Source organism: Monodelphis domestica, chromosome 2 (assembly GCF_027887165.1).
Source record: "Monodelphis domestica isolate mMonDom1 chromosome 2, mMonDom1.pri, whole genome shotgun sequence".
Taxonomy (NCBI): domain Eukaryota; kingdom Metazoa; phylum Chordata; class Mammalia; order Didelphimorphia; family Didelphidae; genus Monodelphis; species Monodelphis domestica.
In genome coordinates, this window is record NC_077228.1 from 183,680,854 (window position 1) to 183,752,942 (window position 72,089).

At 39.9% G+C, this 72,089-nt stretch overlaps 2 protein-coding genes across 2 annotated transcripts; one reads left to right on the forward strand and one right to left on the reverse strand.

The window, feature by feature from the left end:
* Positions 1 to 24,023: 24,023 nt before the first annotated feature.
* NOG (noggin) lies at positions 24,024 to 25,425 on the reverse strand. Its single transcript, XM_007481842.3, has one exon. It carries the CDS (start codon positions 25,418 to 25,420, stop codon positions 24,722 to 24,724), a length of 699 nt encoding a protein of 232 aa, XP_007481904.1. The 5' UTR covers positions 25,421 to 25,425; the 3' UTR covers positions 24,024 to 24,721.
* Positions 25,426 to 26,387: 962 nt separating this feature from the next.
* Positions 26,388 to 55,170, forward strand: LOC103102689 (short stature homeobox protein 2-like). Its single transcript, XM_056816552.1, has 2 exons — positions 26,388 to 26,714; positions 54,877 to 55,170. The coding sequence occupies exons 1-2, from the start codon at positions 26,581 to 26,583 to the stop codon at positions 54,968 to 54,970; spliced, it is 228 nt and encodes a 75-aa protein (XP_056672530.1). The 5' UTR covers positions 26,388 to 26,580; the 3' UTR covers positions 54,971 to 55,170.
* Positions 55,171 to 72,089: the final 16,919 nt, after the last annotated feature.

The window sequence follows — 72,089 nt, forward strand, 5'->3', positions numbered from 1 at the left end:
TGGCTGAGAGGCACCCTGTCCTTAGGACATCCACCTGGAGGCTTTGTTTGTTGAGTCAAGTCAACCTCCCTGTATATTTTCTCTTGGCTAGTGTGTTTTTTACTTTCCTAACCCAAAAAAAAAAAAAGCAAAACAGTCCATTCACTCAAAAAACTGCATTCTAAAAGGTGAATTCAATTCATATAAGGGAGTGATGGTCAGGCAGGGAAGCCACAGGGAGAGGGAGAGGAATAACAGAAGTGACTTGACTTTCCCTTTCAGGAAATGGAGTGTTGGCTTGCTTACTGTCCTCAGAATTGAAAGCTTTCTGGGTAAGGAAGGCTGAATATGCTAGGTTCTGGCATTAGAGATGGTTGGGTAGGAGCAGGTGGGCCTGGGACTGAGGTTAGCTATGGGCGTGCATCAGTCAGAAGCCTAGGACCTCGGGATGGGAATTGGGATGTTGGGTGGGAAGCCAAGGCTAGAGTCTACCATGAAGATGGCGTTCTAATGGGTCTTCTCATTCTTTTCCCCTCTCTTCCTGCCCCAACCCCTTTCTAATCCATTCTCTACAGTACAGCTAGAATAATATTTCTCACCATAAATATGGTCCTGCCACTCCTCTGTTCCAAAGTCCCTGGTGGTTCCTACTGAAGAATTTAAACTCTTTTGCCTGGTGACCAATTCCCTCCAAAATCCAGCTCCAGACTTATCTTAAATGACTTCCTATGGTGCACTTTAAACTTTAGTCAAACTAGAATACATTCTTTTCTCAAACATACCCCCCATCTCATGTATCTCTGCTGTTCCTGCTATTTCCTGGGCCTGAGATACCCTACCTCTGTATCATCACCTAATGAATTTCTGTTGTTGGGTCATTTTTCAATTGTGTCCAACTCTTTTTGACTCCATTTAGGGTATTTTTGGCAGAGATACTGGAGTGGTCTGCCCTTTCTTTCTCTGACTCATTTTATAGATGAGGAAACTGAGGCCAACAGAGTTACGTGACTTGGCTAGGGTCACACAGCTATTAAATATTATCTAAAGCTGGATTTGAACTCAAGAAACTGAACCTTCTAGATTCCAGGCCCAGTGCTCTATCCATTGCCCTCAGCTTTAATGCCACATCCTCTATGGAGTCTTCTCTGATCCTCCCACTGGTAACAATCTTCTCCTCACAGATACTAGTCACTTAATATGGTGTACTAGAAATACTAATTATCACCTAACAATGCTCTGCACATAATGGGTGCTTACTGTTGGTTTAATAAACCTATGAACTAGGTAATAATAGTAATAATAATTCAAATTTGTTTTAGTGCTTAAATGTTTAGAAAGCATTTTCTTCATGAGTATCATGTTAGGTAGTATTAATTAATAATTTCTCATTTATCTTTAAGTATTAATTATTTCAATATTTAATTATGTTAATTATATAGTTAAATAATGAATATTTCATTATTGATCTTAATTTACTGATAATAATTAATCTCATTACTATCTCCATTTTACAGATCAGAAAACTAAGGACCACTGATTAAGTGACTTGCCCTTTATCACACAATTATTAAGTTAATGAAGCCGCATTTAAAACAAGGACTTCTTATGTCAAGTGCCCCTTGTACCATGCCAAGAAAAATTTGAAAGGTATGGGAATTGGGGGCAGAAAGGAACTGGAATAGGTGGTTCAATGGATTGAAAGCCAGCCAAGAGATGGGAGGTTCTGGGTCCAAATCTGACCTCAGATACTTCCTAGTAATGTGATTGCAGGCAAGTCCCTTGCCTGCAATAGCCTTCTGCCTTGGAACCAATATACAATATTGATTCTAAAACAAAAGGAAAGGATTTTATAAAAGGAGAAAGAAAGGCATTGGGATTACCTTGGGTAAATAACTTAAACTCCTTAAATTTCCTTCTTTGTGAAGTCAAGTTGACAAGATTTTATCAATACTTGCCATGTGCTAAATGAAGAACTTGGACTAGCTATCCTATGAGGATCCCTGTCAGCTTTGGATGGAGGGATCTAAGAACCACACATTTAGTCTAAGTAATAACCATGAGAGGTTGGCCACCATCTTTATTAATGAATTAGGTGACTTTATAAGCTTGCTTTTAGTTCAAAACTTACCTCCTGTCTCTCTACCTCCCAACATTTATCTTCAAACACTCCACAGGTGAGATGCTAGACCAGGCTGATGAAAGAATTCTCTCCTGACACTTCTAAGATTAGAAGAAGCAGACAGTTGGGATTATAGTAAAACAAGGGAATGAATGATAAGATGTCTCAGGCCTCCTACCAGTCCTGTCATTTGGAAGTAAGAGAATGAAAGAAAAGACGTCTCAGGAAGCCTTCCAATTCCTACGATCTTGTGTGAATCATTTTTGGCATTAAAGTGCTATAGAAGTGAGTTATTAGTGATAACATCATTATTAATTATCATATTGGGATAATTATTGATAATATCAATGCACATATCTATATGTATCACTATAATAATCATTATTGATTTCTTTTAGGGGGAATGGAATAAGCATTTATCTTGTACTGACTATGTGCTAGGCACTGTGCTAAGCACTTTATAAATATCTTGTCTGATACTCACAACAATCCTGAGAGGTGGATGCTGTTGTTATCTCCATTTAGCAGTTGAGGAAACTGAGGCAAACAGAGGTTAAATATATAATACCTAACACTTGGATTTATGATCTCATCATTATAGAAACTCTTCTATCAGGCTTGGGTTTCCTGTGTGACTCTTGTTTGTGTTCTCTGGTACCATTGTTTTGGGGCCTTTCTTTTGGGCATGGGTATCAAGGAAATACATGGCCTATTCCCTAGTTTACCTCTTCCTCTCCTTCTATGATTTGTTATTCAGTCATTTTGTCATGTCCAACTCTTCATGACCCCATTTAGGATTTTCTTGACAGAAATAATGGAGCAAAGTAGGGTAAGTGACTTGCCCAGGGTCATATAGCTGATGCCATATTTGAACTCAAGTCATTTGGATTCCATGCACAGCATTCTATTCATGGTGCCACTTAACTGCCCCTCTCTGTGATTAGCCCATATTTAATTCCTAGTCATGTATTTCTGCTACCTCCCTTTGGTCTTTGAACTGCAAAGACTGGTGCAGAGTAGGAATTATTATTATTTTCTTTTTTTTCTTTATTTTAATAACAAATTTCCACATAAGTTTTCCAGATATATAGAATTCATGGTGTCTCCCCACTTCTTCCCTTCCTATTCCCAGAGTTGACAAACAATTCAATCTGGGCTATGCATGTATTATCACATAAAACATATTTCCATATTATTCATTTTTACAAGAGAATAATATTATAAAACCAAAGCCCCAAATCATATGCCCAAATAAACAAGTGATAAATTATATGTTTTCATTACGACTAATAATTACTTAATAAATGCCTCTTGCTTGATTGTTTTCTTTTAGTCCCAGGCCCCTGTGCAATTTCTGATTTGCCATGTGCTTGAAGCCTGCTCAGGAGTGTGATTCTCTATTACCCTTTGGGAGATCCTCAAGATCAATCAAGGAGGTGACTTGTTGGCCCAGTAGCTAGAGTCCTAGGCCTGGAGTCAGGAAGACCTGAGTTCAAATCCAACTTCAAACATTTCTTATCTGTGGGACTCTGGGCAAGACATTTAGGCGGTCTGAGCCTCGGGTTCCTTGTCCATAAAATGAGGATAATAATATCACCTACCTCCCGGGGTTGTTGGAGGATCAAATGAGATAATAATTGTAAATTATAAAGTACGTAGCCCAATGTCTGGCAGATAATGAGTGGGTGCTATATAAATTCTTGTCCCCTTGTTCCAGTTCTTTGGAGAGCCTGATATTTGGGGTCTCAGACCCTTATAATATTACTGGAAAAATATTAGCCTCAAACTGATGGGCCTCTATTTCAGGGAGAAGCTTGTTTTATTAAAAGAACTTCAGTTTCTCAAAGGCATACCAGCCCACATTCCTTCCCCTGGTTTAATTCTGGGTCCAGTTCATTAAACATTTGTGGCATCTGCCTCTCTGGATAGATCAGCCATAAGGGTTGTCCATCTAATTGTGCCATCATAGCCTGGATTCCTTCTATCACTCTGTCTCTGCCTATTCTTCATTCCTACTGAGCAGATTCTTCACCTCATCAGTGACTTCCAATCCCTCCTACACCCTGAGTTCTCTGGGTGGCCATGGCTTCTGCTCTGCCTTCATTTTCCTTCATACCATTGTTAAGTACTAGCTTTATGCGGCTCTCTACTCTCAAATCCTTTGCTCCCTTGTTCTACTTTAATCATTCCCTGAGCCCCAACCCCGGATTACCCCCACCTTCTATCCTCTCTGCTTCTGTTGCTGAATAGTATTGGAGGAGTCTCAGCAAAGGAACTCAATTAAGCCTGCTTCAAATTTATATTATTTAATCTCCATTGGACTCTCAAGTTCTCAAGGCAGTCCTTTTACTCCTTTCTCATTGATCAGTATCATTTCCACAGTGGTCATTTCAAAATTTTCTCTTCTCTCTTCAAATCTCTTAATAACATCCATAATCCCACACACTTAACCCCAAATCTCATTCATTTCTTTCTGAAAATATAGAGAATATTCCTTGGGTATTCCCTCTTCCCTTCACTACATGTCAAAACTTCTTAATAACCCCCCCATTCTTTCCTCCTGTACTATTTGAAGACCAGACAGTTCTCCCCTTTTCCCTGTACTTAGACCCTTGATCCCATCCCCTCTATCTCTCAAAGATTACTCCTACATTTATTCTTCCTCCTAATCTCCAGTCTCTTTTTATCTACCACTTCCTTTCCTGCTTTCAACAAATATATTCTATAAGACTGGTGACCATTCTATCCTCCTAGATATTTCTTCTTCTCTCTTTTTGCTAGATTATTATTTATATCTAACTTCCTAAATGATGGACTCTATCCTTAGCTCTTTTTTAGTAAGTCAGGTGGCACATTGAATAGCGTTCTGGGTCCGAGTTCAAATTTGGCTTAAGGTATTTATTAACAAGGATCAGCTAAGATGTGTAATGGAAAGAACATCAGACCTGGAGTCAGGAAGACTAATCTTTCTGAGTTCAAATCTGGCCCGTGACACTTCCTAGATACATGACTCTGGACAAATCACTTAATCTAGTTGGCCTTAGTTTCATTATCTGTTAAATGAGCTGGAGAAGGAAATAGCAAACCACTCTAGTATCTTTGTGAAGAAAACTCCAGATGAGATCATGAAGAATCAGACACAGCTCAACATCAACAAAAATCTTTCTAAAAGCAGGTCTAATCATATCACCCCACCCCTCCCCTTTAGTGGCTCTTTATTAATTTCAGGATCAAATATAAATCTTCTGCTTGACATTCAAAGTCCTTCAGAACCTGGCCTCCTCCTATCTTCTGAGTTTTCTTACACCTGACACTCATATTTACTTTGCAGTTCAATGTCTTTGAAGTCCACTCAGTCCTCTGCCTCTACATAGCAGTACATCCCCCATGCCTGAATTTCTTTCTCTCTTGATCTCTACTTCCAGATTTCTCTGGCTTCCTTCAGGTGCCAACTAAACATTTCATCTTCTACAGGTGGTCTTTCCCTATCCCTCTTAATATTAGTCCCTTTCCTCTAATTAATTATGTTTTTATCTTGTTTGTACATAGTGGTTATTATGACGTCTCCCCCATTCAACAGGAAGCTCCTTGAGAGCAGGGTCCGTCTTTTGCTTTTTTTAAAAAATATCTCAAGCACTTAGTTTGGCATCTGGCACATAGTAGGGGCTTAAAAATGCTTATTGACTGGCAACAGACATTCCTCTTTTTCTTCTATAAAAGGGAATTATAACTCCCATGGCACCCCTTCCTCTATTTCTCTTAGCTGAGAACTTTACCTCATACTTCATAGAAAAAATTGAGGCCCCATTCTCCCTTTTCCTGCTTCTCACATTTCTTGATATCACTCCCCACTATCTCCTCCTTTACTCAAATCTCCCTTTCCTTTGAAAAGACCAACTCTGAATATGTGCTCTTGATCCCATCCCTCCTGTTTTCTTTGGTAGATTGCCCCCACTATCATTGGCTCTCTGTTTCTAATCTTCAGTCTTTCCCTATCTGCTAGTTTCTTTCCTGCTGTCCATAATCACTCCCAACTCTCTCCATCCTTAAAAATCTATCATTAGATTATGTCATTCTTCCTAGGTATTGTCTTGTATCTCTCCTCCCCTTTTCAGTTAAACTATTTGATAAAACTGTCTACACTAGCTGCTTCTACTTCCTGTCATATCACTTTTCCTAAACCCTTTGTAATCTAGTTTCTGATTTTATCATTCAATCAAAACTTTTCTCTTCAAAATTACCACCACTCTCATTCATTCATTCAGATATTAATTGATCTGTTTTATTTTTATTTTTAATCATTGCTCTCCTAATTGCCAAATCCAATGCCTTTTCTCCTGCACTGCCCTACCCTCCCATCTTCTCTACCCCCCTCCCCCATCCCCCAGTCCTAATGCTTCTTGGCCTCTATAGCATTTGTCACTTGGATGTTCTCACCTCTCTAGGTCTTCAGGAAGCTACTCTCTTTTAAATGTTCTGCTAGATTTTCTTAAAAGTCAGCCCTGTTCCTTTTTTTAAACAAATGACTTTTGCTTGTTTGAATACTTAGGTGCCTATGTCTTTTGTACTCTGGAAATCCAGTATGGATATTGCAAATACTGTGAGAAATGTGGATTTATCCTCTCCTCCTTTCTTCTGATCTGGCTGTTCCTTCTTAGCTCTTTTGCCGATTCTTCAACCATGTCATGCCTTCATAAACCCCTGAGCTCTGTCCTGAGTCCTCTTCTCTTCTCCCTACATACAATTAAAAAACAAAACCCTTACTTTCTGTCTTATTAACAACTCTAAGACAGAATGACAAGAGCTAGGCAAACAATTAAATGATTTGCCCTAAGTCATAGAGCTAGGAAGTGTCAGAAGCTAGATCTGAACCCAGTTCTTTCCAACTCCATACTTTGGGCTCTATCCATTGTGCTACTTAGCTCTCCACTCCGCCGCGCCGCTGCCGCTGCCGCTGCGCCCCCCCCCCCCCCCCTTGCTGATTTATTATTATCAGTTCCCTGGGCTTGATTATTATCTTTATGTTTATAATTCCTAGATCTATATTTCCAGCTTTAGAACTCCAGTTCCCCATCACTAGTTATCTTTTGAATATCTCAAATTGGATGTCCCATAGGCATCTCCAACCCAGCATATTCAAAATAGAATTCATCTTCTTTCCCCAAAGTCTCTCTTCTGAACTCTCCTATTGCTGTCAAGGGTACCATCATTTTCTTAGTCAAGTTCTCTTCTTGTAGAAGGTTTTCAACCTTTTTGTCATCCTCAACCCCTCATCCTCTCTTGCCCCACATAATTGGTTGCCCTGCTGTGTCTTTTCTTTCTCCACAACATGTTAAATATATACCCTTCTCTCACCTTAAGCAGCTCCAGTCCTAGTTCAGGCTCTCATCACCTTTAGTCTGGCAAGAGTGTCCTAATTAGTCTTGCTCTCTCAAGTCTCTTCCTCACTTCAATCCATTCTTCATATAGTTGCCAAAATGCTGTTTAAATTTTTTTAAATTTTTAAATTATTTTTCCATGTTTCCATTATTAATTTTCTTTCCCCTCTCTTTTTTCTTTCCCCCTCCCAGAGCCATCAAGCAACCAAAGTGCTATTCTAATGCCTGCTCAATAAACTTCAATAGCTCTCTATTATTTCCAAGATAAAATAAAAAATTCTTCTGTTTGACTTTCAAAATTCTCCCCAGCCTAGCCCCATTCTATTTTTCCAGTCTTCTTGTTTATTAATTTCCTGAACAAATTTCCACAAAGAGTATGGCTATAAATATTTTTGTACAAGTATTTTTCCCTATTATCTCTTGGGGTACAGACCCAACATAGTTCCAAATTGCTTTCCAGAATGGTTGGATCAATTCACAACTCCACTAGTAGTGCGTTAGTGTTAATTGGGATTTTCTTGCAAATGGTTTGCCATTTAATTTTCCATCTCTTTTTACAGATGAGGAAACTGATGTAAACAGGGTGAAGTGACTTGTCCAGAGTCACACAACTAGAAGGTGTCTAAGACCAGATTTTAACTTCTTCCCTCTCAATTCCAGGCATAGAATTTTCCCCACTTTGCCACCAAGCTATTAAGTTCAAGCTCACACAGGTAATAATCATTAGAGGTGGAATTTGAATGTAGATCTCTGACTCCAAAAACAGTGCTTCTCAAAAGGGATTAAGCACGTTAGTATTGATTACTCAGGATTTCTTGGCCATAAAGTAAGCCTTACCCTATGGAAAAGGAATTCAGACAAGCCGTCAGGATTCATGTTACAATTAGGTAAGCATTTTAGGTCCTTGTAAAAGTGAAAAAGAAAAATATGTGCCCAAAGCGTTATACAACTGGGTATACCCATTGATCCAGCAATGCCACTATTAGGTCTGTTCCCCAAGTTGATCGTGTAAGATGGAAAAGAACCTAAAAGATTTGTAGCAGCTCACTTTGGGGTGTCAAAGACTTGGAAATTGAGGGAATGCTCATCCATTGGGGAATGGCTGGACAAATTGAGGTATATGGTTGTGTTGGAATACTATTGTGTGGTAAGAAATGATGAGTAGGTTAATTAAAAAATGTAGAAAATCTGCATGAAATTATGAAGAGTGAAACTAGAAGAACAAAGAGAATACTATATACAGTCACAGAAGTAGTGTTCTAAGAATAACTGTGAATGCCCACTCTAAAGAAAGAACTGATAAATAAAAGCATACATGACATGTTTTATGTATATTTATGTGTGTATATATGTATATATATATGTAGACACATGCACACACACATATACACACATATATGTATATATAGAGTCAAACGATGCCTTCAAACTAGTGAAGGATGGGGAGGAAGGAATGGAGGGAGACATGTGGGAGCTTTAATGTAACAAAGAAAGAAATTAATTAATTAATTGAAAAAAGAAAAGTATGAACATTTATGATGGTCATCATGAGTTCAAGGTGAACCACTGGTTACTAATATTTTAAGTGTGTTAAATCCTCATCTGTTATATTAATTGCAATACTATATACTGGGTTTCAGGAATACAAATAAAGATAAAATACTTATACAGGAATATAGATAAATATACCTAAGTATTCAAACAAGCCAAAGTTAATAAATAAAGGAACTGGTTTGATTTTTAAGGAAACCAATCAGATTATCAACTGTTCTGCAAATGCAGTATAAAAACAAAGAGAAAAAATATCAAAAGCCAGTGAATACATTAATATAAGTCCCATGTGGAAAAGCTCACTAGTGGGTCTCTGCACGCGCAAAGGGCTCAGTGTTTATCCTGGATGAGCTCCCATGTGTAGCACATAGTCAAAGGCTACTCTCTCAACCTCAATTTATACTGTCAGGTTGGGTTTCCAGAAGGTGGCTACTACTTAAAAAATTCAATTTTATTTTCAGATCCAAATTCTCCTTCTTTCTTTCCCATTGAGACAAGGAAAATAGAACTCATTAGAAATATGCAAAAAGTCATGCAAAACAAATTTCTATATTATTCTTGTTTGTTTTACCCCCTTCCAAATAAGAAATAGAAGAATATATGTTTTAATCTAGATACCTAGTCCAGTGATGGTGAATCTTTTAAATATCAGGTGCCACGCCCCTCAGAGACTATATGCTCTGCCTTGCCCTACCTTACCCCAAACAGATGAGGGAGGAAACACTGCCATTGGGTTGCTGGGCAGAGGGGTAGGTGAAATAAGGAATGTCCTTAGCAAGTGTTGAGAGGGGGATAGGAGTGACCCCAGTGCTCTGTCCCTTCCAGTTCTTCTGCCTGTGAGCCACTGACCTTACCTCCTGTGTGATCCCATTGGGCTGCTGGACAGAAGGACAGAGAATGTGAAAAAATGTTGTCAGGTGTGGTGGATAGAGGGAAGGGAGCAGCTCTGCCCAGGTCCTTCTGTCTTTCTAGTCATGAACTCTGGGGGGTGGGGTGGGGTGGCACACATATTACTGATCTAGTCCACCAGTTCTATGTCTGGAGGTAGGTAGATTATTTCAGAATGGGTCTTTTGAATTATGATTCATTGTGGTTGCTACCTAGTCCTTGGTCCTAGGGGACCCTGTAGGGCTGAGTATATTATTTCTAATAATATAGCTCACAAGTCCCTATTAATATGCTTCTCTGTTATGATATCAGCTATTATCAATTAGTCAGTCAAACTTACTTAGCATTTAGAAATATTTACTAAAGTAAATAGTAAAGTTTTTAATCAAAGAAGAACAAATGTTTCCTCCTCCAAAAAACTGGATAAAAAGAACGATCTGATATATTCTTTCAATAGTACACATAGAGTTCAGGAGAAAGACTTTAGGAGAGAAGAGAGAGAAAGAAAGGGAGAGAAGGAGGGAGGGAGGGGGAGAGGGACAGGGGGAGAGAGAGATAAAGATATAAAGATACAGAAGACAGAGGCAGAGACATAGAGACAAAAATAAAGATATAAAGATATAGAAGAAACTGACAGATAAACATACACACACACACACACACAGAATGAGAAAGAGGGAAAAAATGAATTGCTCCTAGAAATTTTTTCTCTTGAATCCTCAAGTTGTTCCCTATAGGTATAGAATAGCTCCTGCATTGGTTTCATTATAGAGACTTGGAGTGCTTTCCTTAGTGCATTCTAATTTGTTCCCGGTGTAGACATTGTGTGAGTTATTCCTGGGATGCTTCTAGCTGCACTAGGATACAGATGGGAAAGTTCAAATCTTCTAATACTCTGAAGTCATCCTCACCCTGGATGGAAGTAACTATCCCAGAGGGCAGTGAGGGAAGGGAAATGTCGGTGAGTCTATACTATTTCATTTCTAAAAGGGGAAGGGAGTTAAAGGAATAGCATTGACCTTAGTTCAAAGACCCCAGTCTATGCATCTGATCTAAGAAGGATGTGCCAAGCTTGTGTGAAGGTAGGATTAACTCTCTTCTTGCCTATTTTTAGCTAAACAAATCAAAAACTTAAAGCACCCAAAGCACCCCTATTTAACACTAAATAAGAGAATTCATGATTCACTTACTAGAGTAAGTTCACACTTCCAAAGGCTATTGCCACCCACCTTGGACAGTGCTAGGCAAATTGAAAGACTGCAATTGGTTCCTGTAAAGTGAGGAAGGGACAGGAAGTGATGTGGGAAAAGGACTATAAAAAGTCCTGAACTTTTTCCTGTCCAAGGAACTTCTCCTTTGATCTCCTTTGAAGTACATCTCTCTGTGTTGGTGAGCTGGACTGAAGGAGGAGACTCTTTCCCTGGATCCTAAGTCATCTTGCTGGGTGAATAGCTGGCCTTCTTTTCTTGGCTTCTGGAGACCATGGTTCCAGAAAGACCTTCCTTTCCTGGAGGAGGCAGCATTGGTAGAACCCTTGCTGAAGACACCATCAGGAGTCCTGGCTGAAGAGACTACCGGGACTCCACGTGGAGATCGGGACTTGAGAGCCCTTGCCAGGTGGTGAGCTGGATGACTTCAGACAGAAATTATAGGATATCTAGCTGGGCAATACTTTCTACTTCCTTCCTACATTTCTCTCTTTTTCTATATCTCTATTAAACTAAATTGTTAAGAACAGCTAACAGACTTGTGACTTAAGAGTTAATTTTTTAAAATCAGCAACCACAGTATTACTTTAGAACTTTCATATTAGCACAAAACTTAAATTTAAATTCTTATACTTGTTATGGGCAAGTCATTGAGCAGGTCACTTTCCTTTGCTAGTTTCAAGTTCCTCCTGGCAAAATTAAGAGATTCAACTAGATGATCTTTAAGGCACCTCTCTATTCTAAATTGCAATGAATCTTCTGATGTAAAAGGATGCCTCCTGCAGTGACAGTTTTCCAGAAGAAAGTTTACTCCTGTGGTTGTGTTTTTTTTTTAAACCCTTACTTAGAACCAATATTGGTTCTAAGGCAAAAATGGGGTAAGGGTTAGGCAATGGGGGTTAAGTTACTTGTCCAAGGTCACACATCTAGGAAGTGTCTGAAGCAAGTTTTGAACCCAAGATCTCCATCTGTGAGTCTGGCTCTCTATCCACTGAGCCACCTAGCTGCCAGGCTAGTAGTTCTTAAATATTCCTAGGGGTGGAACCATTCAGTGTTAGTTTAATCCCCAGCCCTTTCTGTGTGCTAGGCACATAGTAAATGTTTAATAATCCCCCCCCCCCATTCATTCACTGGGACTGAATTCATTCCTACTACCATTTAGTTGGGAGTAGACAACCTCATCCCCAACTTCATCCATCCGGGCTTAATCCTTTTATTCTTTTGTTTTGTCTTCCTATACCAGTTAAATGGTGTAATGAATAGAATACTCAAACTTGGACCCTCTCTTGGGCACTTCCTAGCTGTTTGATGCTGGTATGTTGTTTTACTTCTTAATCTTTATTTTCTCACCTATAAAATGGAAGTAATAATTTCACCTTCCTAATGGGGTTGTTGTAAGGATCAAATGACATAATATAGATAAGGCACTTTGCAAACTTTAAATGCTATGCTATATAAATGTCAATTATTATGTTTTTAATTTCCATTTTCACTTTGATGCCTTCTTTTTAAACATGTAGTTAAAAAACTGCATTTAACAAATACCAAAGGAGAAATAGCATTTCCATAAACAGAGTAGAACACAAACATGATTTGTTTATGAATCCATGATTTTTTTTGTGACATAAAACTTGATCTTTAAAAAAAAGATAGAATGGGGGCTGGTAGGCTCAGTAGAAGAGAGTCAAGCCTAGAGATGGGAGGTCCTGAGCTCAAATTTGATCTTAGAAACTTCCTAGCTGTGACCCTGGGCAAGTCACTTGATCCCCATTGCCTAACCCTTACCACTCTTCTGCCCTGGAACCAATACGCAATATTGATTTTAAGAACAAACCCCTTGTAATCAATATGCATAATCTGCCCTCTACCACAAATCCATTAATTGGCCATTTCTGAACATGTCTAATCAGTTAAAGTGGTACAGTGAAAAGAGTTCTGGACCTGGAGTAAGTGAATAGAGTTCTGAACCTGGAGTAAGAAAGATGCAAATAAATTAAGACATTAGGCATTTACTAACTGTGTGGCTCTGAACAAGTCACTTAAACTCTTTGCCTCAGTTTTCTCAACTGTAAAATGTTTTTTACAATTAACCTTAGTACAACACTTTCAGGGATATTGCAAGGATCAAACAAGATGATGCTTAGCACAGTGCCTGGTGAAGAATAAACTAAATAACTACACACACACACACACACACACACACACACACCCTCTTCCCTTGAGTCTATCACTATTCTATCAAGAGGTTGGTAGTTTACTTCATTATCTTTACTCGAGTTGTAATTGGTCAATGCAATGGTCAGAGTTTTAAAATCTTTCCAACAACTTTTTTATGATGTTGTTACTGTATAAATTGTTCTCTTTGTTTTGTTTACTTCCGTCTGTTTCAGTTTATATAAGTCTAAAGTTTCTCTGAAGCCATTCTGTTTGTTATTTCTTATGATACAATTATATTCTATTACATTCAACTACTATAATTTTTTAGCTATCCCCCAAGTAATAGGTATTTCCTTTGTTTCCAGTTCTGTTATATAATAGTGAAAAGCTGCTTTGATATTTTCTGCACATATGGATCCTTTCCTTTTTTCTTTGATCTCTCTGGGGATGTAGAAGAAGAAATGGTATCCCTGGGTTAAAAATATATATAATTTTTATTAAACTTAATAAAGTTTTGGCGTATAACTCCAAATTGCTTTTTGGAAGGGCTAGACAAATTAAATTCATTGCTTGATCAATTATATATTAGTATGCCTGTCTTTCCACAGTCTCTCCATCAACTGGCATCTTCCTTTTTGTCAGTGTTGCCAATTTAATGGATATGATCGGGATTTTCAGAGTTGTTCTTATTTATATTTCTCTAATGATCAGGGGTTTGGAATATTTTTTTTCATATAGCTATTGATAGTTTGCAATTCTTCCTTTTAAGAACTGAATTGCAATCCTTTGACTATCTGTTGAGGAATAATTGCTTTTGTTCTTACACAGTTGAACCAGTTCCTCATGTGTATTTTGAATGTTAGAACTCTTTTTTAAAAAGAGAATTTGTTAAAAAGAATCTCCTTTCCAGTTAACTATTTTCCTTTTAATTTTAACTGTGTTGATTTTTCTTGTACAAAATTATTCACAAAATCAAAATTGTCCATTTTATTTTCTGTGATCTTCTCTATCCTCTGTTTGACCTTCAGCTCTATCTATATACTAAGATGAAAAAGATATTTCCTTGAAGTCAACAACTTAGTACTTTTGTATTTGAATTCACAGTGTTGGGACCATATTAAGAGCTTAGTAAACACTTTTTTCCATTCATTCATTTATTCCATTCATTCTTTACTTGAGATTCTTCCTGAAGCAATCAGTGAAAATCTTTAATGTAAAATAAGCACTTATAGACCAAAGAGTTGAAAGAGTAGTTTTGAATACTGGCAAAAGGAATCTTAAAAAAAAACCAAACAGCCTGAAGTTTCCCCACAGTGCCCTCAGTCTACATGGATTTCTGTCTTTTCCAAATACCCATGGCGCTGCTAAGATCTGTCTGTAGAGGACTTTTTTTTTTTTTGGCATGATCATAGAGGAACCCATAGGAGAGTCAAAGCTATGTAATGGAAACAATTAAACTTTGGTTTTAGAGTCATGGCTGATATGACACTAACTGCGGAAACCTGGGTAAGATGCTATACCTCACTCCTCTATTTCTTGATCTGTAAAATGGGAATAATAATTCTTTCTCTGACTTTCTCATAGTGACCAGAGGAAAGAATTCTATGAGTGGTAAAGCATCTGCCTAGAAAGTATCTGAGGTAGAATTTGAACTTAGGGCTTCCTGATTCCAAATTCTACACTAGACTACTTACTTGTCTATTTACTTTCTATTCCCACTTCCATCATTCTAGTTATGACTCTCTCATCATTTATCAGTGAGAATATTATAATATAGCCTCCTAACTTGTTTCTCTATATGGTAAGTACAATGAGTATTCTAGAATCAAGAAACCTAGGTTCAAATCTCAATTTTGCCTTTTGGGGATGAGCCCTTTTATCTACAGAATCCTCTGAAAATCTTCTATTAAATCATGGATTTAGCCACTTTAAGGTTGAGGTTCTCCAAACTTAGAATGGTCTCTGGGTAGTAGATATACTATTCTGCTCTGGAATCCTGCATATATGGTAAAGATCTGCTTTTGAGAATCTTTTAAAACTCAGTCACATCACAGTGAAGCACCAGAGTATGATTCTTCTTCTTCTTTTAACTTAAACCTTTTTTATTGTATATGGAGCAAGGTGGATTTAGTTTAGATGATTCCAATTTTGTTGCTAATATCCAAAAAATCGTGGTCTGGAGCAAGTTGGACAGAGACCTTCTTGTCTTCATCAGGTCAGATCAGTGTGTTGATTTTGGCCACATCGATGTCATATAGCTTCTTTGCCACCTGCTTGATCTGATGCTTGTAGGCTTTGATATCCATTAAGACTAGATTGTTGTTGCCCTCAAACTTCTTCATAGTAGACTCTGGAAAAGAAAAACTTAATGATAGCATAGTGATCAAGCTTGTTTCTCCATGGGGCACTTTCACAAGAGTATTTGGGCTGCCTTCAAAATCTTGGTGTCTTGGGTTTCCAAAAGGTGGGGGAAATTTGGATCTTCTTTTCTTGGCTGTGGACACCCTTCATCACAACCTTTTTGGTTTTAGGGCCTTGGACTTGAGTTTTGTCTTGGAAAGAGGGGCACAATCACTTCCTTCTTTGTCTTTGGTGCCATCTTGGGGGAAAGGCCACAGTATAGTTCTCTACTCCATATAAAACTTAATGATCAGGTATGCTGGTAAACATTTAACTACTGGTTCACCAGAAAAAGAAAATGTACACATAATGCATTTTTAAGTTTAGTTTGCATTATTAATATTTTCTGTTACTTTCTTAAATCTAGACAATCAACAAAACAACAAAACAATAAATTAAGCTCCAATTTATAACCTATGTTGATTTCCAAAGTGTAAATGTTCATATTGAAAATTTAATAATAGAATCTTTAGAGCCCATATAAGCTGACTCTAGCATCCCTTGTTTAAATGTATACAGGTCATATTTTCTCCCAGTAGATTGTATATTTCTTGAAATAAGGGACTTTCTGTGCTAGATATTCCTGGATACTTAGTCACAGAACGACTTGTACAGAGGCACAGTACCTCTGGGAGACCTACTACTAAGTCATAGATTATTGTCTGAGGAAAGAGGATATATACACACATATACACATATATAATTTATTAATTTTTAACATTCTTCAAAATTTTTTTGAATTACAAATTTTTCTCCCCACCCAACCTACAGAGAAGGCAAGCAATATGATACCAATTATACATGTTAAATAATGCAAAACATATTTCCATATTATCCATATCACAAAAAAGCAAGAAAAATGAAGAAAGTAAGCAAATTATACTTTAATTAAAAAAAAAAAACAACCTTCCCTTCTGTCTTAGAATTGATACCAAGAGTGGTAAGAGATTAGGTGACTTTCCCGGGATCACTTGGCTAGGAAGTATCTGAGGCCAGATTTTAACCCAGGACCTCTCATCTCTGGGACTGGCTCTCAATTTATGAGCTGCCTAGATGTCCTCTTATCTCTTTCGGGTATAGATCCAGTAGAAATGTTGTTGGGTCAAAGGTGCATACAGTTTTATAGCACTTTGGGCATAGTTCTAAATTGTTCTCCAGAATGGTTGAACCAGTTCCCAACTCTACCAGCAGTTCATTGGTATACTTTTTTTGTCCCCTCAACTCTTCCAGTATTTGTCATTTCTAATAGAACTGAGGTAGTATCTATGGGTTGTTTTAATTTGCATTTCTCCATCCTTGGCTATCCCCCCCCCCAATAACTCTAGTTAACTTTAATTTCCACTTCTGAAAACTATCAGGTCATATCCCTTGACAATTTATCAAATGAGGAATGGCTCTTATTTTTATAAATTTGACTCAGTTTCCTACATATTTAAGAAAAAAGGCCTATATCAGAAAACTTATACAAATTTTTGATATTACTTCATTATCAATGATACCTTTTATCAAAATAGTTTCCCTGATAGCCTCTTTTAATTAGATGTTTTTGTTTTTGCTTTGTCTGAGATTATGAGATCATCAGATACCCCTAAATTTTTTTCCTCTCAGTTGGAGCATAATAAATTCTGTTTCATCTTCTTATTTTAACCATGTTTGTGTCTTCCTATGTCAGGTTGTTTTCTTGTAACTATCCTGTTATTGGATTTTTGTTTCTAATCCATTCTACACTCTGTAGAATTTTTTTTATGGGTGAAGTTATCCCATTCAAATTCATGGTGACAGTTACCAAATGTATATTTCCCTCAATCCTATTGTCCTGTGTATATCCTTCCTTCTTTGTCTTTTTGTCTTGTCCCTCCTCAAATTTCTGTTTTGCTTCTGACCACTTCCTCCACTAATTGCCCTCCCCCTTTTTTATCACCCCTCCATCTCTCTCTCTCTCTCTATATATATATCTTATCCCTTTCCCCTCCTATTTACCTATTGGGCAAGATAGATTTAGCAATGGAGAGCACTGGACCAGGTACTTTAAGAGAATCTGAAGAGCCAGGGATGACTTTGAGTACAAGTGTGTAGGAGGAAATTGGGAAGGTTGTATGGAGGAGGTGGCACCTGAGCTGACTCTGAAATACCAACAAGGGTTCAGAAAGGGAGAAATGACAGTCATAGAAGACCTGAGAAAATGCACAAAGGTTGATGGCCTAGTGAGTGTGGGAAATAAGTAGAAAATCATATGCATAGGACCACACATTTTCAGCTGATAGATGTAAACAGCTATATATCTATATTTATATCTTGGAGGTCATCTAGACCAGGGGTTCTTAACCTTTGCTGTCTCATGGATCCCTCTGACCTTATTCTGAAAAGGGCTCTATCCATAAGCTACGTCAGATTGTCGAAGACGTCTGTGACAAAAAAGAAGTTAAGACCCTCTACTCTAGAACCTGTTCAATAGTACATGTGCTTCACAATATCCATATCAGACCATGTAATATGAAACACATATCCAGATATATAATGAAACATAAAAATGAAATATTCCCCTAAGGAAATTCCTTGTATCTCTAGTATCTAATACAGTGTATTAACCATAGTAGAAGTCTGGTACAGGTTTGTTGGCTTGACTTGAAGTAACTAGTAAATGTTGTTCACTAGTTTCAGTCATGTCTGGTGTCTTCATGACCCCAGTTGGGGTTTTCTTGGCTAAGATATTAGAGTAGTTTGCCATTTATTTCCCCAACTCATTTTACACATGAGGAAGTTTAGGCAAATGGGGTTAGTTAGGTGACTTGCCCAGGGTCACACAGCTAGTAAGTGTCCAGACCTGGTACTCTATCCACTATACCACCAACTATCCCTAGGAGAGACCAAATTAAAATTCAAGTCATTTGGCTTCCAAGTCTGTGCTCTCATCTCTCTTCCAAGGGGATTATACAAGCACTGGCTGTAATTTATTCTTTAGGATAAATCTTGATTTTTCCTAGGAGAGTAGATTAAGGAACTACCATTCTTGTGTAATTTTATGTGTACCTTATGTGTATAAAGGCCAGAAAGAGGTTAGACCCAAACTGTGAAGGATCTCAAAGGACTGAGAAGTATATATTTTATTTTATAGAGTATAGTGGGCAGATTAAGTTTTTTGACTAGAAGAAAAATGTGGTCAGACGTATGTTTTAGGAAGATTATTTAGGGACTGGTGCACAAGTAGATTATAAAAAAAGAGAGGCTGGAGGCATTGAGATCAATGGAGACTACTGCAATAGTTCAGGCTGGATGTTATCAGATTCTGAAGTAGGACAGAGTACTACAAAGGAAATAGATGAGAGTGATGCTGTGGAGGCAGTAAATAAGGGCCTTGGCAATTGATTGCATGGTTGTGGTATGTGCAAAGAGAAGAGTAAAAGATAACTCAGAGGTTTTGAATCAGAACTATAGTACTACTAGGAGGAGTCATCAATGAAAGAGGGAAGTTAGAAGTGGATTTAGAAGGGAAGATGATAAACTCAGTTTTGTACATCTTAATTTTAAGGTCATGGTGGATTGGACACCCAGATGGACACATCGAAAATGTAATTGGAGATGGGAAATGGGTGTTCTGAGCAGATATTAAAGCCATAGACTTTGATCTGAGATTTTTCTTCACAGATGTGATCTTTGGAAGCTGATGAAATTATCAAGGAAGAGCAGTAGAAAAGTATAAAGGGTTTAGGACAGAGTCTTGGGTGGGTGGGCACATCCACATACACTCAAAGGATGTCTGAAGGATAATAATCCTGCTAAAGAAATGAGAAGGAACAGAGGCAGGAAGAAAACTAGGAGAGTAGTTTGAGATGCTAAGGAAGGAGAGATTATCTAAAGGAGATACTGTGATTACCTAGAAGGGTGTGGGGGATGAGATACTTCTTTCATGAAGGCAGTTTGCAATACCTTCAGTAGATTAACTAAACAAATTAGAGTTCATAAGTAGTCAATAAATGACCCATGGTATCACAGAGGGGGAGGTGGTTGGGAGTTTTGAGATCATCTACTCAACCTTTCTCTCATTTTCAAATAAGAAAAGAAACAGATGGACAAATGAAATTATTTATCCTAGGTCACCCAAATAGTGAATAGCAGATGCAGGATTCAAACTCATGTTTTCTAACTGAATGTTGTACTCTTTCCATGACAATCAATCTAGGTTGATGCTGTTTCTGAACAATTATTATAACAACTTTCTGATTTCTCTGGAAAAATAAAAGAAGAAAAAGAGAAAAAAGAAAAGATAATCATTCCTCTCAGATACAAGTACCATGATTCCTGTTCCTGTATTGTTTAATGAGGCCCAGTGTACAACTCTACTAATAATGATTTTATTACTTTGCCTATCTTCTCACAGTCCCTCCAGCACTGAACTTTTCTTTGGAAAGAATGCTCTCTTTTGTCTCTTGGCAATTTGTTGCCAGCATTATTATAATAATAAAAACACCTAGTTTACAGATGAAGAGACAGGCTCCAAAAGAGTTTGTGTCTTTGCCCAGAACAGCCAGGATTTGATCTCTTCCTGTCTGCATGTCCAGCAGGATTTCTATTGTCCTTTCACATACATTCTACTTGAGACCCCCATGCTGTTGCCCTCGACAAGCAGGAACTCCATCCAGAATGCTGTTAATATCATCCAGTTAATTTCTTATTGCAGCTGCCACTAAGCTTCAACTCTGTTCTTCATGAGTCCAAGAAGCCAAGCTCTGAATTTATAGAGCCTGCAAAATAACAGTGAACGGATCCCATTCCCAGAATATTCTTAAAGGGTATTGAAAAAGGACTCTGGTTTTTCTTGAATATTTGGCCTTACTCATTTTGTCCCTACTGAGGGGGTAGAGTGGAGTGTGTTAGTGTGTGTATACTGAGTACAGGTTTCCCATTTGATGGATGGAACCATTTAATCATTTCTAGTGTACATGCTCTGTGGATGTGAAAATATGTTTGTGTGTGTGTGTGTGTCTTTGGAGCTTTACATGCCTTATCTTTATTTATTTATTTATTTATTCATCTATTTATTCATTCATTCATTCATTTATTTGTTTATTTATTTATTTGTTTGTTTATTTGTTTGTTTGTTTGTTTATTTATTTATTTATTTATTTATTTATTTATTTATTTATTTATTTATTTATTTATTTTTAGTAACTGATGTTTGCCCAGCTTCTGGAGCTATAGCAGTTATAAATCTCCATTTTTCTCTGCACTGCAGTGTCCCTCCGAGCAGCAGCATAAATCCAGAGAGACAGGCTGTCAAAGCAGCAGACTCTACAGAGATCAATATTCCTCCTGGCAGGAGATGGGCACTAGCTGACCCGAGAGGACAGTCCTTTCTGTTTATCTGACCGAAGAGCCTTCCTTTCCTCTGAAGTCAACTATTGTTAGTAGTCCAATTGCTATTAGTCTTCTTAAAAAATGTGACTTGTTGGAGAAAGATTAGGCATGATCTCCCAGCCTCCAAGAGCAGCCATCCAGGTTTGCCTATAACCACCTTCCCTGTCCGGGCCGTTATCCTGGCAAGTGTCTTCTGGGGTGACCGCCAACGAGCAGCTTTGGAGAGCCACTGGCTGCTCCCTAGCCCAGAGTTCTCTTGTTTGTTTGACTTTTCACTACTGCGCCCTGCTCCTGCCTCTCTGGATCACTCAGGGAGAGGAGGTGAAAACGGAGAAGCTCGCTGGCTGCAAGAGGGTTTTCCAAATGAAAAGGGGTGGGGAGGGGGAGGGAGACCGGCTTAGGGGAGGGGGCTCTTGCCGAGGGGGAAGACCTCGCATTGTAATCCAATGACATTTCCAACGTGGGGGTGGGGGGTACTCGCTACGGCTCTTGGAACCTTGGCTGCGGGCCCAGCTGGGAATAACTCTCTTCGCATAATTCGCGTGTTTACCAGGCATGAAAATTCTTGCTTTCGGCTTTTTTTTTTTTAAGACTCCCACCCTGTCCCCCTCCCCCACCCCTCCGCCGCCCCGTCAGCCCCTTTCGCAAGTGAAACTCTGTCTAAAAAATATTGGCCCGAGGCACAGAAAGTTTTGCATAAATTCATAAGTGATGAATGGCTGATTTTAATGTTATTTGGGTATTTGTCAGAATCTAACAAATATACATGGGGACGGCAGTTCATAAACTTAAATATCTCAATATCCCCTTTCTTCTGGAAATAAATTACGTTTGTTTGCTCGGCTTGGAGTCTTAAAAGGTAGCCGACATTAAGAATATTTTAAAAGCCATCATCCATCGAGCATGTCTCCCAGGCGCCACGAAGATTAAATGGAAGAATCATAAGATGGAGGTCTTTAACTTTTAATCCTTTTACAATGAAGCCTCAGATAGTCGCGGGGGCAGGGTGCCTTCTCTGGGGGGAATAATGCCGTTATTCCTTGGCACTCAGTTAATGAATACCCTAAACGTCGAGATAGACAGAGACACACAGAGAGAGACAGGCAGAGACACACACACACACACACACACACACACACACACACACACACAGACAGAGACAGAGACAGACGGAGAAGGGGAGGGGGCTGGCTATTGAAACGAGGAGCCAAAGAGGCTGGGCCTGGGGTGGAGGGTGGGAAGAAATCCTCGGGCTAGGCTGGAGGACGGGGCAGGGGTGGGGGAATGGGGGGGCTGACCCGGCACAGGGGAACCCAATGGAGGTTGGAGATAATTAGCGTGAATTCTAGTTGACTTGGGAGAGTCCTGGCGGGAGCCGGGAGAGGAGGCGTTGCAAGGAGGGGGTTGAGGGTGGGAGGTGGCAGGGGGGTGGGGTGGCCATCCGAAGGGAGGGGAGCCAGCGAAAGGAGAGGAGCTCTGGAGTCCAAGATAAATAAAGGGAGTGTTGAGCCGCAGTGTCAGGTAGCTGGCCCACGTGGAGGGGCAGCGCTGGGTGTGCTCAGTATCGCCGGCCTGAGACCGAGAGAGACCTAGATGCCTTGCTATGCTAGGTTGCGGCTGGCCGAGCGGGCTGGGGGGCGGAGCGCAACACCAGACCCGGGGTGGGGGTGGGGAGCTGGGGTGTCTTTCTTTTAAGGGCTTTGAGCAGGAGGGGGGACAGTGGTTAGTGCTGATGGGGGAAAGGGGTGGGGAAAGAAAGGGACAAAAGTATATCTTTCCCGGAGTTCTATAGATCCCTTAATCCGAAGCAAGGGATACAGAATGAACTCTCTCTCCCCAAAGCTAACCATCCTTCTCCAGAGTCTAGGGTGCTAATTGTGTTGGAAACAGACTTCTTCCTTTGCCTCCGGCGTCCCCCACCCCCAGCCCAAGGCACGTACTGGTGTGAAATTGCTAAAAGGCGATATTAGTGGCAGCTTTCCCTTGTCTCCACCCCGCCCCCTCACCCACGCCACAGGGACCAGAACTGCAAAGTGCCTTGTTTCAGGGAACTAGTCTGCCTAGTCCCAGACTAAACCCTGAGGGATTTTTCCTGATATGTGACAAGACTGGAGTGGAGGTTACCTGGATCGTTGGGAATACTCTCAAATATCCCTAACCTGGGGCTAAAAGGCACATATACACATGCCTTGGGCTCTGGCGGTACAGAAAATGGGGGTTGTGTGCCCAAGGGACTTCATGTGTGTATGTGTGGCCTTGACGCCCCTCTCCGGGTTTAAAACACTACTGCTCTCACCTTGGCAGCTTTTTCTCGGTTGCTTTTTAGGCGCTCAAAGGGTTAACGGGGGCTAGATCTTGGGGTGGGGTGGAGGAGAGGCGGGAGGGGTGATGGGATCTGGGTGGGCGCTCACATCTCCCTCCTCCCTTTCTCCCCCTCCCATTCAGAGGGGGTCAAGTTTCAGCTGCACTCCGCCCCCAGGGTAGGTGTGAAAGACACGTGTCCCCATTGTGAACAGCCTGTCAGGCAGGACAAAGCGGCTGTCTCCCCCCCCCCCCTCCCCGCCCCCCGCCCCCCGCCCCGCAGCCCAGCTTAGGGTCAGCTCCGGGAGGCCGGCTGGGTGTCGAGGTCAAGACGAGATGGAGTTTTAGTAACAGGGAGAGAAGGGAGGGGAAAACCTGAGAGTTTGGAGGGAGCCATGTGATTCTAAAGAGAGGAGGTTTGAGATCATCAAGGCGCCCCCCCCTCCGCGCTCCCACTCCCTTGCCGCCTGAGGCTGCTGAGAAACTCATTAGGAGGTGATAACCTCTTCTTCACCCCCAACGGAGGGGAGTCCCCGGAGTTGTAGAGGCTCCCTCCCTCCATTCAAGGACAACCCACATGGGGACCCCCCATTGCCCACCTCCCCCAACGCCCGCCCGCCGGCCACTCCATCCGCTTCAGCCAAGAAAGAGGGTCAACAAATAGACTGGCAGTGCCCAGGCGCAGAGTCGGTTTTAGTGGTTGACTTTAATTCTGCTCTGCACTTCTCTCTCTTTTACTACACGGGATGATATTATAAAGAATAAATAGCAGGTGCTCTTAATTTACAATGATTAGTCATTCCATTTGTTCTCTCTATTTACAATAACTGTAAAATAACATTGAACTCTATAGCTTCTGCGAGGTCCAAGGAAAACAAAAACAAACAAACAAACAAACAAACAAAAAAAAAAAACACTTTCCGAAGAATGGAAAATAGCTTCTTTTAAAAAGTCCTTCTACCAAAAAAAAAAAGTTTCCCCCCTCTCATCTTTGTACTTAAAAAAAAATAACTTTTTTTTTTTCTGCTTCGCCAGGCGAAGTGCTCTGGATATAAATAGCAGGTTAACATTAGCAACAACCAGAATAACAGTCTCTCTCCTCTTTTTTTTTCTTTTGTCTTTTTTTTTTTAAAATACAGTAGAAGCCGGTAACTTTGAACTTATAATACTGACCTTTTAATAAGTAAATTAAAACTTAGACCGTATATACACACACATACATTCCTACACAGTTAACAGTGCATTACATGAACCAGAAAGCTATGTCTCTGTAGCCAAAAAAAAAAAAAGTTCATTGAATCCAATTTAGAAGGGTGGCAGAATGGGGTGGGGGGGGGTGAGGGGTGGATCGAGAGTTGGGGTCTGGGTAAGAGGGACCCCGAGTTCTAGCAAGAACACTTGCATTCCGAAATGATGGGGTACTGGATGGGGATCCAGCCGCAGCGCTGCCCACCTCGCCGCTGGCACCGCCACCGCAGCACAGTGAGGTGCACCGACTTGGCCGGCTTGCAGACCATGCCCTCCGGCACGGAGCAAGAGCGCTTGCTGAAGCAGCTGCCCACTTTCACGTAGCGGGGCCAGAAGCGGCTGCCCAGGTCGTTCCACGCATAGAGTACTGGGCAGAAGGTCTGTGACCAGAGCCACATCTGCAACTTCCTGCGTAGCTTCTTGCTGAGCCGGTGTTTCTTGCCCGGGGGCAAGCCCTCGGAGAACTCTAGCCCTTTGATCTCGCTCGGCATGGCCCCCGACGGCCGCTGCCGCAGCAGCTGGTCCAGCTCCGCCAGGTCCTCACCGCCCCCGGCGGCCCCCCCACCCCCGCCTGGCCGGTCCTCAGGAGGCGAGGTGGCCATGAAGCCCGGGTCGTAGTGACCCCCCAGCAGGGAGCGGAGCAGCGTCTCGTTTAGATCCTTCTCCTTGGGGTCAAAGATAGGGTCTGGATGCTCGATAAGGTCCACCAGAGGCAGGTTGTCGCTGGGGGCCGGGCGGATGTGGAGGTAGTGTTGGCAGCCCGCCGGCCCCGCCCGGAGCCCTAGTACTACCACCACGGCGTACAGGGTGACCCCCAGGCTGGGGCACCGCTCCATGCCTCCGGCTCGGGGCTGGGGCTGCAGCGATCTCTGGGTGTCCCCCGCCCCACCCTCCCCACCCCCCGGACGAAAACCACGCCAAGCCCCCTCAGGCGGTCTTCCCTCTCCCGAGCAGCTCACCAAAACCAAGGGGAGCGGAGGAACGACAGCATGGGAGAAAATCCTGGTCCCTCTTCCCTCCTTTCTCCCACCGAGGGTGGTGATAAGGGTGGGTGAACTTTCTTCTAACTCGTACTCTCTTTTTTAGCCGAAGAAGGGGCGCATCCAAAGTGATTCCAAGGACGGTGGTCGTGGCTGGGGCGTCCCTGGCTAGTCTCTCCTTTCTCCGGAGTGGAGGAGGCGCGGGGCGCGGGGACTCGCCTGTCTCGCTCGGTAGCGGTGGCGTGGCTTTCCTCTCTCCTCTTTCGTTTCCTGATCACACAGTCCTGCCTTGCTTCTTAGCAGGAGCGCTTCAGGGTGAGTGGACTCCTGTGTCCGGGTCCTGGGGGTGCTCTCCCAAGCCTGCTGTTCCGGGCTCCGTAGGGCAGCCTCCAGAGGCAGCAACGCCGGCGGTGGCGGGAGTAGCGGCAGCGTCAGCGGCAGCAAGGACAGGAGCAGCAGCGGCAGGAGCAGCAGCGGCGGCAGCAGCAGCAGCGATAACGGCGGTGGCAGAGGCAGCAGCTGGACCAGGAGCAAGAGCTGGAGCAGGAGTAGGAGCGAGAGCGAGAGCAGGAGCGAGAGCAGCGGCGGCGGCGGCGGCGGCGGCGGCGGCGGCGGCAGCGGCGGCGGCGTCCTCGCACGTTGGCACCGGTTTGTCTGTCTCGAAGGGTCCAAGCCTTTAAATTTCCTGCACTTTCAGCTCCATCACCATGGAAACCACTGACTCTCTCTCTCTCTCTCTCTCTCTCTCTCTCTCTCTCTCTCTCTCTCTCTCTCTCTCTCTCTCTCTCTCTCTCTCTCTCTCTCTCTCTCTCTCTCTCTCTCTCTCTGTCTCTCTCTCTCCCTCTCTCTCTGTCTCTCTCTCTCCCTCTCTCTCCTTTCCCCCTCCCCTTTCTTCCCCCCAAACAACCCCACCCCCCACTTCACTTCTCCACCCCCGAGGAGCCAAAAGAACTGGATACGGGCTCTGGGCAGCCGCGGCTTAGGCTGCGCCGAGTCCTGCGACCCGCTGGACGAAGATGCCCCGAAAAGTCAGTCGACAGTCGGGCTGCTTGCCTCAGCTTAGAGGCGGCGGTGGCGGCAGCGGCGGCAGTGGTGGTGGCGGCGGAGGCGGCGGCGGCGGCGGCGGTGGTGGCGCTTGGCAGGTCTCCGGGTAATTTTCTCTCTCCCCCACCCCCCTTCTCCTCCTCCTCCTTCTGCAAAATGCACCGCCCCCCTCCTTTCTAGGGCAATGCAACCGGGGCTCTAGGCTCCCCGCCAGGTCCAGTTCAGGGGGGCGCTTATTGTAGCGGCGGGGACCCGCCAAAGGGGTGCAGGGTTTGCAAGGGGGCGGGAGTGGAAGAGTAGGGGAATAGTGATGATTCCTTTCTCCTTGTACGCTTTGCAAAGGAAGAGGCTCAACGGAAAGGCCTCTAGGGTCTGTCTCTCGCGTGGAGTTGGAGCAAAAAAAAAAACGTGCATGGATGGAGTGAGTGCTTGAACTGGGCCCTCTGTCACCCTCCTTGCCTCCCCCCTCTCTCCCCCCCCCCCCCCAAGTATTTTTCACAGAGAAGGTTAACTGCGTCCAAGCATTTGTCTTGCCCGGCACGGGAGTGATCTAGACCCCTAGCCAACAAGGGTGTGTGTGTGTGTTTGTGTGTAGGGTGTTCGGCTCTGCACCCTCCTACTTTTTTCCTTGGCCCTGTAGACTCTGCGCCCTAAGTGGCTGAGCCAAGAAGGTGCGTCTGACTCGCCTAGCCTTTCCTCTCCTAAACGCTGGGTTCTGCACGGCTGCTCCCCTCCCTTGGGGCGGGGCGCCCTCTTCTGGCTTTTGCGTGGCCTTGCACATGGCCACGGTAGGCGGAAGAGCCCGAGGGGAACTTTGTATTTTGTATTTACTTTGATGGAGTACCTGACCTCTTTTACGTATATGTGCACGCGTACTTACGTTCACCTTGGTGTTTCAGGGCATTTGCTTAAAGGAGGTGAGGGTGCCTGGGCTGTTAGCCTTGCTCTTGACCTTCTGATTGTCAACCTCCTCTTTTATTTACAGGGAAGGCAACTGACTGGGGAATGAGTGCAGTGTTGGTGTGAAAAGCCCTTCAGCAAATGTACTTTTCCTTGGTTTATGCGAATGGACTGCAGAATGTAAGCTCTTTGAGAGCAGCCAAGGGTGTGTTTCTCTTGTCAACTTGTCTGTAGGTACAGTGCCTGGACTTTCGTGGGGACTTAATGTTTGCTAGTTGACTGAGTGATCTTACCCCTCTCCTCCCTTGGTTAGTTGGACAGTTTTTCATCTGGAGTAAAAATAACTGGGAACTGTGGCATTAAGGAAGTAGGTAGTAGAATTGGTGTCTTTTAAAGGAAACATCTCCCTTCCCTCAGGTTGGAGCCTTGAGGAAAAACCTCTTTATAACCCCTACTAGTTATGGCTCAGTCCTCCATCCAACATATAAAAGAGCTCATCAGATAAAGGCTTCCCTTCTGTTCTGGTTGGGCTTGCCTCAGGGTAGAGAATTTGGTTTCAAGCAATTTCAAAAAATGAAAGCAACTTTAAAAAATGACACTTGGTTTTGGAGGGACCTGGATGGGAAGCTCTCTCCCTTCTAGAAAGGAAGGAGAGCCCAGGGATTACTGCTTTTGTTCTAGAGTATGATTTTTAGGGGTCAAAGGTGGGTAAATCAGAACTACAGAGGGGGAGTAAATTCTCAGTAGGGTACAATCAGACACAAAGGTATTGGGAACTTCCCAATGTGACAACCTGAATGAGAGCATTTGCCCTCTCTTTACAAATGACTTACCTTCCACAGATAATCTGCAAAGAGGGTTTACCATCCCTTTCATACTGTCTAGATATGTATGTATATATGTGTGCACATATGTGCATATATGTAGATATACTTATATATAGAGATAGGTAGATGATAGATAGACAGATAGATCGATGGATAGATAGATAAATAGATAGATAGAAAGTCATGGACAGCTAGGTAGTGAAGAGGATAGAGTGCTGGCCTGGAATCAGGAAGACATCTTCCTGAGTTCAAATCTGGCCTTAGTCACTTACCAGCTGTGTGACCCTGGGCAAGTCACTTAATCCTGTTTGCCTCAGTTTCCTCATCTGTCAAATGAGCTAGAGCAGGAAAGGGCAAACCACTCTAGTATTTTTGCCAAGAAAACTCAAATGGGGTCATAAAGATTGACTGAATGACAATTGTAGTCATGTCATATCATATCATATTATGTCAGATCAGTCTCAGCAGTCAGTGCTGTTGTAACCACCCCTGTACACTAGAACTTCACTAAATCAGGAGTTACCTAGTGGATAAAGGGCTTGGCTTACAGTCAGGAACCTGGCTTAAAGTCTTTCTTATTATTACACAGGGATGTTTGTGACATTGGGGAAAACACTTCACTTATTACTTCACCTAAAAACTAGAACTATACATTCCAGCTGAGTTGTCCATTAGGAAGGAATGGGGTACAATGAATAGAGTGTTGGCTCTGCAATCAGAGGACTTGGGTTCAAAACCTGCTTCAGCATATTACTATTCAGTGTGACTATAGGTGCTTAGTAACGTTTGAAATATAGCAGACACAATAAATTCTAGTTAACTGACAAATCATGTATCCTTTTTAGAATTCAAGGCTTCTTTCTGTAAAATGAAGGGGCAGCTAGTGGAGAGAGGGCCAGGCTTGTAGTCAGGAGGTTCTGGTTTCAAATCTAGTCTCAGACACTTCCTAGATGTGTGATCTTGGGCATGTCACTTAACCCCACTTGCCTAGTCCTTGCTGCTCTTGTTGAAGGTAAGGGTTTAAAAAATCAAATAAAACGAGGTGGTTGGATGAGAGGGTATGTAAGGCCCTTCCAATCCTAAATCTGTAGTCTATGGTCTGAATTATTAGAAGAACTTTCCCCCCACACTGATGGAATCATAGATTTGGACTGAAAAAAATTCAGGCAGACTAGAAGGCAGCCAAGATAAATTATACATTTAAAAAGTAAATGGGATTTTATTACTTTGATGTATTGATGGTTTCTAAAACTAATGAAATGTCTAATAGAAACCCATTTCAGTGAATAGGAAGGACATCAATGATCTGAGTACAAATGGGAACTTAAAAAATACTTGGGGATTGTTTTACTGGCCTTGGAGTCAGTTTCTAATTGAAATTCTATCATTTGGTAGCTGAATGACATCAGACTGGTCTTAACACTATTTGGTATTCTATGAACACAGAAGAATTGAAGTAGCTCAAAAGAATTGTAGGTTCTGAAAATTTTATTTTTTTATGAAAACCTTTACCTCCTGTCTTAGAATCGATATTAAGTATCTGTTTTAAGGCAGAAAAGAGGTAAAGGCTAGGGAAATTGGATTCAATGACTTGTCCAAGGTCACACAGTTAGTATATATATATATATATATATATATATATATATATATATATATATATATATATATATATATATATATCAGGTTATATTTGAACCCAGGACCTCCTATCTCCAAGCCTGACTCTCCACCGAGCTACCTAGCAACTTTAGGGATCCACAAATTTAGAGACATCTCCATCCCAAATGTCCATAGGGGCTATTTGTGCCTGACCTGTGATAGAGCTGTCTGAGTTCGTATTGGTCTGATCAGCCATAGTCAGACACACCCAGACATCATAATGTCATTTTGGTACTCTTCAAGTGTGAAAAATAACAACTATTACCCTATCTTCAGTCTCATTTTCCTTTTCTGTGAAATGAGAATGTGGAATGAGGCAACCTCTCAGCTCCCCAATAATCTGGAAATCTTTAGGTATGAGTTTCTTGGAATTAGATGATTTTCTTATGTAATTTAAATATTTCATGGCAATCTTATTTGGGTCCTTATTATGCTTATGGTGTCTTTCTTCCACAGATAGGATTGAGTGAAGATTTGGCTTAGCACCTTGTTTATGATTGCCATTTCTGAATCCATCTTGGCATCAGAGGATGGTTGCAGATTCAGTCATCAGAGGATTCAATCAACAAACATTTATTAAGCAAGTAGACACTTATCAGACACTGACCGAAGCTCTGTAGCTAAAAATTCAATGAATGAACCGATTTCTACCCAAGAGGAGCTTATATTCACATCAGGAGGGGAGACAATAAGTACGTATACAAGGAAGTATGGAATTAGTAAAGAAGATACTGAATGAATCTATGTAATCTCCTTCTGGAGTGGTATTTTATCCAAATTCCAATTCTCCCAAATATGAGGTATTATGCCACTTACTTAATATTTAATATAATAATTTAATTTATATAATGCCAAAAACTTTACAAAAACATTTTCATAAAACTAAACAGTAACATTTTAGAGTTGAAACAGCATTTAGCCCAAGTCATCTACAAAGGGAATCCCCACTGTAAGGTAATCTACAAATGGCCACACATGGTGAATAAAATGGTGGATTTGCTGCCAGGAAGATCTGAGTTCAAATCCCATCTCAAAGGCTTATTTAACTGTATGACCCTAAGCAAGTTGATTAACCCCTCTCAGTCTCAGCATCCCCATCTGTAAAATGGCTATAACAATAGCACCTACCTTCCAGTTCTATATATATGAAATAATATGTCTGTCAATAAACATTTATTAATTGCCTGCCATGTGCCAGATACTGTGCAAAGAGGTAAAACAAACAAACAACAAAGGTAAAGGACTGTCCATATTCTCAAGGAATTAATAATCAAATAAATGTAAGAGGCAACTTGCAGACAACTAATTGCTTTGAAAACTCTAAAGCAATATTTAAATGCTAGATAATAGTAATAATAAGACTTAACTGTAGCTCAGTAGTTAAGAGCACTGGGCCTGGAGTCAGGAAGACCCGAGTTCAAATTTGGCCTCAGATACTTCCAAACTGTGTGACCTTGAGTAAGTCATTTAACCTCTGCCTAAAAGAAGAATTCTGTGGAGGCAGAAATGGCAAACCACTCCAGTATCCTTGCCAAAAAACCTCCACGGATAAGCCATGGTTCATGGAATCGGGAAGAGTTGGACATTATTGGACAACAACAATGACAATAATTATTATAAAGATTTCCACAGAGGAGGCACTCACAGCCTTTTGAGGAAGCTCATTCCACTCTGAGACAGTTCTAATTGTTACAATGTTTGTTGTTATTATTTTTGCTAACTTGAACCTAACTTTGCCTCTTTGTAACTTCAACTCACCTTTCTAATTCTACCCTCTGGGACAAACTGAACAAGACTAACCCTTATTTTTATATGACAGTCCTTCAAACACATGAACAAACACCATGAACTTTCCAAATCTTCACTACTCTAGGATAAATACCCCAATTCCTTTAGTCACTCTCTATATGAAGGACCCCAAGAGCCTATTTTCCCTCCTTTGGTACCTAAAAGTTATTAATTTTTAAAAATGATCATGCATGGGGAACAGCCAGGTGGATCAGTGGATTGAGATCTGGCCTAGAGATGGGAAGTCCTGGGTTCAAATTGGCCTCAGATAGCTGTGTGACCCTAGGCAAGTCACTTAACCCCAATTGCCTGGTTCTTACTGTTCTGCCTTAGAATGGGGTATTAATTCTAAGATAGAAGGTATAAGGTACAAGTTAAAAAGAAAACAAAAGAAAAAGTCTCTGACTACAAAGAGCTCACATTCTAATATGGCAGATCACGTATATGGCATATTTTATATGAGATAGATATTGTTGTTGTTCAATCATGTGCAACTTTTTGTGACCACATTTGGGGGTTTCTTGATAAAGATAGTAGAGTGGTTTGCCATTTCCTTCTCCAACGCATTTGACAGTCACAGTAATTGTCTGCATCCAGATTTGAACTCAAGAAGTTGAGTTTTCCTGATTCTCCTCTGGGGAATCTGTCTCCTGTACCACCTGAGAGATTTTTGGGACTTGGCGAAATTTGAAAATCCTAACTCCCATTTCAAGAGTGGGTTTTTTAATTGGCCAATTGCCACTTCACTTAAAATAAATCAAGCTCTATTCACTGCATCACCTAGTTGTCTTTATACAAGATTTTTGCAGAAGAGATGGAAGATAGTCTCAGAGGGGAGGGAGAAGAATTGTAAAGGTTTCTATAAGTTGGTGTTTGAGCTGAATTTAGAAGGAACCCAGGGAAACTAAGAGGCAAGAGTGAAGAGAGAGAACATTCTAGGTATGGATCCTGGAATGGAGTGCCATGTGTGAAGAACATGTATGTATAAGTAGAACTGGAGATCCATACAAACATACACCTTTAGCTGTATCGTATAGTGTACAGAGAGGAGTAAAGTTTATAAAATTGGAAAGGGAGGAAGGAGCCAGGTTGTGAAGACCTTTAAATGCCAAATAGAACTGTGATCCTGGAGGCAGGTGAGAGAGATGATGAGCTCTTTAACTAGGATGGTGGCTGTGTGAATGCAGAGAAGGGGGAATATATGAGGGATTTAATGAAGCTAGAAATGACAACCTATTGCAATTGACTAGGTATGTGAGAAAGAGTAAAGGGTTGGGAATAACAATAAGGATGTGAGTATAGGTGACTGGGAAGAAATGATACCCTCAACAATCATAGGAAGTTCAGGGGACAGCTAGGTTTCTAAGTGGTTAGAGTAGTGGGCTTGGAATCAGGAAAACTTATTTTCACACTTACTAATCTGGGCAAGTTACTTAATCCTGTTTGCTTCAGTTTCCTTATCTGTAAACTGAGTTGGAGAAGAAAATGGCAAACCACTCCAGTATCTTGGTCAAGAAAACCCCTAATAGGGCTCCAAAGAGTTGGATACTATAATACATTGGAAACAACTGAATTCAAATGTTCTAGAAATGGTTTGTAATGTGGGACTGGAGCTCAGGAGAGGGACCAGGGCTGGATATCTGGGTCTGGGAATCAGTAGTATAGGTAAAATTGAAACTGGTGAGATCACTAACTGAGATATAGCAGGAAAGAGAAGATAGCACAGAACAGACCCTTGGAGGATATCGACAATTAGTGACATTGCCACAAAGGAGGAACCAGGAAAGGAGACTGAGAAGGACAAAACTAAGAGAAGCATCATAGAAAGCTAGAGAGGAGAGAGTATCCATGAGGAGATGGCCAATGTTGTCAAAGGTTGCAGAGAAGTCAAGCAGGATGATAATGGAGAAAAAGGTCATTAAATTTGGCAATTTGGAAGTCATTGGTGACTTCAGAAAAGTTTTGGTTGAACGATGAAGTTTGACACAGTTTGTAGAGTGTTTAGAAGAAAGTGAGAAGGGGCAGTTAGGTGACTTGGGATAGAGAGCTGAGCCTAGAGATGGGGAAGGTCCTGGGTTCAGATTTGATCTTAGACACTCCCTAGTTATGTAACCCTGGACAAGGTGCTTAAACCCAGTTGCCTAGCTCTTACTACTCTTCTGCCTTGAAATGAAACTTAGTATTGACTTCAAAACCAAAGGTAGGTTTTTTTTTTTTAAAGGAAGAAGAGAGTGACAGAGAGTAGTAAAGATGGCTTTCTTAAAGACATTACCAGAGAAGGAAAGGAGAGATAGGAGATATTAGCTAGCCCAGCTGGTAGGAACAAGGTTTTTTTAAAAATAGGAATGGGGAGACATGGACATGTATATAGGCAGCAGAGAAAGAGTCAGTTCATAGGGAGAGACGGAAGATTAGAGAGACAGAGAGAAGAGATGGTAGTGGGAACTGCCTCCTGAGAACATGGAAGGGAAGAGGAACAGATAAGTGTGCATGTGGAGGGAGGGATTGCCCTTGGCAAGAAGGCTCATTTTTAGCAGAAATAGTGGGGGGATTTATCTTCATGCTGTGAGATGAGGAGGAGGAGGGTAGAAGAAGCACTTGGCAAATGTCCCAGTTTTTTTTCTGTGAAGCATGAGTCAAAGTCCTTAGTTGAGCTGTTGGGAGGCAGCATTGCAGTAGGAGACTTGAGAGAAGAGAAGGCTTGGAATAGTTGCTGGGGAGAGTGGGATAGCAAATCAATTAGAAGGAATAGAAAGATTGACTAGTTGCTGTGAGTGCTCACTTGAGATTAGATAATATAAATTTGCTGTGGAACCAGTCAGCATGGTTTTGTGATTTCTTCTAGTTCTATTCTGCAGACCAAGATAGGGACAAAGAAGATAGAAACAAGTATTTATATCTGTTTGAGGTTTGGTCAGATGATAGGATGATGGGGTAAAGCCACTGAGATTAGAAGATGGTATAGAATTGAACTGTTTTAGCAAAGCTTCAAGATAAAAGGGTAGGGAGCAGGTACAGTCAGTGCAGGGATGATGACCTGGGAAAGTGAGGAGTAGAGGCAATAGATGTCATGGTGAAGACAAAGAACCGGGTTAGAGGTCTTACATACAAGATACAGAGAAAAGAAGAATGATATTCAAATAAGGGAATTTTTGAGATCACAAGAATTGCAACTCCCCCCAATTGTGTTCTCTGCCTCAATATTCTTTTTCATTCTAATCCATCTTCCATATAGCTGCCAAAGTGATTTTCCTAGAGTCCACACCTGGCAATGTACCTCCCCTCCTCAGTAAATTACAATGGCTCCCTATTACTTCAAGGATCTCATATTTGCTTGCTCATCTGTTTAGTTTTTAAAGCCCTTTAAAACCTGATATCTAGCTATGCTTTCAAATTTATTTATACATTTCCCCTCTTCCCTCACTCTGTGGTTCAGACAAATTGGCCTTTTTGCTGTTCTTCAAATAGTGCCCCCTACATTGAGAAAAGACTCTTACTTCACCTCTGTCCTGTTTTTTTCCCCTTCAAATATCTGATCAAATGGTACCTTCTACATGAAACCGTTCCTGTTCTACTTACAAATATATGTGTATGCTTTCTTCACTGATAGAATACAAACTCCTTGAGGGCAAGGACTATTTTATTTTTATCCTCGTATCACCAACGTCTATTAGCATGCATGCCTGGTACATAAGAGGCTCTTTATTAATGCTCAGTGGTTGATTGACTGATTATCACCATCTTACTCCAGAGAACTATGCCTCTCTTAATGCAAACCAAGATCAGATTATCTTTTGGGGCTTTTTTAGCTCCAAAGTCACACTGATGAATCATAGAAAATTTACAGATCACTAGATATTTTCCAGAAAATTTCTAATTCTCCTCTGTTGTTATTGAATATTGATGTTTTGAACCCAAATGTAAAGCTGTACATTTATTTCAATTGAATTTTGTCTTAATAGATTTAACACAATGCTCTAACCTGTAAAGACTACTTTTGATCTTGTCTCTGCCATACAGAGTTAGCTCTCCCCAGTTTTTTTTTATCAAATGTAAATCTGATAAGCTAGCTATCTATGCTTTTATCAATGATATTCAATGATAAAACATTGCACAGTCCAATGCCAAACACAGATGACTGGAGCATTCTATTAGAGACTATCTATCACATTGATTTTGAACCAGTAATTATTATTCTTTAATTCTGGCCATTCAACCAGTTGTGAGTCTATCTAATTGTGTTATTGTCTCTTCCATGTCTCTCTATCCTCTCTAAAAGAGTTGAATGAAATACTTTATGAAATGCTTTGCTCAAGTCTAGGTAAACTGTATAGTATATTCCCTTGATCTACCAGTCTAATTCCCTTTTCAAAAGGGCAAGAAAGTTAATCAAGGAAGACCCCTCTTCATGAAAGCCATTCTAACTCTTTGTAATCTTTTCCCTTTTCTCAAATACTTATTTAATAATGTTTTTAATGATGTAGTTTGGAATTTTCCCAGGAATCAAATTCAAGCTCTCTGGTCCAAGGCTTCTGGATTCTGTTCTTCTACCTTTTTTTTTTTTTAAATAAGTCTAACATTTACAGTACTCCAGACCTGTGGGACCTCTCCAATTCTCCATGACCTTTCAAATATTCTGAACAGTGGGCTCATTGTGTCAGACATGCTAATTGACAAAAATTGATAGCATTTAGATCATACTTTAAGGTTTGTGAAATGCTTTAAATGTATTATCTCATCTTATCTTTAAAACAACTCTGGGAAATAGGTAATTAGTAATTGGTGGAGTTGAGAATTGAACTCAGGTCCGGATGGAGCCTTCTTTCATTTTGGAGATGGGACATTAGTCATAGGTAGAGGAGGAAAATGGGGGAATTTGTCTGTTATTTCATTCATACATTTAGCTAGAAAAAATATTATTATATATTTTCTCTGTGTAATCAATCAATCAGCAAGTATTTATTAATTGCCTGTTATATATTCCACACTGCTAGGTACTGGGGATACAAGTACAAAGGATGAAGCAATTCCTACTTGAAGAAATTTCCATTCTGTTGGAGGAGACAAGCACATATACAGAATAAATATAAAGTGCATACAAATATATACAAAGCGATTAAATATAAGATAGTTTGGGTGGACAGAGCAGAGAAAAAGAGAGAGAGAGACAGAGAGAGAGGAATCAGAAAAGGCTTCCTGTAGTTAGAAGATTGTGTTTGAGTAGCATCTTTAAAGAAGAAGAGAGGGGTAGGGGTAAGAAGGGAGTATAAGGCACTTTGGCACAAGCACTATGGGTATTCCATGTTAGTGTAAGTGAGCTGGGCTTTCACTTTCAGAGAAAAGTTTGGGAACTCTACAGAGCAGTCATTGTTCTATTTTCCCTTTCAGTGCCTGTCCCTATCAAAGATCTAGAGTCTCATTGCTCTGTAATTGTATTTTAAACTTCTATTAATCTTCCTTCCTTCCTTCCTTCCTTCCTTCCTTCCTTCCTTCCTTCCTTCCTTCCTTCCTTCCTTCCTTCCTTCCTTCCTTCCTTCCTTCCTTCCTTCCTTCCTTCCTTCCTTCCTTCCTTCCTTCCTTCTTTCCTTCCTTCCTTCCTTCTTTCCTTCCTTCCTTCCTTCCTTCCTTCCTTCCTTCCTTCCTTCCTTCCTTCCTTCCTTCCTTCCTTCCTTCCTTCCTTCCTTCCTTCCTTCCTTCCTTCCTTCCTTCTTTCCTTCCTTCCTTCCTTCTTTCCTTCCTTCCTTTTTTTCTCTTTTAAATAAGTTTTATTGATACCTTTTGTTTCCCTCCTTAATCTTGGTGCATTCCATCTGAGATTGCCTCCATTTTATCACATCTATATCTTTTTCGTATGTTGTCTCCTCCATTAAATTATGAAACCCTTGAGAATAAGGGGAGTTTAAAATTTAAAAACAGATTTAAACCCTTACTTTCAGTCTTAGTAACAAGTCTAAGACAGAAGAGCAGGGCTAGGCAATTGGGGTTAAGTGACTTGACCAAGGCCACACAGCCAGGAAATGTAAAGAATAGTTTTTTAGTTTTCTCTGTATACCTAGTATTGAGCATAGTGCCTGCCTGTGATAGATGCTTAATAAATGCTTGCCAACTTGGCTTGTTGATTTACATTAGAATAATTTATAGATATTTCTTCCTTCCCAGGATTGAACATTCCCTTGTGACAAAATGTTTTCCTTTGTTAAGCAAAAGCTGTATTTGACAATACATGCAATAATCTGCTCTGTGGTCTTCTGCCACTCTACCTAGAAGAAAACATGTTTCATTATACCTCTTCTTCATGAAAATAATTTATTTTTAATTACTCAGAGTTCAACTTCCTTTTGGTGATTTTCCAATTTACTTTGTTGTAGAAATTGTGTATCTTTTTCTCCTTATTCTGACTACTTCATGCTGTCTCAAATCACTTATTTATTCACTCATTCATCTATCCATCCATCCATCAGTCCATCCAATCCCTTCAGTCAACTAGTTAAGAAGCATTTAATTAATCACTTACTATGTTGTGTCAGGCACTATACTATGTATTGGAGATAAAAAGAAAGGTAAATACAGGCCCTGCCCATAAGGCACATTCTAATGGAATTTAGAGCTTTTCCTTTGTCTCTGAATTCCTTTTATCATTTTTTTTATGGTCCAATGATATTCTATTATATTCCACATTTTGTTAATTCCTCAGTTGATGGGCACTCACTCTGTTTCCAGTTCTTCATTACCAAGAAAAGTGCTGGTGTGAATAAGCCTATTCATTTTTGAGTGCTCCTGGAATTGGGTTTATGGCAGGAGGTCAGAGAACAACTAACTCCTAGAGCTAGATGGCACTTTAAGAAGACATCTCATTAATGCCTTCTGGTAAAATCATGTCTGAACCTATATGAGAACCATCACTATTTAAATAGTTGGAGAAACATTAATTGTTCATGGATGGGCAGAGCCAATATAATTAAAGTGACAATTCTCCTTAAATTAATCACTTATTCAATGCCATTCCAACTAAATGACCAAAAGAATATTTTATTGAACTAAACAAATACTAACAAAATTCATTTGGATGAACAAAAGGTCAAGAATATTAAAGGAACTAATGGGAAAAAAGTGAAGGAGGGAGATCTCTCAGGCCCAGATTTTAAACTGGATTCTGAAAGGTCTTAATGGCACCAAAGGTGTTTCACTTGAAGGGTCAGTTCATTCAATCATAACTATACAATTTGTTCATGTAATATTGATTAAGTGCCTTACTTTCTGCCAAGACTTTGGATTAGATTTGGTGGTACAATGACAAATATCAGGAAAATCCTGCCCTTGAGGGGTGTATAGTATAGTTGAAAAGTGGGAGACAACAGGAACACAAATGTAGATAGGATCTTAGAGTTTCTTAGAAGTACAGATCTAGCACTATAAGAGACCTCGGATGCATTGAAGCCAATCCCCCATTTTATAGATGAAAAAACTGGAGCCTGGGAAAGTTATGTAACATCCAAGGTCATACCAAGTAGTAATCACCTGAGGCAAGATTTGAACTCAGGACCTCTGACTCCAGAACCATTATTTACTATGATGGAGTTTATGAAAGAAATGATCCTTTCCAGCTGGACCAATGGGGAGGGCTTCATTCAGAAGGTACAACCTGAGCTAATCTAGAAGGATCAATAATAGGGGTGAAGTGGGAGTCTTTTCCAGGTATGTCTTGGTCCAGGCAAACAAAGCAAGAGAAGAATGAAGATTTTCAGCCCTCATCCATCCTTTCTGGATAATTAAAGAAGGATAAGTTTAAGGTAGTCTTGGAAAGGAGATTTGCCTGTGGGCTCCAGTGCTATTTCTAAAGTTCTCTTGTTGGTGGACCATGTGAAGTTTTAAAGAAAGTCTCCCTGTCCCCAGATGATGATAGGATTCTAGGCATTATTGGAAAAGGAATAAGGAAATAAAAAGAAAGATGAGGGGTAGGAAAAGAAGCCAATAGGAAATGAATTTTTGAGAAAAGAAAGGTTAACACAAGAGGAAAAAAAAAGACAAGTTGGCTGTGCTCAGTGCCTGGGTACATTCCTATCTTCTGTCCCCTGTCTAAGTCTCTGCCCTGTCCAGTTCCCCAACCCCCCATCTGGCTCCTTGCTGGGGAAGGGAGAGACTGTCTCCCGAGTCGGTCCGCTCATTCATCTCCTGATAAACTGTTTATCTGAGATTTAAGGAGGGCGCCTCTCTCCCAGCCATGGAGACAGAATCCTGGGTGTGTTTAGCTTGTCACGGGGTGGTGGGTGGTAGCGGGGAGCAGGGGGAATGTCAGGCAGGGGACATCATCTCCCTCCCCCCACCTCTTCAGTTCATGGACTCCTGACTGCATCTCCATCCAGACTTGTATGGTAGTTTTCTTTTTTCTTTCTTTCTTTTTTTTTTGCTATAACTTCTTATCTGAACATGGAAGTGAGCTCTCACAGAGAAGCAAGGCTTTCTCTCTTCTCTTCCTTGAGGCTTTCTCCAACCCCCACATCCCAAATCACTGCTCTTTCCTTTCTCTCTTCTTCATCTCTTTCTGCTTATCCACTTGCTTGCTCTTCAGTCATGCTCTCAAAGGCCCATATCTAGGATCATATGGAAAATGAGGCTCTCACCTCATCCCTGGAGACAGTTTTATCCCAGAGAATAATAGCTACAGAATTAGAAGGGGCCTTAGTGGGCAGAGAATGTGCCAAATTATAAAGGATTTGGAATTTCACACCCCTACCACATAAGAGGGCAGCTAGTTGGCACAAAGGACAGAACACTGGATCTGAAGTCAGGAAGCCTCATTTTTCTGTGTTCAAATCTGGCCCCAGGCACTTACTAGCTTTGTGACCCTGGGCAAATCACTTAACCCTGTTTGCCTCAGTTTCCTCATCTGTTAAATAAGGTGGAGAAGGAAATGGCAAACCACTGAAGTATCTTTTCTAAGAAAACCCCAAATGGAGTCACAAACAGTCAGACATGACTGAAATGACTGAACAACAGTCCATAAGTACAAAACAAGCAACAATCAACACTTCCCAGTCTAAACCCTAATCTTCCTACCTCCACCCTGACATAGCTCCTCAACTTCTGTTCCACTACCTCTTCTCAGCCACAACAGTTACCAACCCTGTTTGAATCAACAGCCTCCTGGACAGCCCATATACAGACATATGTCCCACCCTCAGCTCTCATTCCCTTGCTTTCCTCTTCTAGCCTGCTGATTAAAATAGATGTTTATTGAGACAGCATGGCCTCATCTCTAATTCTCCTTCCCCTTCCTCCCCAAAGTTAAAGATAACAATGGAGATTTGTTCAATTGAGCAAAAAAGAAAAACTATCCATGACCCCAGACTAAAGAGGTAGGCTCACTGCTTCTAGCTACTGTATGACCTAATATATAAATTTTTTTTAGAACTCTTCCTCCCTATCCTTGGGCCTTACCTCCACAGCCTCACTAAATTAGCCACTAAATTAGCCAGGAAACAGAGCCATGGGTTTGAGAGCTGGAAGAAACCGTGGAAATCAGTTAGTCCAACTTGCTCATTTTATAGAGTGAATCTCAGCCATCTGACTCCAAATTTGGGGTTCTTACTAATGCCTGTACTCTAATACCAGAGAATCATAGACTCTTAGGGCTGAAAAGAACCTCAGAGGTCATCTAGTATACCCTTCCTTTCAGTGATGGTATCATAGGTGTACGGGTGTTCGTGTGTGCCAGCTACACCCTAGGGGCAAGCATTAGCCACAAGGAAAGGGGCCATTGGTAATAATTGTCTTGTGTGTCAACAACGAGGGCCTGTACAGCCTGCTCTCTATACATCCCTATGGATTCAATCCCTTTTACAGCCCCAAAAGGGTGAGCTCACTAAGGGCTCTAAGGGCTGCCTCTAAGGGCTGCTGATGGTACTTTTGGGTAGGTCTCATTGGAATCACTTAGGATAGATGATAACTAGAAAGATCAAACACTCCCTCCCTCATTTTCTATTTCTAGGTTATTTGGTTATTTGGGGCAGGGGATAGAGTGCTGGATTAGGAATCAGGAAAATCTGAGTTTAAATCCTCCCTTAGACACCAGCTTTGGGACCCTGGGCAAATCTCTTAGTTATCTGAGTCTCAGTTTTCTCATCTGAGAAAAGAGGAATAGTAACAGGGCCTTTCTCACAGGATTGTTTTGAGGCTTAAATGAAAGAATATATAAAGTGTAAAGGACTTGAAAATTTAAAGTGCTCTATAAATGTTATTTACTACTACTGCTACTGCTTACTGCTACTATTACTTGCTGCTGCTGCTCTTACTATTATTATCATTTCACTTTTTTCTGATATTTGGAGACAATTTAGGATCTAATCAGAGTTAACCCAACTTTTATGTATGGTGTTCTTGAAATCACCTTTATCTCGTGCGCAGTCTCTCTCTCTCTCTCTCTCTCTCTCTCTCTCTCTCTCTCTCTCTCTCTCTCTCTCTCTCTCTCTCTCTCTCTCTCTCTCTCTCTCTCTTCTCCCCTCCCTATTTTTCTGTTCTTCTGTCTCTGTATCTGTCTGTCTATCTCTTTCTCCCCACACACACAAACTGCTTGTGTTACAGAACTCCATATCAATATTATCTTGGGATAAGCAATATTCCTATGCCTCACTTTCCTCATCACAAAAAGGAGAGAGTTGGATTAGATGCCTCTGAGGTTCCTTTTAGCTCTAGAACTAAGATCTGGAACTTTTCAGTGAAAGGAGCCATTAAGTGAAGATGGGAAGCAAAATCCTGCAGGCTTAGAGGTAAAAGGATTCTGGAGAGATCATCTTATTGATTATTCTTCATTTGGGTCAGCCACCTTGGACCCAAAATGGTATTTTTAAGATTGGCAGAAGCAGAGGAAGCACAGCTGCCTTTGGTTATCTGTATCATCACAGGAATGAAATTATTTTGTGTATACTAACTTAAATCTCTTAGACCTCAATTTAGGCAAGCTTAAGTTCTCATTCAGATCTTAGGGTAGACAAAGAACAAATCACCATCACTGCCATTTAGATGGGGTTTTGAAGTTTGCAAAACACTTGAAACATTCAAGGAAGAAGCATAGATATGCAGGACAATTTTTAAAGTAATGGGGAGAATTTATTTTTAATGTGATAGTATGAAATGGGGATTTACAGTTTCCTATACAGTACTCTTTTGCATTCTGCTGTGGATGTGGAAATAACCACTTGAAGTGCTTAAATTCAGAACAAAAAATAAAAATACTTGTTATCCCTTATCTCAAAGGTGTCAAACACATTGTCCAACTATGACACTCCCAAATGTTGAAACTGAACTCAATACAATTCAGTTGGGAAATATTTAATAATATAAATAAAATACAGTAGAACCCAGATAATATTAATATGTGGTTTCCTCTTTTCCATTCTTTTGACTTTGTTATTATTTCTTTTAAAAAGTTTTAATTTCATTATTTTCCAATTACATAAAATTTAACATTATTTAAAAAAATATTGAGTTCCAATTTTTCTACCTCCTTCCTGCTTTTCTCCCAACCACTGAGCAGGCAAACATCGATTATACATGTGAAGTCACGTAAAACATATTTCCATTTAGCCATATTATAAAAGAACACACACACACAAACTCCAAGAAAAATAAAATGAAAAAAGTATACTTGCATTCAGATTTCATCAGTTCTCTCTGGAGGTAGATAGCATTTTTTATTGTGGGTTCTTTGGAATTATTTTGCATCAATGTTTTGATCAGAGTAACTAAGTCTTTTATAGTTGGCTATTATTACAATATTGCCATTACTATGTATATATTTTCCTGTTCTATTTATTTACTTTGTATCTGTTCATATAAGTCTTCCCAGGTTTTTCTGAAACCACCCTGCTCCCCATTTATTATGCACAATAATGGTATTCCATCATGATGATATACCACAGCTTGTTCAACCATTCCCCAATTAATGGATATTTCCTTAATTTCTAATCTTTTGACACCACAATAAGAGCTGCTGTAAATACTTTTGTACAAATTGGTCCTCCCTACTCCCTTAAAAACTCTTTAGGGCACAGATCTAGTAGTGGTATTACTGAGTCACAGTTTTTTTTCCTTTTCCTTTTAAATATTTTTTTATTTGTTCATTTTCAAACATTATTCCTTGGAAACAAAGATCATTTTCTTTTCCTCACCCCCTTCCCGACACCCCACCCATAGCTGATATGGGATTCCACTGGGTATCACTTGGTGTCCTTGATTTGAACCCATTTCCATGTTGTTGGTATTTGCATTAGGGTGTTCATTTAGAGTCTCTCCTCAGTCATATCCCCTCAACCCCTGTAGTCAAGCAGTTGCTTTTCCTCGGTGTTTTTACTCCCACAATTTGTCCTCTGCTTGTGGATAGGTTTTTTTCTCCTAGATCCCTGCAGATTGTTCAGGGACATTGCATTGACACTAATGGAGAAGTCCATTATGTTCAATTGTACCACAGTGTTTCAGTCTCTGTGAACAATGTTTTCCTGGTTCTGCTCCTTTCGCTCTGCATCACTTCCTGGAGGTTGTTCCAGTCTCCATGGAATTCCTCTACTTTATTATTCCTTTTAGCACAATAGTATTCCATCACCAACACATATGACAATGTTCAGCCATTTGTTCATCCATTCCCCAATTGAAGGGCATCCCCATATTTTCCCATTTTTGGCCACCACAAAGAGCACAGCTATGAATATTCTTGTACAGGTCTTTTTCCTTATTATCTCTTTGGGGTACAAACCCAGCAGTGCTATGGCTGGATCAAAGGGCAGGCAGTTTTTTTTATCACCCTTTGGGCATACTTCCAAATTGCCCTCCAGAATGGTTGGATTAATTCACAACTCCACCAGCAATGAATTAATGTCCCAACTTTGCCACATCCCCTACAGCATTCATTGCTTTCTTTTGCTATCATGTTGGCCAATCTGCTAGGTGTGAAGTGATACCTCAGAGCTGTTTTGATTTGCATCTCTCTGATTATAAGAGATGTAGAGTACTTTTTCATGTGCTTATTAATAGTTTTGATTTCTTTGTCTGAAATCTGCCTGTTCATGTCCCTTGCCCATTTATCAATGGGAGAATGGCTTGATTTTTTGTACAATTGATTTATCTCTTTATAAATTTGAGTAATTAGACCTTTGTCAGAGGTTTTTGTTATGAAAATTGTTTCCCAATTTGTTGCTTCCCTTCTCATTTTGGTTGCATTGGTTTTGTTTGTACAAAACCTTTTTAATTTGATGTAATCAAAATTGTTTATTTTACATTTTGTGACTCTATGTCTTGCTTGGTTTTAAAGTCTTTCCCTTCCCACAGGTCTGACATGTATACTATTCTGTGTTCACCCAATTTACTTATAATTTCCTTCTTTATGTTCAAGTCATTCACCCATTCTGAGTTTATCTTGGTGTAGGGTGTGAGGTGTTGATCCAAACCTAATCTCTCCCACACTGTCTTCCAGTTTTCCCTGCAGTTTTTGTCAAATAGTGGGTTTTTGTCCCAGAAGCTGGGGTCTTTGGGTTTGTCATAGACTGTCTTTCTGAGGTCACTTACCCCAAGTCTATTCCACTGATCCTCCTTTCTGCCTCTTAGCCAGTACCAAATTGTTTTGATGACCACTGCTTTATGATAGAGTTTGAGATCTGGGACTGCAAGGCCACCTTCCTTTGTATTTTTTTTTCATTATTTCCCTGGATATCCTTGATCCTTTGTTCTTCCAAATGAACTTTGTTATGGTTTTTTCTAAATCAGTAAAAAATTATTTTGGAAGTTCAATCGGTATAGCACTAAATAGATAAATAAGTTTGGGTAGGATGGCCATTTTTATTATATTGACTTGTCCTAACCATGAGCAGTTAATGTTTTTCCAATTGCTCAAGTCTAGTTTTAGTTGTGTGGAGAATGTTTTGTAGTTGTGTTCATATAGTTCCTGTGTTTGTCTCGGGAGATAGATTCCTAAGTGTTTTATTTTGTCTAAGGTGATTTTGAATGGGATTTCTCTTTCTAATTCTTGCTGCTGAGCTGTGTTGGAAATACATAGAAATGCTGATGACTTATGCGGGTTTATTTTGTATCCTGCAACTTTGCTAAAGTTGTTGATTATTTCAACTAGCTTTTTGGTTGATTCTCTAGGATTCTTTACGTAGACCATCATGTCATCTGCAAAGAGCGATAATTTGGTCTCCTCCTTGCCTATTTTGATGCCTTCAATTTCTTTTTCTTCTCTAATTGCTACTGCTAGTGTTTCTAGTACAATGTTAAATAATAGAGGTGATAATGGGCATCCTTGTTTCACTCCTGATCTTATTGGGAATGCATCTAGTTTGTCCCATTGCAGATGATGTTAGCTGATGGTTTTAGATATATACTGTTTATTATTTTTAGGAATGACCCTTCTATTCCTATACTTTCTCGTGTTTTTCATAGGAATGGGTGTTGTATTTTATCAAAGGTTTTTTCTGTATCTGTTGAGATAATCATGTGACTTTTGTTGGTTTGTTTGTTGATATGGTCAATTATGTGGATGGTTTTCCTAATATTGAACCAGCCCTGCATTCCCGGTATAAACCCTACTTGATCATAGTGAATGACTGAGTCACAGTTTTATAGCCCTTTGGGTAGAGTTCCAAATTGTCCTCCAGAATGGTTCACAACTCTCCCAGTGGTACATTGATGTCCTTATTTTTCCATATCTTCTCTATCATTTGCCATTTTTCTTTTCTGTTATATTATTCAATCTAATAGGTAAGAGGTAGTATTTCAGAATTGTTTTGATATCCATTTCTCTAATCATAATGATTTAGAATATTTTTTTCATGTGACTATTTATAACTTCGATTCCTTCTTCTTGCTTGCTCATATAGTTTGACCATTTATCAATTGGAGAATAGCTCTTGTTTTTATACATTTGTCTCAGTTCTCTATATTCATATGTGGTTTCTGAAGTCAACATGCTGACTGTAGGGGCCCTTATGTACAGTTTAGTAGCCCCAATTTCTATATTTGAGTTTGATACCACTGAACTCATTTGAGTCCATATTACCAAAGTCCCATATTTTACAGATGAGGAAACAGGCTCAGACATTAGATGACTTATCTCAGGTCATCTAAATGATGTTAGAGGTAGCATTTGAATCTAGGTCTTCTCAATTTGTCCTACAGGTTCCTAAATCTCTTCCCTCCCAGCTCTAAGATCCAAGCTATAGAATGTTAATGGAGCTGGCTACATATGTGTAGGAGACAAAGACGTGACCAAGAGATTCAGCAGGTCCAGTTCATAGTTTCTGATGGTGTATTTCTTAGAATCTAGGGTTACTCATTGCTCAAGATGTCAAATCAATCAATTAATCAGTCACTCAACTAGTGAGCATTGATTAAGTGTCCACCACATGCCAGGCACTATTAAGCTGGCAGAAAGAATGAAATAATCTCTATTCATCAGGAGCACATCTTGTAATAAGGGAGATAAATGCTTAGAGGGGCAACTAGTTGGTTCAATGGATAGAGAGCCAGGCCTGAAGAAGGGAGGTCTTGGGTTTAAATTTGGCCTCTCCTAGCTGTGTGACCCTGGGCAAGTCACTTAACCCCAGCTAGCTAGCCCTTACTACTCTTTAATCTTATCTATTATAAGACAGAAGGTAAGGGTTAAAAAAGATATATATATATATATATATATGTGTGTGTGTGTGTGTGTGTGTGTGTGTGTGTGTGTGTGTGTGTAGCTATCATGATAAATAAATATAGATATATACGAAGTAGTTAAATACCTGGTTAGTTAGGTGGTACAATGGATAGAGTGCCATTTGGAGGCAAGAAGACCTGAGTTCAAATCTGGCCTCAGACACTTACTGACTGTGACCTTGGGTAAGTCACTTAACCTTGTTTGCTTCTGTTTTCTCATCTGTAAATGAGCTGTAGAAGAAAATGGCAAACCACTCCAGTATCTTTGCCAAGAAAACCCCAAAGGAGATCACAAAGAGTTGAACAGGACCAAAATGCCTTGCCATCAATAAAGATAAAAACCAGGTGGATTAGGGGGCAGGGCATTTAGCAGTCAGGGGGATCAGGAAAAGGTTTTTACTGAATGAAAAATTGTGAATCTTTTGATCCTGGACAATTCCACCCATTATTTGGGTCTGGATCTCTGGCATTTGCCTTTGTAGTGTGACAGATGGGGCCTCAGAAAAAAGGGAGAGGAGGAAAGGTTACATATATGAACTTTGCAAATGGTCCCACAGAATTAGGCATTGGAGGGACTTAGGTTTGTGTTAAAAAGAAATCAGGCCCTGGGAAAGTCAAGATTTGAATAAATATGGAAATGTCAACTCCTCCAGTCAGCAATTCAGCAGCCACATTTGTGGCTGCTGTTTATGGCCATTAGATGGGGATTTGCTAATGCTGGTTAGGGTAGGGAAAGGTGAGTTTAAAGTAATTTTAAGGGGCCGCACAGGTTTCTGAAATGATGTGGAGGCACATTTTCCCCTCAGGTGTTCTTTATTTCTGGCTCCATTAGATGGTAAAGTAAAGAGAAAACAGTTGTGGTTTATGATTGATTTTTATTGACATGTTGGCTTATTTTAATTGAAGAGTGTGTGTATGTGTGTGTGTGTGGCATGGGCACATGACCTAAATTATTTCAAGGTGATTTATTTACACATCTTAGGCCTTGATAGAAAAATGTGATTGCTTTAATAGAAAATATATACTCTGAACAGAAAACAGCAGCAAAACACATGCATCTTTCACCACTTGGCTCAACATCTTGGATAACAAAACCACCCAATATCTTGTCAAAAGGACAATGTTGATTGTGCCACTCTCCTACCCAGAAAACTTTAATGGCTCCCAATTGCCTGTTGAGTAAAGTCTGGACTTTTTACTTGTCATTCAAGGCTCTCCATTATGTGGTCCACTAATGTGACCCTGGTCATTTAGCTGGTAAGTGTCAGGAGCTGGACTTGAGCCCATATCTTCCTGACTCCATATCTAGCATTGAATCTGCTATGTTTTTGACCCCTTTCATTTCTGAATTCTTTGGTTCTGTGATTCCCTTGTACTCCAAGGTACTTGAAATAGAGTACTTTGGGATATAGATGGAAGATTCTAAGGCAGCTGTAGGCTTGATATCAGGAAGAACTTCCTTAACAATGAGAGTTTGTCTCCAAATAGACAGGGCTGTCTCTGGAGGTAGTAGATTTGCCCTCATTAGTGGGCTTCAAACAATGGCTAGATGACTACTTGCCAGGCATGTTGGGGAGGGGAATTCTTATTTATACCCTTACATTCTGAACCACAATTATTTTTGAGGCCACATCCAACACTGAGATTTTGTGATGTTCCAGTCCTATTTCCCACGACCCCCTTGGGTATATAGCCAGCTTCCACTGCTATGGTTTTCCAAATATCCTCCCAGACTTTTTGTCCTTACCAACGTATATTTATTTAAAAGATTTTAAAAAAAGAATCTATTTCTAAAATATCCCTTTTATTCATGAAATATGTCCCTATTATCTCTTAACTAGAGATCCATTCCATGTAACAAAGCATGACAAAAGAGAGGAAAATTAACCAAGGTATCAGCTGAGTCTACATGTATAGTTCCCTACTTTTGCAAAGAAGGAGGGATCAGTTAATTTATCAGTCTGTTTCATAGGTAATATTTTCTCCTCTCATTTCTGATATTCACAGTTTTATTTATCTTTCAAGGTCCAGCTGAAATGCCACCTCCTTCATGAAGCCTTCCCAGATTCCTTCTGATTAGATGTGCTGTTTCCCTCTTAGCTCAAAATTTATGATACCAGACCCACTTTGAATAGCACATTTCTATATTCTGAACTGTTAACTATAATTATTCATGAACTTGTCATATCCCATATACTAGATCAGAAGATCCTTGAGTTCAGAGGAAAAATTTGTTTATCCTGGTATCTCCCTTTAGGCCTAGCATGGTGCCTTTCACATTGTACATGGTTTAAATTCATGTCTCTTGAATTGAATGTTTAACTTAATCTTAGTTCTTTACTCCTCCCCTTTTATTAGTAGTCAAAGGCTGATATTTAATGATATCATTCTTCTTTTTTCAATTAATTAGTTTTTTATCCATCCTTTTTCTTCATCCATTTCCCCCGTTTCCCCAGGAAATCAAGGCTATTCCAATGAAGCTGCACAGCCTGCTGTCTGGAGTGGGTTGGGAACTGGAGATCAGCGAAAACTAGAATAAGATCCTTTCTCTCTACATTGGAAAATAACAAATTAGTTCATGGAGTGAAAAGACCATTAGGAGGTCTCTGATGCTACAGACTTTTCAGCCACTTCCAAAGTCTTGTTCACTCCCTAGGACTGGGAATGGAGTTCCAGGACACTTACTTTCTGGTCCCTTGCTGTCTCCTCTATCTTTGAGTTGAAACTTGACTTAGTTTGGGGATTCATCAGCCCAAGCAGCTGACTGAGGTTTAATTATGGACAGTGACTCCTCTTGCAACCTGGTCACGTAGGGCATAGGCCTTATTTCATCTTCCCTTCTCCTCCCTTTGGCCCTCTCCCCCCAGCCTCACCTCCTCATAATGAAGCATGACTGTCGTAAAACATGGCTTTTGATCGTGCTTCTTCTCATCACTTTCAAGACAAACAATGTCTCAGAAACCCCCAACTGCTTTTATTTTTCTTATATCTAGGGTTACATCTTGGGTGTCTAAACCCATCTTCATTTAAAAATGCCCTCAATTAAGAAAAAAAAAAACCCCATCGATTTAAAAAAAATATATAGGTTGAAAGGCATATCATCAGACTGAGAGAGTGAAGGAGAGAAATGAAAGTAAACCATTCTTTCTGAGCTCCAAAGGAGAGCTCCCCTTCCCCACTAAACCACCCACAGTCTCCTGCCTACCTCTAATTTTTCCACTCTTTTATTTAATAGGACAAAGATTCCTTGGCTGTTGCTTCACCAGTGTGGTTATGTGGGTGTATAATACTGAAAATATTTCATAATACTTAATGATATTAAGAACCAATTTTTTTTAATAAACAAAGTAACATTTGGTGGGCCAGGGGATGGGCAATTGCATTGAGGGTTTGGCTCCTGCCCCCCAACTCCTAACAAATTCAAAGCACTGTACAATTTGGTAAATTTAGGCAAAGGCCGTCTTCCTTACAGAATAGCTTAATCATGTTAACTATTAATATGAAGCTTGAGTAGACTCATGTGGATAATCTCTAAAATGCTCTGAGAAGGGGCCCTTGCTAGGGCTGGGAAGGAGTGGGAGGTGGGAGAAGGCAGCAATTTTGGGGACTCAATTCCATCTGGTATTATTTCAAAAAGTAGATAGTCAGTGGAGGGGTAGATGAATACATAGAGGAAAAATATGTAGCTGCCTCTCAATTCCTTAAGTATTTGAATCATTGTGGATAAGCCTTTAAAAATTCAATCAGAGGTAAAAAAATCTTTATATGTTTATATATAAATAATATATTTTTTATGTTTTATAAATCATATTTTATAGAAATAATTTTTTTTTTCTCCAGGCCATCAAAAGTACAGGAAACTGTGCTCCAGTCAAAATGTATATGGCCTAAGTTATTTAACAACTTTAATATTTATTTATTTTTCGAATGGCTCCTTGTCCTCCCCATCATTTAAATATTATACAGGATGGGGCAGCTAGGTGGTATAGTGAGTGGATAGGCAGGCCTGGAGTCAAGAAGATCTGGGTTCAAATGTGACCTCACATACTTTCTAATTGTGTGACCCTGAGCAAGTCACTTAACTCCAATTGCCAAGCTTTTTGCTGCTTTTCTGTCTTAGAAGTGATACTAAGACAGAAGGTAAGAGTTTAATAAACAAACAAAAAACCCCAAATAAATACATATAAGAACAGAGCCTGGATCTGTGATTTCATTGAAACTTCCTTTCCTCTCAAGGTGGGTTGGGATTTCTTTAGTAGTTTATAATTTAAGAGAGTTATCCAGAGCATGAAAATGATTTAAGCGAGATCACATAGCCAATATGTGTCAAAGGTGGGACTTCAATCCTAGTCTTCATTGCTTTGAGGTTGACTATCTGCTACTGCCTCTCAAATGAAATATGCCTCCTAGAAATGTTTAAACAATTCAATCAGCTTTGGGGGCAGTTAGTATAAAACATTTGACTGCTCTCTTGTCCACACCTCACAGATTGTAGTTTTCTGGGATCAAGTAAGCTACCCTTTGACTTTGACTTCCTTTTGTGGTAGGAACTAGGAAACCTCAAGATTCAGAACCGTTCCTTAGTGAGTATTCAAAATGTCAGTTCTGTCCTATAGATAATCTATCTGTTCACTTACATGGCTCTGGCAAGTCCCAACCAGGGGAATGAGGATGCCATTTTTAGTTCCCTGGGTTATTTAGCTTCCTGTTTACCAGTCAGGAGAGAGCAATTGATTTAAAAGCTATATATATATCATCTGATAAATACCTGCAAGGCACATGGCAGGCACCAGTCACAAGCAAAATGAGGTTGGGAAAGTTTAAAACATATCTCTGGTGGCCTCATGTCCCTTGCACTTTGCATGAGAAGATTCTGGGCAGCAGAAACATTTGGGGTTATGGTGTAGAGCTGTTTTGGTGAACCTATGCCCCATGTGCTGGAGGGGGCTGCTTCCTTCTCTCTCTCCACACATGGCTGAGGACATTTCTCACATGATCCATCCCTCTTCTTAGCAGCCCATTGGGAGCACTTTCTCCCTCCCCTGGCTGGGGCAAGATGGGAGGGGCTCACCTGCAGCATGAGGGTTGCAGTTTGGGCACTCTGTCCCTAAAAGTTTCTCCATCACTGGTGTAGAGGGACATATTCATCTCCCTTAACCTTTTAGTTAATGTAATGCCTACAGAGATTGATGCTTGCTTTTAGAGGGGAAAAACCTAGCTCAGTTTGGAAGAGTTCAACAGAAACTAATCACTGGGGGGAGTAATTCTTTGATTATAACAATCCATGACAAATACAAATATATTAATTGTGGTACATGAAGGGAATGGAATACTTTTGTGCTATAAGGAATGATGAACAGGATGATTTCAGAAAAAACTAGAAAGACCTACATGAAGGGATGCTGAGTAAATCAGGAGATCATTATGCACAGCAACAACAATATTGTGGAATGATCAAATGTGATAGGCTTTGCTACTCACAGCAATACAGTGATCTAGGACAACTCTGAGGGACTTAGGAAAAAGAATGCTCACCATGTCCAGGAAAAGAACTATTGGAGTAGGAATGCAGATGAAAATATATGATTTATCAGTTGTTTATCTGGATTTGGAGTTTTAGTTTTCTAAGATTATTCACTTACAAAAATGAGAATAATATGGAAATATATTGTGATAATACATGTATAACTCAGAAAAATTCAAATATGTTGCTTTGGGGTGTATATCTGTTTATATGTGTGTATGTATATACACACATATTATGTTCATATACATAAATGTGTAACAAGCACATAGATATATGTGCATAGCTATATTTTTCTACTTCACTATGCCAATGAACCTATCATCTCATTGCTATGGAACCCTCCTCCATTACTCAAATCCACCCATGCTTTCTCATCCTGTGTGATGTCCTGTCTATGTCTTCCTATAAATCTAACACAGAGGAGTTGCTCAGTATCCTGGGGTGTTTCATTAGGTCTTATCAAAATAAACTTTACTGTCTTAGAATCAATGCAAAGTATCTGTTCCAAGGCGGAAGAATGGTAAAAGTTAAGCTATTAGGACTAAGTGATATGCCCAGGGTCACATAGCTAGGAAGTGTTTGAGGGAAGATTTGAACCCAGGATTGTCTGTCTTAAGTTCTGGCTCTCTATCCACTGGGCCACCTAGCTACTCCATCCATTAGGTCTAATACTATCTAGGTAGTATGGAGTACTGGTTAGATGGCCAGTCTTAGAGCCAGATAGGCCTGAGTACAAATCCTATTTCTAAGAGATACTGGATTTGTGACCTTAGTGGGGTCCTAGGAAACCTTCTAGAACTATCAACTGCATAGTAGTTGCTCATCTGGGGGACTCACCAATACCATTCTTTAACTCATCCTCCATTTATGTTCTAAGAGATTTGCCTGGGTGAGTCTACTTCTCTGAGGTCACAAGCCTGTTTGTGTATATGTATATTTATATGTGCATGTGTACGTACAGACACAGAATGGTGTTTGTTATCAGACCTAAAATTTCACTGGTTTAGGAGGTTTTCTAGGGAGGAAATTCCCCTAGGAAGGAAGGAAACTAGCATTAAGCACCTTCTACGTTCCAGGTTCTGTGCTTAGCACTTCACAAATGTTTTTTCATTTGATCCTGTCAACAATCATGGGAGGTAGATTCTATAACCATTCTTGTATTATAGCTGAGGAAACTGAGGTAAACTGAGGTTAAATGACTTGCCCGGGGTCACATGGGAACTAATTTCTGAGGTAAGATTTGATCTCAGATCTTCCTCACCCTAGGTCTGGTTCTCTATTCACTGTAGCACCAGATGCTTCTACTAATGCAGATCAGCACCTGTGTTGCAATTTTGTTAAATTTTAGTTAAGATGTTCACTATCTTGAACATGTGTTCTCAGAGATTAAGGAATTTTCAGACCAGTATATTCAGAGGCAGTACTTGAATCCAGGTCTTCCTGGCTTCACAGCCAACTCCTTATCAACTCTGAGGCTACATAGCCTCTATCTCTTTTTCAGTCTTAATCCATTTGTCTTGATGTTTAGCAATTTTGTTGTTATTTAGATCTTTGATTTGATCAGGATGGAAACTCCTAGTGTGGAAACTGGCTCTACAGATGCAGATCAGAAACTCACTTCTAATTTGCAGTCATACAGAATTACTTGGGGATATAGGTCACATAGAGACTATGCAAATATCTGTCTGTATGACTGTCTTTTTGCATCTCAGTCCTTCTATCTATCTATCTATCTGTCTGTCTGTCTGTCTGTCTGTCTGTCTGTCTGTCCATCTGTCCATCCATCCATCCATCTAACTATCTGTCTTTATTGAACTAATCTGTCTATATACTTATCCATCATCTATTTATGTCTTTTAAAGCATCCTATTTTCTCTCCATAGGTACACAGGAAACAAAACAACCAAAGAAACCAACAATTGGCTTTCCCACTCTCGGGCTGACATGAATCAGAACTTTCTGGTGTTGGACTGGTGACCCTTCCAGATTATTTAGCTTTTTGTGCATGTACTGAAGCACAGCCCTGAATCCTGAGCGTCTGTTACTTCCTCTTCTTTTTTTAATTCTAAAAAATATTTTATTGTCATGCATAACACGATTTCATATTGGTCATTGTTGTAACAACAAACTCATATATAACCAAAATCTCAAAATAAAACCATAAATGCACTGATGTGTAAGATGACTCCAACAGGTCTTTCTCTGGAGGTAGGATAGCATGCCCTGTCATAAGTCTTTCAGAACTGTCTCAGATAGTAGTCAAACTTTCACAGATAATCATCATCCAATATTGCTGTTACTGTGCTGGTTCTGCACATTTCACTCTGTTTTAGTTCCCACAAATCTTTCCAGCTTTTTCTGAAATCATCTTGCTTATTGTTTTTTATAGCACAGTAGTATTCCATTACCAACACGTACCACAATTTGTTCAGCCATTGCCCGTTTGATGGACATCCCTCAATTTCTAATTCTTTGCCAGCGTCTGTTACTTCTTGAAGCAGTCAGAAGTCAAAGGCAGGAGTTGGAGGAACTGACTCAATCCCAGAAAACTGTAGTTTGATGGGTGTGGGGGATGGGAGATAAAGGGTAGAGCTCTGAATGATCAGAGCTCATTTTACTGAGGCAACAGCTGCCACTGACACAAGGGGACAAACTCAGCTTCTGCCCTTGGAAAGGGAAAGCCCTTAATTCCCCCTCTCAATCCCTGAGACACCAAGGGACCAGGCCTCACTCGAGGTATTCCCGACTCCTTTCATGTGGCACTGCTTCTCACTTGGGGAAATACAGTTGTGTGGTAGCTCTTGAGACCTATTCTCTAGATAAACTACACTCATTCTCCACAACAACTAGACACTTTCAAGAACTGGCCTCATTTTCTTTAGAGCTAGCTTCCAGAATATTCTGAGCTCTCTTCTACACTTCTAGTCTTGTCTGGAAAACTTAAGCCAAACTCCAACACACACACACACACACACACACACACACACACACACACACACACACACATGACCTAGACAGGTTGGGGTACCTGGATTGATCCCCAAGAGATCCTTTGGGATCAACACCAACCTTGTCATTCTGTGTTGTCTTGATTTGCCATAAAGAAGGTAATCCCAGGGCTACATTCTTATGCAGAGTTAGCTAATTTATTGCATTACAGGTCCCCAACCCATGAATGATCAGAACTGTGGCTATAAATTTTCCCTAAAGAGGATTAATTGAATTGGCAGATCTCAGACCTGCTAGTGAGTGACCAGGAACTTTGTGTGTGTGTGTGTGTGTGTGTGTGTGTGTGTGTGTGTGTGTGTGTGTGTGTGTGTGTGTGTGTTACTGCTTAGGGTTAATAGGTTTAATGTTAGAAGGGATCTCAGAGATCATACAGTCTCACCCCCTTATTTTATGGAGGTACAGATTGGTAAAAAGGGACTTGATAACAGTGGAAAGAATACTGACCTTTGAATGTTTAAGTCCCGCCAATGAAGGTTACTACCTGTGGAACATGGGGTAATTGACAATTTCCTTGGGCTTCAGTTTCCTCATCTGTAAAGGAGGTGAGTTACACTAGATGACATCTGAGATCCCTAAAAGTTATTTGCTAATGGTCTCTTATGTAGTATTTGGCAGAGCCAGAATTTGAAGATCTCAAGTCAAGCACTTCAAATCTCAAATCAAATTTAAATCAAGTCAAATCAAATCAAGCACTTTCCCACTGCCCCATGCTATGCCCTCTCCACATCTTCTGAAAGGTAGGAATAAGAAGTATAGGAGAGAAAACCCTTTCCCCTTGGCTTATATTGAATATTTCAGTGAAGGATAAGAGAGACAGTGGGAACTTGGATTCTGTTGGTTTGTTACCCAACATGGGAATAAAATTGATCTGGGCAAGAATAGCTCCTGGGTATTATCGGCAAAAGCATGGACTGAAGAATATAGTGTCTTAGCATGGAAGCCAATTTTAACCTTTGTTTTTGATTGCCCTTTATTGTGTCTTCTTCAGCTTATAAAATAAAATGTCTCTTGAGGCAGCTAGATAGAACAGTGGATAGAGAGTCAGGCCTGGAGCTGGGAGGACTTGGGTTCAAATCTGGTTTCAGACACTTCTAGCTATGTGATTCTGGACAAGTCACTTAACCCCAGTTGCCTAGCCCTTGGTGCTCTTCTGTCTTAGAATTTTAAAAAATGTATCTTTAATAGAAAGAGAGATAAATTAGCTTTGTAAATAACTCTCTACCCCAAACTGGCTTTATATCTAGGATAGTCTCTTAAGAAGCAAGATAAATGCAATTTTACATGTAATTCCATTTAATTCAATATGTATAGTCTTTGAATTAGTGGCATGATGATAGAGTAAAAAGAATATTGACCCTGGAGTGTTCCAGGCAAGTCTCTGAAGGTTATTTCCTTTGTGACTTTGGGGTAAGTGACTTAACTTCCATTTTTTTATTGGCCAAATGAACTGGAGGGTCTCTGGAATCCCTTCCAGGTTTAAATCAATGGATGCTATATGAAGAAACATTTGTTAATTTTCTACTGTGGTCAAGGTACTGTACATTCAAAGCCCCTTCCTCTAAAAAAGAAATAAATTTTGTTCTCAAGGACTTTATATTCTACCCTGGTATGCATGATGTATGTGTAACAACATTATAAATAAAAACAAAATATATGCAAGATGGTTTCAGGGAAAGGCAGGAAACCAATACCAACTGGAGAGGATCAGGAAAACCCTTATGCATAAGGTGGCTTATAAGCTGAGCCTCTCCTTTTCAGTTAAGGCTATTTGGAGCCTTATTTGTAAGCCCTATTTTGAGGTACTCTATGTCTAATCTTGGTTTCCAGAGTGCCCTATTTTTTGCCAAGTTTGACTGAGAAGCAATGTGGTATAATGGGTAGAGCACTGACCAAAGAGCCATGGAGACCTGTTTTCAAATCTGTTATTTACTCTTTGACCCTGGACAAGTCACTTCCCTAGGGTTCTAGGGAAATTTCCAAGACTATAATTGCAGAGAGTTGCCTATTTAGATGTTCTCTATATCAGAGAAATCACAGGTTGAGACCCTCTCCACAGAGTCATTCTGGCCCAAAGGAAATTTATTAAAAAGTTTTCTAAAGGGGCAGCTGGGTGGCTCAGTGGATTGAGAGCCAGACCCAGAGGTCTCAGACACTTCCTAGCTGTCTAGCCCTTACCACTCTTCTGCATTAGAACCAATATTGGTTCTAATGGGTTTGAAAAAAAAAGGTTTTCTAAAAACAACAACAAAAAAAAAGTTTGCCTTAGGGTCCTACCTCTTTTTCAAAGCATTTTTCCTGTTACTCTCTATAGCCATAGCCTGACTCCAAACCATCTCCTTGGTATATAGTAGCCTCCCTGTCAGCAGCAGCAAATCCTAGGAACCTCAGAATCCTAAATTAGGCCCCCTTTGGCCCTTCGATTGGGGAACCTTGGTTTAAAGTTTAAGTAAAACCTTGATACTCCTCCCCAGGTTGAGGGATGGCTCCAACCCACCTTTCCTAGGATGCTCTGTCTCCAGAGGAATGCGATGTATGTAGAATGTGGTGTCTGCAAACAGGGAATGCCTACAACTGCAATTAGGCTATTTCAATAGAGGTGTTAGCCACATTTCAAAGTCTGAACGGCCTCATCCATGAAATTCATAATGGGATGAAAGTTCCATTCAGAGACTGACAACTTCAAATGGAATTTGGGTAATCTTTTATTTATTTACAGGAGAGGGAGAAAAAAAATAATCCCATGTCCTCTCCCCTCCCCCTCATCCCCAAGCCCCCAAGGATAAAAATGAGGTTTAGAATTAAAATATGAGTGAAGCAATGCTATATTTAAATTTGCTGTGGAAAAATGGATCTTCTTGTCAGCAGGAGGCCAGGGCAATAACCCCTTCTTGTAAACCGCCCTTCTCCAGTCCCCCCCAACCCCAACCCCAGGCCCAACCCCAGTCAGGCTCCCTTTCTGGACTTTTTGGCTGAGATGAAATGCCCCATAGTGTCAGGGGCTATGGTATTCCAAAGAATCCTACCAAGACCCAATACTAATTGGGTCCAATTTATCCTGCCCCGGGACTGGACCATTAGTAGTCTGTGATTGAAGACATTGCCTGGATTTGCTCCAGGAGCCAGATTGGCCTTTCAAGATTTTCCTCGGTTGCCTATTTTAACTGATGAGGATTGCTGTTTAATTAATTCCCTAGCTCCCCCTCTTTTTAACCTAAGCTTACCTAAGTCATTATTCCATTAGCTGCCTCTTGGTAGATCTTTCAGTAACTTAAGTTCATCTTATTTGCACAAAAGCGGCCGCTATTTGCAGTATTAAGTGAGCCATGAGAGCAAAGGGTGGGGATTTATCCGTAATTACAGTAGGGTTCTTGCTTGGATCCCACTGCTTCTTTCATTCAGAGTCTCTGGCCAGAGCTGGCGCCAAGATCCCCGAGCTGCCCTGTGTTTATGCCATTGAGACTGGGACAATATTTCAGTGTGGAGCCAAGCCACAGGGATCCACTCTATAAAACCCTCACTAAAAATAGCCGCTCCAGTCCTTCCCATCCCCCACTCTCTACGCCCCCCCCCCCAGCTCCTTGCCCCTCTTCCTCCTCCCCCCTCAACTCCCTGTCCCTCTAACCCCCGTCCCTCCTCCCACCCCGGCTCCCTGCCTTTCCCCCCCTCCATGCCCCCCTTCCACTCCCCCCCATCACCAGCAGCACCCTTCTTCTATTCCCAGGGAAACAAGCATGCAAAATTGGCGGATTCTACCAGCTCTAGGGTCCCCACAAGCTGCTTTCTTTTTTCAGCAGCTTTAACTCGGAATAAAAGGCATCAATTAGCAGCCCTTAGAACTGACAGGACAATTAAAACTAAGTTGCAAAAAAAAAAAAAGGTGGTGGTGGGGGGTGGTGTTGGGGTGGAGAGACAGACTTCCAATGCATTCTTGTTGGTGACAGCTGCATTTCTCACGGGTTTTTAGGAGGCTACATGTTGCCTGCTTACTAACAGCAGCTCAGGGGCGCTTTTCCACTTCCGAAATGATAATGTGGATGAGAAATAGATATCGCTGGGCAAGGGTGGGTTCTTAGAGTCAGCCAGGATGAGTTGAAAAAATAAAAAAAACAAAAACTGCAAATGACAACCAGGACAGTGAGAGCTCAGAACATTCTTATCTCAGCAGTGAGTAAAATACAACTTGATCTTGGGGATACTGGAGTGGGGGCTCAGAGAATAGGAATGGGTGGTTTATAATTGACAGGGAGCTGGACTATATGACAAGGGTTGCATTCTCTCTTCAGAGCTGATGATACCAAGGATATGGGTCATCCTAGACCTTTTGCATTTTGTTTCTGTGATTGTTTATAACACAGGACTCCAAATTTTTTGAAGCCCCTCCCCCTACTTAAAAAAAGCACTATTGATGAACAAGCACAGTACTTCCCTTTCTGTTGGGTGACCTCTGCTCACAGATACTCCTGGGTTTGGGATGTGGCAACCTGTGAGGGTGTGTATGCTGGGGGTGGGAGTGGACAGGGAGGGAGTATTGTCTTACACAGAATGTGATTCATAATAAAGATGGTATGGATTTTCGATTTGTTGTTAGAGAAGCAGAATGCAGGACCAATGGATTTGACTGGTGCTGGGTCTGTTATTGGGGAGGAGAGAGATGAACTTGTCTTTTAATTTCCATTTAGTAACAATCATTATAATACATCATATAAATATGATATATACATATAAATCATGTATATGAATTATGATTGTTAGTATGTGTATACACACACAGAATGTGTACAGGGAGTCTTTTCTGTGTGCGTGTGTGTGTGTGTGTCCTTGACAGTCTGTTAAAATCTATAGATCTCTTCAGAAGAAAGCTTTTAAGTAATTGGAGGAAACACTAAATTTCAGTTAGTGAAAATAAAGATGTAATTTTTTTTCCCCATCCAAATCGACAGACCTAGTGAAATCTACCCATACACTCTCAGTAGAAAATTCCTGTGATAGTACTTTAAAGTTTTATCATCATGTGGTGGTAAGCCTGGAGACCTTAGCTATTTAATTTAGTTCCTTCTTATGCAAGGAAGTTGAAGCCCAGAGAAGTTTAGCCACAGAATTATAGAGCAGAAGGGACCTTAGAATGATATAATCCATCCATTGAGCATCTAGGTGGTACACTTGTATAGTTAGGAAGACCTGAGTTCAAATGTGGTCTCAGATACCTCCTAGCTGTGTGACCTGGGGTAAGTCTGTTTGTCTCAGTTTCCTCCTCTGTCAAATGAGCTGGAGAAGAAAATAGCAAACTACTGAAGGATATTTGCCAAGAAAACCTAAAAAAACAGTTACAAAGAGTTGGACAAAACTGAAAAATGACTAAATAAAAATCCATCTCTCATTTTTTAGAGGAGAAACCTGATGCCTAAAGAGAGAAAAGTAACTAGGAGAACTGAGTTTTGAATAAATGTTCTCAGGTTCTAAATCTATTGATTTTACATAGTCTTTGCTCATAGACAACCCCTCTGAGGTAGAGTGATAAGTGTTATTTTTCCTCTTTTATAGGTGAGGAAACTGATGCTGAGAGGTGAAGTGATTTTCTCAAAGTTATACAGGGATTCAAATGAAAATCTCTTGATTACATGGTCAGGGCTTTCTCCCACTATACCAGGCTGCCAACACATGAATGTCACTATGCTCAGTGTTTTCTAGTTATTTTCTTTTGAGTGAGTTCAGTTTTCCAAACTAAACTGTAAACTCCCTGAACAGAGTGACTCTATTTCCATTTACTTTATATTTCTCCACTGTGCCCAATAATAGGACTGTGTACTCAGTGGATTCCCAGTACAATTTGTCCACAGAGCCATAACTAGGACAAGGTGACTGGGACTTTGCCCCAGGGTATCAAAATTTAGAGAGTGTTAATCCTTTAGCTGGTAGAAAAAACTGAGTTTAGCACCTAGTTAGCAAGAATGATTAGTTAAAATAATAAGCTACCTGATAGTGTGCTTTCTCCTCTGGTGAGCTCTTTCCAGGCATGGTCATACTCTGTTCCCTCCCCTAGTTCTGGTCTCCCTAGTAGTGGCTTAGAGAGGTGCATATGTGTGTGTGTGTAGGGTGGGACTAGGGTGGGAGTGATATCTTTGCTTATTGGAACCACTTTCTCTTTAAGGTCTCCCAACCCAATTTAATTGTTTTAGAAAGCTGTTTAGAGGACACCTTTCTTGCTTGCCTGAGGCACATTTTGGGAACCTTATTCCAGATGCTACAATTGGTACATATGGCTCCTACTATTATGGCTAGGATTGGTTTGCATCAAACTCAAGAGTTAAGACCGGGAATAATAAGTAGAGACTGATCAGTGGTTATGTCTACTTTTTTCCTCTTTTGATAAAAGGAAATTGAGACCTAATTTTTTGGGGGTCTTATTTTGTTTAACAAATTTTGTTCCTCTTCAGCAAATATCTTTGTCCTCCTCCCCTCTCCTAGCAGATCCATCTAACATGAATCAGTGAAAACAGTATTGGCCCTGGAGCTGGAGAAGCTAGGTTTGAATCCCAGCTCTGCCATTTACTACTTTGTGACCTTGGAGAAGCTATTTAACTTTTCTGGACCTTAGTTCTTCCTTGATAAAATGAGGGAGGTCATACCAACAGACTTCAAAGGTCTCTTCTAACTCTAAATCTATAATCTTACAACTTAAAAGAAGAGGAAAAAATTGAGCAAAACAAACTACTACATGAGCCGTGTCTCAGTGTTTTCAGCATTCTTCCTCTATAGGTTCTTCAAAGAAGAGAGAGAAGTAGAGCATAGTTTCTCAATACTTTTCAAAGGCCAAGTTTGATCATTAAAATTGCATTCTGTGCAAAGCAAGATTTTCCTAAAAGGTCATCTAAAAGCAAATATCCCAGAGAAAACATTACCCAAATTGTGGAAATTCATCAGCCATGTGCCCCTGACCCAAGACTTTTGAGAGGCAATGGAAAGAACACATTGAATTTGGAGGCAGAAGCCTGGGGATTGTGTCTTCCTGCCTCTGGTATTAACTACCTACTTGACTTTGGGCAAATCCCTATACCCCTTTTTGCCTTCTATTGCTTCATTTGTAGAATGATGGGACAGGATGATCTCTATGGTACCTTTTAGTTCATCCAACCTGCATGCCAATTCCAATTTCCTTATTTGAAGGAGGAAGAAACTTCTCTACACCCTCCTTTTCTACCCTAACCTAACCCATCAAATCAACATTTCAGAAAGATCACCTTAACTTTAGTTTATTATAGCTCAGGTGCCCCCTCCTACATGATGCTTTTCCAGCTTCCCTCCAATTAAGAGCACCATCTCCCTTTTAAACTTATGTGTCTCTGTATGTGTATGTATAGGGCAGCAAGGTGGTGCAGTGGGTAGAAGTACTGGGATCAGAGTCAAGAAAACATGAGTTCAAATCCAGTCTCAGACCCTTACTAGCTGTGTGACACTGGGCAAGTCACTTAGTTGTCCCATCTGTGAAATGAGCCGGAGAAGAACATGGTAAACCACTCCAATATCTTTGCCAGGGAAACCCCAAATGGGGTCATAAAGAATCAGACAGGACTGAGGTAATTGAACAACAATACATGCCTTTGCTTCATAGATCTTTAAATAATTCCTTTAGTGATACCTAAGGCTTGGGAGTTGCTTGAGGGATATGTTATTCAGCTTTTAAAGTTTTGGTGAAAGTTGTTTCATTTTGGTGAAAGTGGTTGTTAGGTAGCTAGGTGGCATAATGGTTAGAGTACTGGACCTGAAATCAGGAACATTTAAGTTGAAATTCAGCCTCCGACATTTTCTAACTGTGCCACCCTGGACAAGTCATTTAACTTTTGTCTGCCTCAGTTTTCTCATCTGTAAAATGAGGATTATAATAGCACCCACCTCTAAGGGTTGTGAGGCTCAAATGAAGTAATAACAAAGCTTAAATACTACGTAAATGCTAGCTACTACTACTACTATTATTATTGTTGGGGTTTTGGAGGAACTCAGGGCAGAATCTTAGAAGCAGGAAGTTATTTTTATTTTTTAAAGTTGGCTTCGTCGGTGATTTAAAAAAAATCTTTGCAAATTCTGAAAAATCACCTTCCTCCTCCTCCAACCTATCATTAGACACTCTATAACAAAGAAACATAATTGAGCAAAACCTTCTGATATAGTTACTATATATAACAATGTATTCAACATTCTGCAATAGTAATTCCTCACCTCTATTGAGAGGAAGAAAGATCATAGATTAGAATAGGAAAGGACGGTAGAGGTGATTTTGTCTAACCTTCTTTTGCAGAGAAAGAAATTGAGACTCAGAGAAGGTAAGAGACTTGGTCAAAGCCATGTAGGTAATTATTAATAAAAACAAGACAGAAGGTCAGGCCTGGAGTCAGAAAGACCTGGGTTCAAATCTAGACTCAGACCCTTTCTAGTAGTAAAACCTGGGTGAGTCACAACCCCAATTGCCTACTCCTTGCCTCTTTTCTGACTTAGAACTGATATTAAGACAAAAGATAGGGGTGTTAGCCCCTCCCACATGCATGAGCACGTGCACACACACACACACACACACACACATATTAAAGCCAGAGTTTATACCCAGATTCTCTGACTTCAAATCTAAAGAACCAAATCTAAAGAACATCAGAATATAAGAATATAGGGGAATGGGATTCCTGCTGAGGCTTGGGGTGCCCTACCCTTTCCCTTTCTTCCCACCAATGAGACAATGCCCATAAATGCCCTAAATCTTACTGAGCTTATGAATCATTTTCCATTGTATTCTGGGAAATTCTTTAAGAGTTTGAGATGTGTTGAGAGATTCCTGGCTGCCTTTGTAATACTTGAGGCTTTAGGAGATGTGGCATTCTATTCACAAAGAAGAGCACGTAGTGTCCATTTCTAAAGAACGTGACAGCCATCACCAAACCAAGGCTTCTATATTAGTACAACCACAAGTTAAGGATCTAATATGAGAATCAACTTCTTAAGGGGATTCCCATTCTAGATGAGTTCAGGAAAATCTGATTACAAAACAAATAGGTGCTTACTAGCTGGTGACCTTGTGCAGATCATTTGCTTTCATGTTGCCTTAGTTTTCTCAACTGTAAATGGGGATAATAATAGGACTTACCCTCCTCATTATAGATATTAAATGAGATAATTGTAAGGCACTTAGCACAGTGCCTGGCACATTAGTAAGATATATAAATGCTATTATTGTTGATGTTGTTGATAGTATTATTATTGACTTGTTATCTTTTTAAAAAAATTACCCCAAAGAAATATTTAAGAGTGGTTGAGAGACAACAAGAACCAGAGGCTCATCAGACCATATATTTCAGCCTGTAGTCAAAGGAGAGTAGGAGGGGAAACTGGTGGCTCAGTGGATTGAGAGCCAAGACTAGAGATGGGAAATCTTGGGTTCAAATAGGACCGCAGATACTTCTTAGCTGTGTGACCCTGGGCAAGTCACTTACCCTTCATTTCCTAGCCTTTGCTACTCTTCTGTCTCAGAACCAATAAACAGTATTCTAAGATGGAAGGTAAGGGTTTTTTTTCCTTAAAGGAGAGCAGGAGGGAATATAGGGCTTGGTAGTTACCTTTTGTTTTGGGTATTTTTCTAGGAATCCTCTCCAAATGATAGTTTACGAGCCCCCACCAATGTTATTTATCATCTAGACATAGGAACCTTTTTTATAAAATGACATTTAATGAATTAAAAATAAAATAACAATAGAATATTTCCTTATTAAACTCTGGCATCCACATGTATGGAACATATGTAGCTAGGGTACCTACATGAAGGAAGATACATGTAGGGAATGTGTGTGACCCAGGCACATGCTTGGAGGGACAACTCATGACTGTTACATTGCAAGGCTATTTATGTTTTCTACTGGTGTCATCATGTTGATCTCTGCTGGACTTTTCTCCTCTCTAAATGTCACTTTTGTTGCTCCCTGCCAGGAGAAAACGTGACTAGGAATTTTGGCCATTTAAGTGAGCTCTAAAAGTTGCTCTGTTCCTTCATTCCTTTCTTCCAACTTCCTACCCCAAAGTAAAGGAAACAAATCAGTTGAAAGTGACTCAGGGGCAGATAAGTGTCTCAGTGGATTGAAGGCCAGGCCTAGAGATAGGAGGTCCTGGGTTCAAATCTTACCACAGACACATACTACCTCTGTGACCCTGGGCACATAACTTAATCCCGGTTGACTAGCTCTTATAACTCTTTTGTCTTATAACCAACACATGGTATTGATTCAAAGACAAAAGGTAAGAGTTTAAAAAGGAAGAAAATGACTTATATTGACTTCTAGGATCTGGGAAATAAAAAGTCAAAATAAATATCTAATACCAGAAAAAGCTTTGGTCTCTGCCTTTGACCCTTACTCCTTGTGTAACCTTGGGTAAACCATTTAATATAATGATTTTTAGTTTCCTTATTTGTAAAATGAAGGTGTTAGACCAGATATCCTTTAAGGTTCATTCCAGCCCTCGAGCTATGATCTTATGAAATAGAGCTTTGTATTGCTATATGATCACAAGAAAATCTCTTCCCCTCTCTAAATCTAAGTTTCCTCATTTGCAAATTATAGGTGATCATGCCTGTTGTATCATCGCCTTATCATAAGGACCAGATGAGATAATGTATGTGGAAGAACCTTGTAAATGCTACCTTACACTAACAATGTAAGATCAATGTCATCCATTTGTGGGAGAGGGGAGGATAAAACCAGTGAGATTCTTTCCCTAGAGCTCAAGGAGGGATATAATGGCACTTGCACTGAGCATAAAAGCTCAACGGACCTCTCCATACAGGACTCATTCCAGGGGTACTATCTACTTCATCTGGTAGTGCAATAGCTGATGAGAGATGACGAAAATCCAGAATTATCCAGAAATATCCAGAAATAATCCAGAAAAATGTGACTGCAGTTCACATTTATATGGACTTTATAGTTTACAAAGTAATTTTCCCTCATTTTATCCCCTGTGAGTTAGATAGTCCAAGAAGGATCAAATAATTTACTTCCATGAGTCTCTATGATCAGTTATTTAGCTTAAAGCCTGGTGTTCTTATTTCATCCTAACATAGCCTTCCATTATGGATTTCCTATTCCACTGTTAACAAGCCCCTCCTCATTTTAGACCTGTCCTCTACCTTTAGAAATTGTCTAGCATTTTTTAAACAAAAAATTAAATTAATTAATTTATTTGTTTCATTAAACTTCCCAGATATCTTCCTCTCTTTCTCCCTGATCTGACATTATATGTAGTGTTCCACACCCCAATTCCTCTCCTTTTTGCAAAGAAGGAAATTGCATTCTCTTATCTTCTGTGGGGTCAAGATTAGTTCAATATTGTTTATAATTTTCCTTGTTCTTCCTATTTTGTTTTGCATCAGTTAATGTAAGTCTCCCCATCATCTCCCCTTGGTATTCATCATATTCACTATTTCTGATAGTCCAGAATATTTGACTACATTCATGTACCACCACTTAATCTAGCCATTACTGGCATTTACTTTGTTTTCAGTTCGTTTACTGCTACAAAAATTATTATTAAAATATTTTAGTGTCTGTGTGGTCTAGTTTTTTCTCCTGTCTTTGACTTTCTTAGAGTGTTTGACTAGTAGTAGGATCTCTGGATCAAAAGATATGGTCATTTTAGTCATTGTTTTAACATGATTCCAAATTGCTTTCCATAAAGCCTGGACTGATCTACAACTCCACCAAACATGTATTAGCTTGCCTATCTTTCTACAATCCCTCTAGCCTTGACAATTCTCATAATTTATTACCTTTCCTAATTTGCTAATAAACCCCTCATTTTACAGATGAAGAAATTGAAGGCAAAAGAATTGAATCACTTGCACAAGATCATGCAGGTAGTAGATGTCAGTCTATCTATCAGTCAGTCAGTCCTCTGACTCTTAATGCATGGTCTTTTTCAATGCATCATTATGCTTCTCAATCTTCTTTTTACTTATGAAGTCTGTACCCAATGTTAGTGATGCTGAGAGTGACAGATTTAGTGGTTTAAGGATTCCAAAATTCTTTCCTCACCAAAACCTTGCCTGATCCCAAGGGAATCAGCAAGTCTTTTAGGAAATCTTGGTTTCTGTCCTCATTCTAGTCCAAAGTTTAGGTTTCAATATCAGATTCAATCCTATAACATTAGTCTTTTTTTCAGTTCTTCTGGGACTCCATATTTAGCATTTTTTTCTGTCAAGACCCAAAAGTAGCTAACTTTTAAATATTAAATTTAAAGATAATCTTTAAATTTGTAACTTTAAAGATCAAGAGAAACATGAAAAAGGTAAATAAGAAAGAGAGGGAAAAGGGGAAAATGGTTTTGTTTTCTTTATTCAAACTTTCTTCTTTAAGGGCTACAATAAGATAAAATTATTTATATTAAGATATGGGGAAAATGTTATTTGTAACTCTCAAAAATTATATTCACTATTACAGTAATTAGAAGAATCATTCACAGGAAGAGATTGGGGTAATAAGTGCTATAAGATGATATGCGAAAAAAGAAAAGGGGAGGGGAATCGAAGATGACACCAAGAGATACTTGAAGAAATAAAATAAATAGGATAATCTTTATCACACAAAGATATGCATGGGAAGGAGAGGGGAAGAATACTCTTATAAGAAGGAGAGGAAGAGAGGAAGAGGTAATACTTAAACCTTTCTCTCAGTGAAACCAATTCTGAGAGGGAAGAGCTTTTAGATGGGGGGGTGTCTTGAATTCTATCTTATCCTACAGGGAAAGTGAGAAGGGAAAACTAAGGGAGGTAAGGGGGAAGGGAGCACAAAAATGGAGGGAGAGAGAGGGGGGAGGGAACTCTACAGTTCCTAAAAAAATACGAAAGGAACAAAATGGGAGGGGCCAGGAAGGGAAGCATATTAAGGGATTAAGGATTAGGGGAATTGATTAAAAGCAAACCATTGGTTTTAAAGGATATAGCAAAAGAAGAAAGGACAGAACTAGGAGAGGATATCAAAATGCTGGGGGATACACAAGTGACAATCACAACTATGAACGTGAATAGGATGAACTCACCCATAAAATGAAAACAAATAGGAGAGTGGATTAGAATCCAAAATCCTACCAAATGTTGTCTACAAGAAACACACTTGAGGCAGGTAGAAACTCACAAGGTTAGAATTAAAGGTTGGAGCAAAACCTATTGGGTCTCATCTGATAGAAAGAAGGTAGGAGTTGAAATCATGATATCTGACAAAGCCAAAGCAAAAATAGACCTGATTAAAAGGGATAGGGAAGGTAAATACATCCTGATATAAGGGAATATAGACAATGAGGAAATATCACTAATCAACATGTATGCACCAAATGGTATAGCATCCAAATTTCTAAAGGAGAAACTAGTGGAATTGAAGGAGGAAATAGACAGTAAAACTATACTAGTGGGAGGCCTGAACCTACCATTATTAGATTTAGATAAATCAAATAAAAAATAAATAAGAAAGAGGTAAGAGATGTGAATGAAATCTTAGAAATTAGAGTTAATAGATATACGGAGAAAAATAAATAGGGACAAAAAGGAATACACTTTCTTTTCAGCAGCACATGGTATATTCACAAAGATTGACCATGTACTATGTCACAGAAACATGGCATACAAATGCAGAAAAGCAGAAATAATAAATGCAACCTTTTCAGACAATAACACAATAAAAATAATAATCACTAAGGGTACATGGAGAGCCAAATTAAAAATTAATTGGAAATTAAATAATATGATTCTCCAAAATCAGTTAGAGAACAAATCATAGAAACAATAATTTCATTGAAGAAAATGACAATGATGAGACATCCTTTCAAAATCTATGGGATGCAGCCAGAGCAGTAGTCAGGGGGAAATTTATATCCTTGGGTTCATATATTAACAAATTAGAGAGGGCAGAGGTCAATGAATTGGACATGCAAATCAAAAAAGTTGAAAGCAAACAAATTAAAAATCCCCAGAAGAAAACTAAATTAGAGATCCTAAAAATTAAGGGAGAAATTAATAAAATCAAAAGTGAAAGAACTATTGAACTAATAAATAAGACTAGAAGCTGGTATTTTGAAAAAACAAACAAAATAGACAAAGTACTGGTCAATCTAATAAAAAAAGGAAAGAAGAAAACCAAATTAACAGTATCATAGATGAAAAGAGAGACCTCACCTCCAATGAAGAGGAAATTAAGGCAATCCTTAAAATGATTTTGCTCAATTATATGGAAATAAATATGCCAATCTAGGGGATATGGATGAATATTTACAAAAATATAAATTGCCTATATTAACAGAAGAAGAAATAGAATTCTTAAGTAATCCCATATCAGAAAAATAAATCAAACAAACCATCAAAGAATTCCCTAAGAAAAAATCCCCAGGGCCTGATGGATTCACAAGTGAATTCTATCAAACTTTCAAAGAACAGCTAATCCCAATACAATACAAATTATTTGACATAATAAGTAAAGAGGGAGTTTTACCAACTTCCTTTTAAGACACAAATATGGTACTGATTCCAAAGCCAGGCAAGTCAAAAACAGAGAAAGAAAACTATAGACCAATCTCCTTAATGAATATAGATGCAAAAATCTTAAATAGGATACTAGGAAAAAGACTTCAGCAAGTCATCACAAGGGTGAATCACTATGACCAGGTAGGATTCATACCAGGAATGCAAGGATGATTCAATATTAGGAAAACCATCCACATAATTGACCATATCAACAAACAGAAATCACATGATTATCTCAATAGATGCAGAAAAAGCCTTTGACAAAATCTAATGCTCATTCCTATTGAAAACACTAGAAAGTATAGGAATAGAAGGGTCTTTCCTAAAAATAATAAACAGTATTTATCTAAAACCATCAGCCAGCATCATTTGCAATGGGGATAAACTAGATGCATTCCCAATAAGATCAGGAGTGAAACAAGGATGCCCATTATCACTTCTATTATTTAACATTGTACTAGAAACACTAGCAGTAGCAATCAGAGAAGAAAAAGAAATTGAAGGTATTAAAATTGGCAATGAGGAGACCAAGCTATCATTCTTTGTGGATGATATGATGGTCTACTTAAAGAATCCTAGAGAATCAACAAAAAAGCTAGTGGAAATAATCAACAACTTTAGAAAAGTAGCAGGATACAAAATAAACTCACATAAGTCATCAGCATTTCTATACATCTCCAACACATTTTAGCAGCTAGAATTAGAAAGAGAAATCCCATTTAAAATCACCCTAGACAATATAAAATACTTAGGAATCTATCTGCTGAGACAAACACAGGAACTATATGAACACTACTACAAAACACTTTCCACACAATTAAAACTAGATCTAAACAATTGGAAAAACATTAACTGTTCATGGATAGGATAAGCTAACATAATAAAAATGACCATCCTACCCAAACTTATTTACTTATGTAGTGCCATACTTATTGAACTACCAAAAAACTTTTTTACTGAATTAGAAAAAAAACATAACAAAATTCATTTGGAAGAACAAAAGCTCAAGGATATCCAGGGAAATAATGAAAAAAAAATTCGAAGGAAGGTGGCCTTGCAGTCCCAGATCTCTATACTATAAAGCAGTGGTCATCAAAACAATATGGTATTGGCTAAGAGACAGAAAGGAAGATCAGTGGAATAGACTTGGGGTAAGTGACCTCAGAAGACAGTCTATGATAAGCCCAAAGATCCCAGCTTTTGGGACCAAAATCCACTATTTGATAAAAACTGCTGGGAAAATTGGAAGACAGTGAGAGAGAGATTAGGTTTGGATCAACATCTCATACCCTAGACCAAGATAAAGTCAGAATGGATGAATGACTTGGACATAAAGAAGGAAACTATAAGTAAATTAGGTGAACACAGAATACTATACATGTCAGGCCTTTGGGAAAAGAAAGATTTTAAAACCAAGCAAGACATAGAAAAAAATCACAAAATATAAAATGAATAATTTTGATTACATCAAATTAAAAAGTTTTTGTACAAACAAAACCAATGTAACAAAAATTAGAAGGGAAGTAACAAATTAGGAAACAACAT

Coding starts and splice junctions, on each gene's coding strand:
- NOG (XM_007481842.3), bottom strand. CDS start 25,420: ATGGAGCGGTGCCCCAGCCTGGGGGTCACCCTGTACGCCGTGGTGGTA.
- LOC103102689 (XM_056816552.1), top strand. CDS start 26,581: ATGCCCCGAAAAGTCAGTCGACAGTCGGGCTGCTTGCCTCAGCTTAGA. Junction 26,715..54,876: donor GGCGCTTGGCAGGTCTCCGG/GTAATTTTCTCT, acceptor TTCTCTCCATAG/GTACACAGGAAACAAAACAA.